The sequence below is a fragment of the Amblyomma americanum genome, chromosome 8, assembly GCF_052857255.1.
Source record: "Amblyomma americanum isolate KBUSLIRL-KWMA chromosome 8, ASM5285725v1, whole genome shotgun sequence".
Lineage (NCBI taxonomy): Eukaryota > Metazoa > Arthropoda > Arachnida > Ixodida > Ixodidae > Amblyomma > Amblyomma americanum.
This window is the reverse complement of record NC_135504.1, coordinates 51,561,926-51,634,014: the sequence shown is the minus strand read 5'-3', so window position 1 is coordinate 51,634,014 and position 72,089 is coordinate 51,561,926. Positions and strand designations below refer to the sequence as shown.

The 72,089-nt window shown below is 47.8% G+C and overlaps 1 protein-coding gene and 2 long non-coding RNA genes across 3 annotated transcripts; all 3 read right to left on the bottom strand.

Annotated features, from left to right (window-relative positions):
* Nucleotides 1–34,688: 34,688 nt before the first annotated feature.
* LOC144100450 (uncharacterized) lies at nucleotides 34,689–38,635 on the bottom strand. The gene is made up of 3 exons (XR_013307658.1): nucleotides 38,566–38,635; nucleotides 35,713–35,791; nucleotides 34,689–34,816 (listed from the first exon to the last, which is right to left on the bottom strand). It is a non-coding gene; the product is annotated as an uncharacterized LOC144100450 (long non-coding RNA).
* Nucleotides 38,636–42,197: 3,562 nt separating this feature from the next.
* On the bottom strand, nucleotides 42,198–52,971 carry LOC144102378 (uncharacterized). The gene is made up of 3 exons (XM_077635665.1): nucleotides 52,714–52,971; nucleotides 49,333–49,447; nucleotides 42,198–42,329 (listed from the first exon to the last, which is right to left on the bottom strand). Exons 1-3 carry the CDS (start codon nucleotides 52,830–52,832, stop codon nucleotides 42,198–42,200), a joined length of 366 nt encoding a protein of 121 aa, XP_077491791.1. The 5' UTR covers nucleotides 52,833–52,971.
* Nucleotides 52,972–62,876: 9,905 nt separating this feature from the next.
* Nucleotides 62,877–66,659, bottom strand: LOC144101659 (uncharacterized). Its single transcript, XR_013308026.1, has 3 exons — nucleotides 66,569–66,659; nucleotides 65,101–65,213; nucleotides 62,877–62,962 (listed from the first exon to the last, which is right to left on the bottom strand). It is a non-coding gene; the product is annotated as an uncharacterized LOC144101659 (long non-coding RNA).
* Nucleotides 66,660–72,089: the final 5,430 nt, after the last annotated feature.

Sequence of the window (72,089 nt, the reverse complement as noted above, 5' to 3'; positions counted from 1 at the left end):
GTTTCTGGCAATCAGGGTGAGCGGACTTAAAATGTAGGTACCGGCCGGTGTGCGTGGGTTTTCTGTAAATGTTGAAATTTAGACGTGAGGACTGTCTGGAAACGAGTATATCTAAAAATGGGAGGCGGCCGTTGATTTTCTCTTCAATGGTGAACTGTATGCTAGGCTCCAAACTGTTGAGGTGAGTAGTAAAGTCATGCAATGCTTCTTTCTTCAGAATGCTAAAGCAGTCATCCACGTACCTCAGGAATACTTTTGGGGCAGGCGTGAAGGAAGCAAGAGCACGGCCTTCGATTTCTTTCATGGCCAAGTTCGCAACTGTCACAGAAATCGATGCACCCATGGCGGCTCCGTGAATCTGCCTGAACGGGACATCCTCAAAAGTCAAGTACGTGTTTGACAGGCAAAATATCAGAAGGCGGGTCAGGTCATGCACACCTATCGGGGTTCTTTCTGGCAGTGATGGGTCTGATTCAAGGGCAGCGGTGCATGCTTCCACGGCAAGTCAATCGGTACACTTGTGAAGAGTGACATTACGTCGAATGAAACCATGATTTCTCCGGCGTTGATTTTAAGGTTTTGAACCTTAAGGGGAATGCCACTGTACTTTTAGATAAGTGCGATTACAAAAAGAAAATGCTGATCCTCTTGTAAGACGCTAATACTTACTCTCGTCTCGCTCGAAATGCGACGGCCAAGGTGCAGAGAGAACTACAAAAATTGCTGGCTGACGTTTTTTCGAGTGGTGCCCCCGCAGCACATATCGCTGTACTTCTACCTATTGTGCCACAATGGTTCCGCCCCGGCGATCTACGGCCTGCCAAAGATTCACAAGCCTGACGTCCCTCTGCGCCCTATAGTGGATTTTACGCGCTCGTCGCTTCAGAATCTGTCCAAGTTTCTGCACAGAGTTCTCTCTCCTCTCGTCGGCAGGAGCCCTACGCACCTGCGCAACACCCAGCACTTCATCGAAAAGGTTCAAAACCTTAAAATCAACGCCGGAGAAATCATGGTTTCATTCGACGTAAGGTCACTCTTCACAAGTGTGCCGATTGACCTTGCCGCGGAAGCATGCACCACTGCCCTTGAATCAGACCCATCACTGCCAGAAAGAACCCCAATAGATGTGCATGACCTGACCCGCCTTCTGAGATTTTGCCTGTCAAACACGTACTTCACTTTTGAGGATGTCCCGTTCAGGCAGATTCACGGAGCCGCCATGGGTGCATCGATTTTTCTGACAGTTGCGAACTTGGCCATGGAAGAAATCGAAGGCCGTGCTCTTGCTTCCTTTACGCCTGCCTCAAAAGTATTCCTAAGGTACGTGGACGACTGCTTTTGCATCCTGAAGAAAGAAGCATTGCATGACTTTACTACTCACCTCAACAGTTTGGAGAGAAGTGGTGGTGCCGAACGTTCTTTGTTTTAGCTCTTCCACTTTTCTGCAGTTTTTTGCTTTCGTGCGTGAACTGTGTCCTCGTCATACTTCGGGATGGCGGGAGTACAACCCCTGCGTCCTCCCGTGGTCGCCGTTGACAAGACTGCGGCTCTACCAGGTGGCAACTCTAGTGCTGATGTGGAGCTTCCAGATTCGTCTGATGAATCCACGGTGACAGCGATGGATTCTGACAGCAGCAGCTTCACGCTTGTTGAGTCGCGCCGCCTGAAAAGGAAGTTGAGCCGGACATCATCAGCGGGTGAGTTGCGTACGAGGAATGTTGACCAGCCAGGTGTCTTCTCAGTGGCCTTCGTTCCTACAACGCAGAAGGCTAATCTGAACACCATTAACAGACAGCGGCTAACCCAGTTTTTCGACCAGGTTGTTCCGGGACAAGTCTGGGAAGTCAGAATTAATGCATGGAATAATGTCCTGACAGTAGGTGTTACATCTCAGGCATCAGTAGACAAGCTGAAAGAAACTAGCGTCCTCGGTGGCATGGCGGTCCGCTCCTACGTTGCTTACGGGAAGCGGACAACCACTGGAGCTATCACTGATGTTGACCCGGAGATAGCTGACAAGGACCTCTGGTCGCTGAATAAATATACGGCCCGGATTGTTGACATTCATCGTTTCGGGCGCTCCAAGTGTGTCAAACTAGTTTTTGAAATTGACGCTCTGCCATCCCACGTCAAGGTGGGCTATGTGAGGCATCCTGTCCGCCTGTATGTTCCCAAACCTGTTCAGTGCCACAAGTGCAACAAGATAGGTCATGTGAGTGCTGTTTGCAAGAATGAGGTATCCTGCCGTCGATACGGCGGGATGCACGAGCATGACACCTGCACGACGGAGACTATAAAGTGCGCCAACTGCTCGGGTGCCTATGAAGCCACAGCTAAGGACTGCCCTAAGCTGCAAAACGAAAGACTCATCCTGGAAAAGATGGTGAAGGACAATTCGACCCACCAAGAAGCGACGGCGTGTATTCGTCGCCGCAAACATCGTTCCCGGCGGCGTCGTCCGATTCCACACAATTCTAGTCCACCTGCACCACAGTCGCAGGAAGTATCAGCTCAGCCGGCACAGCAGCATGAGCCTAACAACGACAGCAAGACGTCTGCGGCCGTGTCCCATGTTACCGCAGTAGCTCAGTCTGATGCGTTTGTGTTACCTTCTTCCTCTGATGCTTAATGGCCTGCTCTGCCATCCAAGGAGATCGCCATGGCAAGACCAAGGCCGGTTGCCACTCCAGCTGACACTGTTGGCAAGCCCGAAGGTCAGGATGTGAGCATAATGTTAAAAAAGCTTGTGTGTTCAATGCGCGTGCTGCTTTCAGGCATTAACACGCCAACAGCAAAGATTGTTGTGCAGTTTTTGGATGCCCTTGAGTCGCTCTTGGCGGCGTTGCAGTAATTCATTATGGCACAACCAAAACGTACCTCATCTGTGCCAATGCACGTGCGCCGTAGTGTAGTGGTGCAATGGAATGCCCGAGGCCTACGAGGTCGTCTGAGTGACTTCCGGCAACGCGTCCACAAGTACCGCTTCCCTGTGCAGGTTATATGTGAGCCCAACATGCCGTCGCCTTTCTGCCTTTCTGGATACGTGCTGCTGTGGTCTCGCACAGAAGACGAAACTAGCAAAGTGTTAGTTTGCATACGCCAAGACATTGCGCACGTCCGCCAAGTTCTACAGCCACACAACACAAACCATTACACCTGTTTGACAGTCACGCTAAAAGGACGGGTCATTTCGATAATCGATGCCTACATTCCACCTAGAGATTCCATTGATACTTCGTACCTATATTCAGCCATCCAGAGTTGTCCAGTTCCTCATATCATAGTGGGCGATTTTAATGCTCATCACCCTCAGTGGGGCAGTGCTGTTATGAATAACCGAGGCAGGAACCTGTTTGACTTTATGCACTCCCAGAACTCCATCAATATCAACGATGGTTCACCTACATTTCTGCGTGGCACGTCGTACAGCAGCTGCTTGGATCTGGCGTTTGTTTCAGCAAGTCTCCAGTTTTACGTCAGCTGGTGCAGTGACGTGGAAACACATGGGAGTGACCACATACCAACGTATGTTTGCGTCAAGTGGTACGCACCTACTACTCCGTCTCGCGTGCGATATACAGACTGGCCTGCCTTTAGGTCGTCCGTGGAGATTTCCTGTGTGGACCTCTCAACACCATCTAAAATAGAGGGCCTGATTACGTCCTCTCTCAGTGAGACCACGCGGTATATATGTGCGCCAACGCCAGGGTCTACTATTGAAGTGGAATTCGAAAGACTACGCGCAGTCCGTCGCCGCGCCGAAAGGAAATACAGAAGAACCAAATCCACGTTTGATCTTGCCCTTTGTCGCCGAGCTCAACGACAAATAAAGCGCCACCTAGCGAGACTAGGGAGACAACGTTGGAGGCAGTTCTGTTCATCGCTGGACCCTCGCAAACCACTGTCGCGTATTTGGCATGTAGCCAGGAGCTTGCGTTCACCCCCGCAGGAACGCTATCCTTTCCATGCCCTGTCTATTTACCAACGCCGTAATAATGTAGAGGTAGCAGAATTATGCAAAATGGTTGTGGGTACAACTATGGTACCATCAACCAGTTTGGAGGCTTTTGTGCCACCTTTACCAGATGACCACTACGACATGCTATTCACGATGTCTGAACTAGAAGCTGCTCTTTCCTCGTGTAGGCGTCCATCTGCACCTGGTCCTGACGGGATTTCGTACGCGTCCTTCTCTCACCTTGGCATGGAAGGCCGAACTGTGCTGCTCAGTTACTACAATGATACATGGGCTTCCGGAATCGTTCCAGAACACTGGAAGATCAGCCGCCTGGTTGCACTTTTGAAGCCTGGCAAACCTCCTTATGAGCTTACCTCATACCAACCAGTTGCACTAGCAAGCTGCGTCGGCAAAGATATGGAGCGAATGGTGCTGGCGCGGCTCGAATGGTTTTTAGAGCAGAATGCTCTCTATCCGGATATCATGACCGGGTTCCGGAGGGGCGTTCTTCGATTGACAGCGTAATCAACCTCATATCGACAGTGGAACATGAAAAACGTAGTCGCCGACTCGTCGCTGCTGTCTTCTTGGACATCAAAGGGGACTACGATAATGTACTTCATGACGCCATCCTTGATGCCCTTGACGACATTGGCGTTGGCTGCCGGATGTATTTGTGGATTGGGAGCTACCTCAACGGCCGGTCTGTTTACATGTCTACGCCTGATGGGGAGACTACCCGTCACCAGGTTTGCCGTGGAGTTCTTCAGGGAGGAGCTCTTAGCCCAACCCTATTTAACGTGGCATTGATTGGACTGGTGAATGAACTTCCCACTAACATTCACATCAGTGCCTATGCTGATGATATCTGCATCTGGGCGTCGAGTTCGACACGTCCGCAAATGCGTGCGAGATTACAACGTGCCGTGTCATCTACTTCAAGGTACCTACGGCGTCAGGGTTTGCACTTGGCAGCTGAAAAATGTTCTGTGGTCGCATTCACGCGCAAGTCTGTCTGCCACTACCCGGTAACTCTTCAAGGGGTTGCAATACCATACGTCTCCCACCAAAGATTATTGGGCATTATCATTGACCGCGATCTGTCATGGTCGAGGCATATAAACATGCTAAAGAAAAGACTCACTCTTTTTTGCCATGTGCTTCGCTTTGTGGCAGGCATTAAATGGGGCCCAACAGAGCGGTCCTTGCTTCGACTTTACTATACCCTCTTTATTGGCTACATTCGTTACAGCCTTCCTGTACTCTCTAGCATGAGTATTTCCTGCTTGCGGACATTAGAGAGTGTCCAAGCACAGGCGCTCAAGATATGCCTCGGATTATCAGGTTGTGCCTCGAACAAAGGAATAATTGAGGAATCTCGTGCGTGCCCAATATCGGTCTACCTGTCACACGAACCACTTCGTGTATATTTTCGTGCGCTTACACGGCACCGCTGTCACCCGCTGACGAAGATTTTTGATGAGCGACCGGACAGCAGTTTTGCACGCGCACTGCGCTTCCATCGCTCCGAATTGCCATCATACTATGCCCTGCCGCATCATTCCTTGCAGGCCCCATGGGTAATGGCTCAGCCTTCAGTCTGCCTGCATGTCACTGGCATAATAAAGAAGTCTGCGCTGCCGGTTAGCGGACTGATGCAACTCGCACTTGCCTACATCTGGGCAGAATACCACAAATGTGTGCACGTCTACACGAATGGATCTGCGTCTCCAAATGCATTAACAGCAGCTTTCGCAATCCCTGCACAACAGACGACCCGCAGATTCATTTTGGGACACAAGTCTACTTCAACCGCTGTAGAGCTTGTGGGCCTTCGGGAATCAATTCGCCACATCTGCGGATAACCGCCTCAGGAGTGGTGCATTTTCACCGACTGTAAACATGCGCTACAGATTTTAGGATGCTTCCTACGCCACACAGCATACAAAGCTCTGGCTCTTGATATCATTAGTCTCGTATCATTTGCTCAGAGAAACGGCCACCGTATAGTGTTTCAGTGGATCCCCGGACACCGCGGACTCGATGGAAATGAGACCGCCGACGCTGAAGCAAGCAGCGCCTTCAGCAGTGGCCTGCGTACAGCTGTACCGTTCTCTATAGTGGACACAACTTGTCTCCTTTCGGAATTGATGAGGAGGGCGACGGCTAGGTACTGGGCCCTGCCAGAATACCTCGCCCTATTGCATGCGTTATCCGTAGACTACGTTTAAATGTGGCATTCACGCGCAAATACTTGCACTTATTAGGGCAAGCGGACTCCCCGGAATGTACCACATGTGGCGTGCTAGAGACTATAGAACATGTTTTAGCGGCGTGTCCAGCGTATGCACGTGAAAGGCTCATACTCGCATCTGCTCTGCAGCCTATGGACACATCGATCCTCTCTGAGGATTTGATCCTCGGCGCTTGGCCAGATAGTTTTAGAACTGTAAAGGCAACGCGAGCGCTCTTACGCTTTTTGAGCGACACGGACCTTGTCTCGCGTTTGTGATCTCAGAAAGTGTGCCTTTTTTTCTAAAGTAGTTTTTCATCTGCCTCCTCCCATCATCATCGTCCCCCATCGTGACCTTCTTTTATCTCCTCTTCCCGTCCCCCAGAACAGAGTAGCAGGCCAGATATTTATTTTTCAGGCCAACCTCTCTGCCTTTCTTATCAATAAACCCTCTCTCTCAACAGTTTGGAGCCTAGCATACAGTTAACCGTTGAAGAGGAAATCAACGGCCGCCTCCCATTTTTAGATATACTCATTTCCAGACAGTCCTCACGTCTAAATTTCACCATTTACAGAAAACCCACGCACACCGGCCGGTACCTACATTTTAAGTCCGTTCACCCTGATTACCAGAAACGTTCTGTGGTGTCATCGCTCCTCCGACGAAAATAAATGTGTTCCAGAGGAGAAGACCAGATTGCTGAAGATGTGCGTGTACAGCGTGACTTGTCCACATGTGGCTATCCTGTACATGTCATGGACTCCGTACAGCGCCAAATGGAACGTCGTAGGCTGCAAGCTAGTCCCGCTACCCAGAAACGAGCCGCGATTCCTTATGTTCCTGGCAACAGCGAACCTTTGGCGCGCATATTACAGTTCTACGAAGTTAATTCCGCGCATGTCCCAGCTCGAAAACTGAGGAGTCAGCTTGTGCACGTCAAAGACAAGCTAAAGAAAGAAAAGTTCCCAGGTGTCGTGTATTCGATGCCCTGTGCGGACTGCCCATCTGTGTATATCGGCGAGTCCGGTGACTTTGAACGAAGAATGCGGAATCACCAGAGTGACGTCAAAAACCGTCGCGCAGGTCAAAATGCGCTTGGCGAGCACTCGGTTTTAGCCGCACACAACATTGACTGGGCCGAGGCACGTGTGATTGCAAAAGAAAGGGACAGCAAGTCACGGCTCTATCTTGAATCACTGATTATTCAGACGACAGCGCACACGCTCAATCGAAATGATGGGAACTTGCACGCAATCTACGCCAGGTGCCTGGGGTCGCTCATGCGCCGTGTATAAGTAAAGGACGAAGCTACGTTATGCCTTATTGTGAACAAGGCTCCCGTGGGGGAGCCGAAACGTCATCCCATCTTTTGTTTTGGTCGGCGCCTTCTTCTTTCGTCATGAGTGTAGTTGTGGGATGAAAGATTACTAACAAGAGTATCTTTTAGTACCATATAGCGCCGCAGTTAAAACTTGAATCACTGCACTAGTTTCGCAAAGCGCTCCAATTGCTAGGTATGGGACTAATGACAGGCATAAAATTTCTAGGACTTGGTTGTAGCATGTCCGGTAAAGTACTGGATAAGATGTAGTCGCTGGAATTTTTTATGGCGGATACGCTCGTATTGGAGGTAGTCTTGTAAGCAGCCCAGCGCGAATTAGAAGAGAAAGTTTTGCGGTGCGATTAAATTGTATTTTCTTGTTTAATAATTATTTACGTGGGCGTTGTACCATGGCGCGTGCGAGTTAGATATGATGCAGCGAACTGCAATATAAGTCTGTTTGTGGTACGGTCAACTTCAGCTACAAAGATATCCCCATTTGACTGAAGAGAACAATTATAAAACTTTGCAAGAAAAGACCATGAAAACACGCAATTCGCTGTTTCTTGCTGCGAAATGAGTTGTCTAGTCACATATTTTCTTTTTATTTTACCTTGTAAAGCTTGGGAGGGCCGCGTTGAGGTGGTTGTATGTTACCCAGCCATCTCGCCTAGGAATTTTCCTTTCCGAATGTCAAACTAACTAGCCCGTAGTAATGCCCTTGTGTGCTTTGGATCATGTTCGACTGCTCCGGGTTTTTAGCGTGCGCTGACATCGCACGGCACACGGATGCCTCTTTTGGTGTACCCTTGCACGTGGGCGCCTTTTGCGTTTCGCCTCCAGCGAAAGGGATCGAGGAGGGACTGATAAAAGAAAGAGAGAAAATCGATTCCAGAGAATGGAAAATGGCGCAGTAACAGTCTTTAAAATTGCCGCTTATCAAACAACTCTCTGGACACTTGCGGTAGTATGGGCGGTGCGGCTTTACCGCGCGCGGTAGTTACCGACCGCTATAAAATCGGCGACGAGCACGTATATTTGAATCTCCTTATGAAACAGGCTAGTCCGCGGAAGGCGAGCTGTAGGTAAGACCCAAAGCTACCTTATCGCTATTCCCTTTTCCACCTTTGCTCCTTTACTACCATGTATCAGCACGGGGCGATTACACTATCTGCAGTTCCCCAAGGCCTAACTGAGACTGTGCCCAAATGAAAAAAAGAAACTGAGACGTCATTTCTTTTTGTTACAGTTTAACACTGGCTCGCTCCGAGGGACATCACGTGATGATACGGGGCATAGCACGAAAGAAGGCTGCGACGACGGACTGAGCGAAGGTTTTCTTTGGTCGAGAAACTGAGGAGCAGGAAGTCAGCCGGAGACCTCGCACCGTTCCTTCAGCGGTGAGTGCTTCCTTTACGAGACTTTTTTCTTCCAGGGAGTGCGCTTGCGTCTTCCTTTGCGGGTTACGAATGTGCTGGTCCTGCTACATTACTACATGAGCCGCGAAAAAGTTACATCCCGGCAAGGAAGTAGTAAAAAGATATAAACTGCTGCCGCACTGGTCACCCTATAGTACGTCTAAAAAACTGCCAGCCATCATTATTCTTAGGCAGATGGTCACACAGTTCATAGCCTGTGCTGGGCTTAGCGCTTCTCGTGTTGAGTTTCACTGCTGCCGGACTTCTTCAGACTGCGTGGCCGGTCGCGTACTCCGGAAGAGGGCTGGTGTAGGCTGGTTGGTACACTACGTGGAGGGGGCACAAAGAGAACAAGACACACGTTTAAGCGCTGTTACGTTCTCTCCGTCGTGAGCTACCAGCTTCGCTATCTGTGTCGCGCTTAGCAGTGAATGCGGCTGAACTCACGAATTCGCATGGACATTGGGGGCTTCGTTTGTAGTCTGTACCGGTATTCCTTTATTTGTTCAGTTCGCCGTGAGAACTAGCTGAGCAAGCTGTTCAGCCTCTGGCTGTTCCCCGGTGCGTACAGTATACAGTATGCCACCCCTCAGTTCGTCTGCCTTTCCGCAGCAGTTTATTGGCTCCCCGTTCACCACGCACTTCGGAGGCGTTCTGCGCGTCCTTTTATTAAATTCTCTTCCGCGGTCTCTATTTTCGGATCGTGTCCAGAGGTGTGAACGCCTGTCTAGAGCACTCGGGCGGGGCTTCACGAAAGAGATTAGCCGATATTTTAGTGCAGGTGCTGATAGTCAATGATAATAGCGGCGGCTGAGCACATCCGGATATCCGTATACATACCTTGATCAGCACAATAGCCAAACGGGCGAGTTGGTGGTACATATTGGTGGCAAACAGCGCAAGGACGCGGACAGAGCGGAAGAAAATACAGGACAAGCGCTGACTCACAACTGAAATTCATTTAAGGAAAGCAGTACATTTTATAGACAACGCGGCCAACTTATCAGCTAGTACATAGACAAAACCCAAGTTTCTACGTGGCATCGAGGTATGCAACCTCACTGTCATATAATGAAATAGATGGCTTACTGACACATAACCTTGTTTTTTTCTTCATGTGATATGCTTCCAGAAAGGAAACACGCTGCTGGAAAAACTATGCTTCCGGTGTAAGCGAAACACTTTGACGCATTTACAAAGGTTATGACGTGAACATTTCTCAGCAAGTTGAAACTACAGCTGGCCCGGGTAAAAAATCGTCTAGATCACTCAAGGTACCCGAGCATGGTGTACAAGATTCTCTGTGTGTCAAAGCTGTGGCGCTGCTTACACTGGCGAATTACCAATCCACAACTAATGCTTTGGCGCAACACAGCGTATCAACGGGACACACCTTCGGGTGGAACGAAGCGTCAGTCATTGCCACAGAGAAAAACTTATCGCGCCTTCTTTTGGAATCTGTTCATATACATAACATGAAGCATGCTCTTAACAAGACTCTTTGAAATCTTGCACGAGATCTACAATCGGACGCTACGCAATTTTAACCGTACTTTAGCCGCCATCATTCCACGTGGCGCTCTATGTGATCAACGGACTCGTATAGGCCGCGAAACGTCGTGCTTCCTTTAAAAAAAAAAATTGGCGAGTGTATGTTTATTTCTGCAATGTTAGCTCCTTTCCAGACGGTATTGCGTCAAACTCTGGACTGTTGTACAGTGCAGACATAAGCAGCTTACCCCTAGCAAAGTATCTGCGCATTTATTTGTTCAGTAGTCGTAAGGCTTTGTGGGCTTATTGGTTCACATTCTCGAAAAATACTGTAGCGCAGCAGAAGACGAAAACACAAAGAACAGAAGCACCCCTGGTGTTATTTTCTATTCTTTGTGTTTTCGTCTTCTGCTGCGATACAGGTTTTTTTTTTTTAATCGAAATGTATTGCCCCAGGGCATCAATAATGAGTGAAGGTGGGATGAATGATCTAAATGAATGGAAAAAGGTTATCTGATTTGATTAAGTGCAGTAGAGAACGACGGTACGGTCCCTGCGTCCAGGCAATTTATGAAGAAGGGTTGCTTGGTGAAAGACCTGCTACCATCAGGTGCCGGATCCTTGTAGGCTTGAGAGCTGGGTAGTCCCACATTAAGTGATGAATGTCGGCCTCAATGTCCTCGTATTTACATACCGGACACCGTGGCCGAGGGAACAATTCTAGGTACTGAGGCCACTTCCGAGTGATGGCTGGTGTGAGGGCCACGCCGACCCGGATCCCCCTAACCGCAACCTCCTCTGCACGGGTAAGACCTCGGGGGAAGGTTATCGCACACGGAGGGATGAGAGCACGTGTGCGGTGCCGGAGGAGATCCTTTCTTGATGAAAGGAGGGTAAAATTGTCCAAATGAAGGAGCCGAGGCGGTGATGAGTTTGAATTCGCAAGGCGGGTCGCTAAGTCTGCCTGCCTTTGATAGGTCAGGAGATCCCGTGGGACCCACTCAATACGTACTGGCTGCGGGATGCGTGCCGCGAGCCGGTGGATGTCCTGACATATCGTGGGACAGCCGCCAACACGTCGTAGCAACCGGACAACTTGAAGGGCGTCAGTGCGGATGACAACGCGGGCCACAGCGAGCGTAGCTAAGTCGGCCACAGAGCAGAGTGCTTCTTGAACTGCAACGAGCTCAGCACAAAAGGACGAAGGGGGTTCCGTACGCTGGAACCAAGAGGTATGATTAAGGACAGGTCTGCACGGGCAGTAGATAGCTGTTGTTGCTTTGCAGTCTTGTATGCTTGCGTCTACGTAGACAATGGATCCTTCAGGCAGGCAAGCATTTTGTTCCTCAAATTCCTGGCGAAGCAATGATGCCGAATGAGCAGATGTTGGCCGGCGATTATCTGTTGGCTTGTTGTCGCTGAGCTGTACAAACTTCAATGGGGGAAGAACTGGCGTTGGCGGCTGAAGAATGGAGTGTGACGTTGCATAAGTCCTGAGTGCATGCGTGGAGTGCGATAGACTGGCCTTAAGGCTGCGCTTCACTGCGCTGCTGCACCAGCTCATCAATGGTATTGAGTTGCGCATTCTCTTGTAAAGCAATGACCGGTGTGATGCATGGAAGGCACGTAATGACCCTCATAGCCTCTCGGTTCACGGCTTCAAGGCGATACCATTGGCCTCTTGTAAGATGCTGAAACTGGGCTTGATAAACAATACGTGGCTTCAGAACTGCCCTCACCAATTGCCGTGCTACGAACGAGCCTGCGCCACCAGTTTTAGGGGCAATTCTTCTAATCAAACCCAGATCAAACACAAAGTGTGAATAGCTTGTCTTTCTGCCTGAGAAAGCCATGCAGTCGCTGATCCTGATTGGTGAATCATTAAGCCAAGGATTCTTACACTCTGACTTTCCTGTAGTGGGGTGCCTGATAGACAAAGAAGGATTGGTCTTGCAGCAAGTTTTCGGCGTCCCCAGTGGTTGGCGACTGACGTGTATGTTGTTTTATGCACGGATAGCTGAACTCCGATGGATGATGCATAATTACAGGTAACATTCAAGGCAGATTGAAGGGCAGCCTCCTGAGTACGGAGATCTTGGTGAGTACTCCACACCGTGACGTCGTCAGGGTACTGAAGAAATTTTATGTCACGGATGTCATGTAAGCGCCAAGCCAGCGGGATGAAAGCACTATTAAATAACGTCGGCGACAATACTGATCCTTGGGGCACGCTGCTGAGGTGTATTGCAAATTTTCTGCCTTCCAAAAATGATTGAACAAAACTACGCACTCTCAGAGGGAGATGAAGCATGTCAATGGAGTTCAGAATGGCTGCATGAGTGATGTTATCATATGCCTTTTCAACGTCCATTGCTAAAACAGTACGCACATTGCGGCTGCGGGTGGATGACAAAACTGCTTATGCTAAGACAGCCAACCCGTCCTCTGTACCAATATATGGACGAAAGCCGATTTGTGCTGGGTGATAAAAACCGTGCTGCTCTAGCCACCATGACATTCGTGTGGCTAGTATTTTCTCCGCCAGCTTGCACAGCGTAGGAGTTAAGGAGATAGGTCGCAAGTTGGCGAGGTCCGTCGGAGGCTTTCCTGGTTTCGGGATAGGAATCACGGCAGCGGATTTCCAGCTCTCGGGCACTACGCCATCCAACCATAATTTGTTTATGGTGTCAAGTAGTTTAAGGAGTGCAGCGCTACACAGGTTCTTGTACACCTCGTACAGAATATTGTCCAGGCCGGGTGATGTTTTCCGTTTCGCATCAACTATCGCAGCCAGCAACTCAGGCATAGAGAATGGACACGCAATTCCATCTACGTCGACATCAGACGGCATTTGATATAAATGCGCTGCGATGCCTGCCGTATTTAAACTAGCGGATGAAGAAGGCACATCACCGTATTTCGGGAAAAACTTTCGCGCTGCTTCTTTGGCGAAATCATCTGGCGACAAGTTAGCCGCGAAGCATGCGGTGGCCGCTGCGTCAGTCGTAAAGCGACCGCGTTCCATTATACAGAATGTTCGCAAGAGAGAGGCATTCGAGGATTTTGCAGAAAATTGTTCGCACCACGCATGTCACTGCCGCCGAGAGAGGTCGCGTTCATATTTGCATGCCTTAGCTGTAAGATAGTGCAATCGCATACGTGCCTGCGACGAAGTAGGGTCTCTCGTAGCAGCCAGCTCGGCTTGACGTCGTGCCGCCCACAATTTAGAAGGCCGAGGTCTGGTGCCGGTCGACCAACATCAGTCCAGGTGCTAGTTGTAGCACTGTTGAGCGCTGTTTGTATGCGCTCAACAAGGATTGGCTAAGAATCTGAGGAGAGATTGTCCATACAGGAGCGGAAACTGTCCCAGTTGATCACAGAATATTTGTAGCGTAAAGGTCGGAAATGTGAGGTGTGAAGACCGATGATGATAGGGTGATGATCACTTCCCCAGCAGTCTGGCTCCATGTGCCAGGAGGGAGTGCCCAGACCCGACTACCACGTCAAGTCTGCACCATAGGAAGCACTGCGAGTTTGACGCACTGGCCGTGTTGCTGTCCCAGGATGGTTGAGCAGCACAAATTGGGCATCCGTGATGGCGTCTCGCACACGCCTGCCACGAGGGCTTGAAGGGGGGTACCCCCAATCCTGGTGAGAGGCGCTAAAGAAGTCGCCTCCGACTAAAATCGGACACCCGGGATATTGGCGACGGACACTTGTTAACCAGCCAAGATTAATACGGGAGGAAGCACCACCGGCTGGGGACACCCGGGATATTGGCGACGGACACTTGTTAACCAGCCAAGATTAATACGGGAGGAAGCACCACCGGCTGGTCTAACGTAAAATGAAACGACCACAACGGTTCCCTTCTTAAGTTTCGCAGCCACTGCCACTACCTTTTGACACGACGTGCACCAGTTTTCGAGAACAAGACGTACATGCGGAAAACGCGAGTCCACATACATCCCCGCCTTTCCCTGGAGAGCAGCAGTTTGTACACGATGGTTTATCATTGAAGGAGACATGTAGGCACTGAAGCCTGGAATCGATAGCAAGGCGTTTGTTTCCTGTAGCAGCATGGCCCATACTTGGAGCTTGTGAATTTTTAGTCGGGTCTTGAGCTCTCCCACCTTCGTGTAAATTCCTCTGCAGTTGCTCTGCAGCACACCAGTACGACCGGAATTTGCCATTTCTAGTTACTAGCCCAAGCGCTGTAGAATCACGGACGTCAGGTTGGACAACTGGTTGACCATAAACAGGAGCAAACAAGTCGCAGAGTTGTCCAGTGGCATTGTGGAAATCTGGAAAGAAGCGGCAGGAAATGAAACTGGTGGGCGGTATGAAGGCGATGTTTCTGCGGCATTGATAGATACGCCGGATGATTCCGCTGCCCGTCTACGTCGAGCGAGCAGTTCACGGTGTTGCCGGAGCTTGGTGACCTCCGCTAAAAGACGTGCGATTTGTTCGTCGACAGCGGCCATATCGTCCCGCGGGAGTTCAGGCACTGCTTTGCTGGCTGTTTTCGGATGCGTTCTTTTCACACAGTACCGTTAGAAGACTGTTGAGCTGAAGGATCATGCGAGGTGTGCTCAGGGAGCTCCAGCCACTCGTCGTCATCCCACTGGAGAGCTGGGAACCGATTGGATGTCTGCAATGGAGTTATACTGTCTTGTATTTTCCAATGCTTAGTCATTCGGTGACGAGCCTCTTGTATTGCCTTTTGTTTTGTCGGACAGCTTGGAGATGTTATCTCGTGGTAGTCGGATTTGCAAAGGCCGCATCGATAAGCCACTTTCCTTTCCGATGTACTTTCACCGGCAGCAGTTAAGGGGCAGGATTTGCGCATATGTCCAGCACGGAAGCAGTTATAGCAATATACCGCACTCGGTTTATATGACCGAGGCCGTAAAATACAGCTATAATAGTACAGACGGGCTGGTAGTGTCAGAGGGCCTTGCAAGGTGACTATGCAAGAGCGCCCCTTTCCCATACGTCGGGCCTGGATGACACGGTGCGTGGGACAGTACAGCTCACGCTGGAGGGCAGTTTGATCCTCAGTGATATCGACGTTGTAGACGACGCAGCGCTGCAAGTCGGAGCCTTCAACTACATATACTTGTACTGACACTGAGATTTCGCTTTTCAGTGAAATACTGGTGAGCATTTACAGCCGTTCTACGGTAGTCAGAGTCGGAAGCCACACTGCAATGGCGTTGGACTTTGTCCGGGCTGTGAAGTCCCGAAAACGTTTGTATCCGAGGCACGCGTCCATGTTAGCTTGCAAAATCTTGTTGGTTATATCCGTGAGGCTTTTGTTGGCCAGTGATTTAATGGTCACTTTGTAAGAAGACGATCCGGGTGTAGGCTCCACCGAGTTTTCGATCGTAAGACAAGTACGCTTACCTTGGAAACCATCACTTGCCGAAGCTGGAATCGGTTGGCTATCGTTTGAGGGACGCTTGTGAGTTGTGCGAGGGCACGTTTGCACGGGTAGAGGTGCCGATAAGTCCATTGGAATGCCCTGCTCATCATGCCGTGCGGTTTGAGGCCCATGCAGTGGTGCAGAGGTGTTCGCCATCTGCCCTGGTGGCAGATCACTCACGAGCAGTCCGGAATTTCGGGAAGGCAGGAGGGATGCATCTGTCGATGAACCGGGAGCACAAAGCTGGACCTGGCGCCGCGGATTAGGTGTCGACTGCGTGGCAGGTGATGCCACGAGAGACGCCGGCATAGCTACCTCCGCAAGCGTGGCAGCGGAGGCACTAAGCCTAGCGTCAGTGCCCAGCTCAGCTGCACTCATGCATGGTTCCCAGGAGGCTTCAGACGGTGGGAGGACGTCCGGGGCCTCTTCAGGAGACGAGGATGCAGTTCTCTTCAAATAGGGCGCGTATTTACGTGGATGGCGAGGTTTTTGTGAAGAGCGCTGTGCGGCCACTTGAGCAGGGACACACTTCTTCTTCTTCTTCCCCGAGAAGAAGGTTTATTCGAGACATTTACTCCGCATCGCATCGCTCGGCTACTCTAGACAGGCTTGCTCACCCCTGTAGTACATACAGGGTGCACGCAAACTTCATTGATGGACTGTTGAGCAACGCAATGTGAGGCCTCGTATAGCAGACATGGTAGCTCAGCTCACGGATTTCCCAACCTCTCTGGTCCCCAGTGCTTCCGTGTTGGCTTTCCTCCGCTCCCGTTTTCCCTTATGCGTCTGTTTAAGCGATCGTTATGTGTTGCTGCTGTACCAACCTACGTCCGCTATTTACGGTGCAAATCTCGACGAGGTTTGCTTACGTGTACACCTTGAAACAGTATTAAAGGGAACGGTCGAGACTGTGGCAATGGGGGCCTGTCATGGTGTTTTGATTTTTATTTAAACTTTGGCGACAGCCCTGTCGTGGTTTCCAACCGCTTGCTTTAGAAATTCGTTTGAATGCTATGCACGCCGAAATTTGTTCTTCGATGATCATTCCGCTTTTGAAGCTGCAGGGACTGTTCTTAAACTTGTGAACGTTCCTTAAAATGCAGGCACACTCCATAGCAAGCATGACACGACATGCTTTTAACATTTACAGCAACCGGGGGAGCCCGTGAGGCTCGCAGCGCTTCGGACTCGCTGTTTCCTTTTTGTGTCGTTTCTTAAGGTACAGTGGGAAGAAAAGAAGATTGCCGCAAGTGATTGACGTCGAGGAACGAGGAGATCACGATACATCCAGGGCTAGGCAGGCTGGGCCATATATTGTTTTCTGGGGGGGGGGGGGGGGGGGTCAGTGGCACAATCCTTCACTAATTACCTCTATTTTTTTTCTTTCAGCCGAATTAATTTTCCTGATATTCTTACATGTCCCAATGACGTTAGTGTCTTGTTGCGACATTGTAATCACAACCCGCCTTTTTCACATAGCCGCTCTGCGCATGCGCGCTTTTCCTACTCCAGCTCAACTGGTTGAAATCTGCCAAATCCTAGTGCGCATGCGCTGGGCAAAAGCATCCGCTTTCGTTTCTGAATCGGTTGTCCTTGGGACGAGCGGTCGGTCGCCGCCTTCCCTTTCCCGATTAGATCCCCCGCGGTACGCGACATGTGCATGGTTTTCAACAAGTTCTCGCCCACTCCCCAGAGGGCGGCACATCTTATGAAAAATGCGGATTTATGTATTGTTTTAATCACTTTTCAATTCCGCCGCTCAAAGTGTGGCGTCAAACATTTTCGACCAATCCATTGTCTCGCGACGCAACAATGCCGGGCGCCGCCGATGGGAAGGCCCGGCCTCTTCCGCTGAACGGGACCCTTGACGCTGTCGCGTTGAAAGTTAAAACTGTCACTGTGGCAAAATATGACAATGCTGGGGAAAAATAAGACGCCCTTTTGTAATCTAACTATTACGCAGTATTGCAGAGAATGCACACGAAGTGGTCTCAACTTTCATTAGCACAATCTTTTGAACCTGTCAGCATGGCAAGCACTGGATTTATACAGAACTCGGCACTGTTCTGGTAAATGGCCTGCTACAGACTAGGCAGTTTTAGACACAAGCTCTGCCTGTAGCCCGGTTATGTGATTTTTTTCAATTTTGTGCTTTTTTCAATCTGTTCTTATATTTAATTCAATTGCTGTTACTTTTTGCCTCTGTCCCCGTGGCGTAGACAAGATATTTGGTTTGATTCAAAGTACGAATCCGAGGGTTTGGACGTGACTGTAACCCTGACCCCACAGACCTTGTTACATATTCAAAATGTGCTGTACAAGTAACATTTCGTGCCCACCAGAAGGATTGCGCAATTTAGGCTAAAGGAAACCTGTTTCTTGTTATTTACATTCACTCGCTCTATACTGTTTTGGGGTGGGCGCTTTTAGGGAGACCAAAAAGCTTGTTTACATCAGCGCTGCTTGATGTTTTATTAGTGATTTCTTGATGTATTAGTCCCTCCAATAGTCTCACTCTTTTCCATTTTTTTTTTCACGTTCGAACCGTACCAGGGAGTTGGCAATAAAGCCAATACGTTTTCTTCGAGCCGTAAAATATGCACCATGATCTCGTGTTTGGATCATTCGTAGCTTGCTGCTGAAAGATTTCTTTCGGAAGAAAATGAGGTGCAAACATTTTTAAACTGCGTATGCGATAATAAGAATGGCCTGTACCTTTATTGGTCTTAATTACTGAGTTAAGTCAATATGCTTGGTCGGTGGAGTTGCAGTCCTGTGCGCGCCTTTACGACCACCTTTTCGTTCACCAAGGTATACTTCATAATTTGTTTTCGTGCTTAGACACAGCCAATCTTGACAGCATTAAGTTCACTTTCAGCGAACATGTGCTGGATCATGCCAGTAAAATATCGGGTTTGTAATAGCAAGTTTACAGCTACGAGGAGCTAAGCAACAAAATTTCACGTTTTGCTTGCCGTCGCGATCTGGTCTATACTCTTGCCTAAATGCGACTCAAAACTTCTTGCATCGATTAACTATCGTATTGACCAAGTATGGTACAATATGAGCTACTTCACTCGATAGAGTATACAACTCATTCGGTCGAAAAGCCGTTGGTGTAGCCAGTGCTGTGTGTGGGAAATTATGGGGGACTGCGTAAATAAAATTGTATCATGGCAATTTGTTTAGTGGTTCTAGTAATTGATGATTGATTGGATTGTGATGACAAGATAATGAAATCATTGTAATCATTTCTGGAAATAAAAAAGGTCTCAAATTGCTCAGAATGAAAAGCCAGTGCTTGATTGTGCTAATTAAAAGTACTGTAATTGAAAACTAATTCAATTGAATCAATTGGAAAAAATAAAAATGCCTTCAAAGGAGTCAAAACTGCTCAGAATGGAAAGCCTAACTCACAACGCTACCGCGTCATACCATTAAAGAGGATAAGTGTGCTCTCGAATTTTTATATCCTGATAATGCTTGCCTTCATTTCGCAGTGAGTGATAATTGTTAGATAAGTATTCGGCCATATGCTTGAGAATCGTACTATAAAGGAATTTCTGGAACACAGTGGGGCCTGGGACAGTGCTTTACGTTAGCAACGCGTCGTATTGACGCAGATATCTTTCTATGTATCATATCCTTAGTTGCTTTTGTGCCGTGAAACTCAGTATAACTAGCTATTCTATGTGTATGGCACCGATATAAGTTTCAAGGAAAGCGCGCCTTGCATTTGCGCACCCATCTCCATCCGTGGTGTGGAAACTTGTCATTTGGCAGAGCAGATGTTAAATAGCGTAAGTATTAAAACATGCATGCCCCAACCGGAACCTGCTTTCTTTAAAGAACTTTCAACTTGCACCCACGACATGCCTTCAAAACACTTGAGCTGCAGTTTCGCCACGCCATCACGGAACGTTTATTCCTCGCAGGTCAGATGGCTAGAAGGAGAGGCCCAAGTCAGGACCCGCTGTCGTCCAACCCAACGACATCATTGCGTACGTGCCGAATTTGTTTGGGATGCGTCGGCGGCTACACGGCTCCCTTCACAGGAGAAGTGCCTGACTGCACACTGACCTGCACCGGCAGCAAAGACCGAGTTTGCCAGATCATTCACCACCTGTCTGCATGGAACGACGCGCTACTCCAGGGCCGCTATGAACTCCGCGAACGAGCGCGAACACGTCCCGAGTTGAAGTTAGCCTTCGTAGCTCAGCGGGCCTCACTGAACAATCTTGAAAAGCTGCTGAAAGTGGCCACGCTCCTCTACATCTTAATCAAGAAACATCACTGCCTGACAGCGGTTGACGTCGTCATTGGCAGACTGAAGGTGTACGACGCACTCCTGTGCGACGCCCTTCGTGACAACGAGCACATCCAGAGTGTCACCCTCCTGGATTTCACGCCCAACCGCGATGCATTCAAGCCATTTTTCTCCGTGATCCCGTCGCTGAAGAATTTAAGGCACTTTTAGATACACAAGCGACGCAGAGTTCCGCAGGGCACATCTGAGAGCGCTCGAGTCAACTCTGGAGAAAACAAACGCGCTGAAGTCGTTGCATATTTCCGGACTCTGGAATTATGACATGGACTCAACGGACATTCTGACTGCGATTGCCGGGTATGCCTCTTTGAGAGAGCTAACGCTAAGCTTCTCGTTTTTGGAGCAGACCTTCGGCGATTGCAGCGACAAGTTCTCAAAGTACCTCAAGAACAGTGGCACACTGACGACGCTGAGCCTTGAAGGAGACTGCGACTTTCGTGATGCCTGCGGGAAGCGTGTTTTGCGGGCGCTACGCGATAACGAAAGCATCCTCAGTCTGAAAGTGGACGAAATTTTCGTCGATAATGAGGCGCTCGACCTCATCGCCAGTGTGTTCGCAAAAAACACCGTGCTTCGCTGCTTCCACATTCATCCAGCTTACAAGTGCGTCATTGACGAGGGTGGACACTGTGATCGCTGGCTCCCCAGTCTGACAAGAAATGATACCATTGAAGAAATGACGCTGCCGTTTCAGATCTGGTGGCCACCGCAGTGATTGGAGTTCTTCGAAGTGTTATCGCTGAAGCAGAGACTCAAAATGATCACCATAGGTTGGGCGGAAATGTCGGTGTCAGACTTGAACGAGTTCTGCATGTTAATCTGCCAAAGTGGAGCAGAAGAGAGAGTTACCTTCAACCCTGCATTCGATCTTTCCCTCTGCGATAACAACTTCAGCCTCATTCGCTGCAAGAGCTTCGTCGACATCGAGGCTGATTGTGAAGACAATGCTCCACAACTTCAGAAGCTGACTGCCGAGGTCTCTGCTGTAAGTCATGTGACGTCATTAACACTGAGCATCTCCCCGCTTCCGGCTGAGGTGTATCCTTTGTCTCCCATCGCCAGCCTCATCGGAGCAACAACCACGCTTAAGACGCTGAGTCGTTTTGCGACTGCAACCGATAAGGCTGCGAACTATACAAACGTAAGCTGGACAGCCACCATCGAGTCGCTCTCAAGAAACCAGAGCATCTCAAATCTCCATATAGACTTGAACATCGTGAAGGCTGAAGACAATGAAAAACTGGCCGATGTTATCAGATGCAGTGGTAACATCACAAGGCTTGGTGTGACTGTTGAAGAACGGATGTCGGACCTCTTCCCGAAGCACTTGTTCAGAGGCATTGCCAGCAACTACACCCTGGTTAGCGTTCAGTTCCTCGATCACTCGGACCCAAACGCGTTCGCTGTCACGGACACGGCACGGCGCAACTCCGGCCTGGTGGCACGTGCATCCCAGTTCCGGATGGGAGCTCGACTCGAAAGGTACGTGTGACTTCTTCGAAGACAGTACAGGGATTATTGAAGCGGACAGCTTCACTACGCAACGTAAATATCAGTCGTCGCGTAGGTCGGAGAACGACACTGAACGACCTTCAGCACAACCACGTTAGTCGTGTGTGACCATATGTGGTACAGTTACAGTGCCGAACCCTTGACCACTGGCCTTGACTCATGACATTTAGTTGACCTCTGAGCTTTGACCTCTGACCTTTATAGTTTGGCTTTTAACGTCTAACTTCTGATATTTGACCTCTGAGTTTTAACCTTTGACAATGGGCTATCTTTGGGTTGATCTTTGACCCTAAGAACATCCGATGTGCTGATGTGAAGCCACGTGATGCCATCCGATGGGGGTGCCGTAAGACCATGTGATATCGCGTCATTGCCGCGTGGTCGTGTGGGTATATATAGAACGGCTGTCGCGAGCGTGTAGTGGAGCAGCCATGGAAGAGCATCAGACGTTTGTTTAGAAAGCGTGCTTGCTTATCGCTGAATTCCGGGGTTAGCCAATATAAACTACTGCCAGTTTTGGACAGGGTGAGGCACTGGGAGATTATTTCACAAAGTTGAAATGTCCGAAATTGCGATTTTTCGGTAGTTCCGCCGTGCAACTTTATTCTTATATGCGGAAACTAGAATAGAAGAGAAAACGACGAATTTTTTCTGCTACTGAAGGAACGAGCCACGTCCAGCGTACGCTCTAATAAATGCGTTCAGCTTAACAACAACGCAGCCAGCCATGCAAAGAAAATGATAGGTGTAACGTTAAGAGACCGGAAGCGGGCATAATGGATGAGGGAACAAGCGCGGGTTAGTGACATCCTATAGTCGAAATCAAGAGGAAGTAATGGGCTTGGGCAGGGCATGCAAAGGGAAAGCAAGGTAACCGCTTTGTGTTTAGGGGTAACGGAGAGAATTCCCACAGAAGACAAGCGTAGCAGAGGGTGGCAGAAAATTGTGAGCGGATGAGATTAAGACATTGGGGGTGTTGGGGAGGGGGGGGGGGGGTATGGCGACCGTAGGCGGCAAGGGACCAGGATAGAAGCCATCATTTCTGTGCTACAAATTATTCTGTTGCACTGTACGTTGTTTTTTTAAATTTATGTAACCAGTCCCCTTTTTAATGCCTTCGGCCCTGAGGATACCCGCGAGGGTACAGGTCTTTGCCCTGCAGTGGGAGTAGTAAGGCTGCTGCTGCTGTTGATGATGATGAACACTGTTTTACAAGCCATCTTATTTGCGGGAATCTATTCATATCGCTGCTATGTGCACTTATGAAACCGGTCGAAACATTTTCCGTTAACCCCGTCTTCATAATTCTAGCAGGAAATGGCTTTGTTTTTTTTATGGTAGGGTAAAAAAAAAGTGACTAGTGCGACAAAGGTGACAGCCGCTGTAGGGTTGGAATGCCGGCGTGTCTTCAAATTGAATTTCTGAGATGCAAGAGTGAAAGGACGTACGGAATACAGGGTGCATCGTGTTCTCCTTTAGTTGTTTGTCTCGCTGCAGTGGAGTGTTGACGATCTCATAATGTTATAAGACCATATCATATAGTAGTGTGCAAGTGCTTTCAAATGTGGCACACAAAAACGTGTCCATTTTCCGTCCTTGCATGTCCTTTTGAAACATTTTCCTTGTTAGTTCTGGATGCTTGCTGCGCACGGTCCCCGCGTCGCTCATTCACGGCGACGGAGGCAACACGTAGACGAAGTTTAAAGCAACGCAGACGAATGCATACGTTCCATCCTCTCACAGTAGTGCGGACTGGAGCGCGTAACGAACGAACCCACCACGATTACTGGTTGAAGTGTAGATCATGCACGAAACACTCTCCAGGTATCCCGCTTTAGGAGGTGTGCGAAATATTTAATCAGTGATGCGTCATAGTGTTTGTACATCACCTCGTACGATATTTTTCATTCGTGTCTGCAGCTCAATTCACAGCTACCGCAGGGTTGGCCTAGTGATTTGACCTTCCGCCTCGAATGCGGGAGATGCCGGGATCTATCTTCCGCGCTGTCAGCTACGCAGAGGTGGTACAATCGGTACAATCTTTTCCTGGTTTGATGCCCGGCTTCTTCAGGGTGAAATGCTTGGTAATCGTGTCGCTGTCTCCACCTAGAATAGGCGAAAACACCTTCTCATGACGTTCTTTGGCCGCAGGTGCTTTTGCGCCATAAAAATTTACCGGTCATCATTAGCACTTATGCATTGCTTGAGTTTGTCGCCTTGTCTGATTGTTTTGTTCGCGCTAACCTCCTCGAAAAGGAAACACGTAATCGGCCCCCCTGAAAAAGTAAATCACGTCACTATATAGAGACACGATTTGTTAGTGGCCAACTGACTTTTTAAGACGCCTAGAATTGGGAAATGTTTCCTTCTCTTCATTTATCCTATTCCGTTGTTTCCAGCAGCTACACGTTATAGGTGACTATGCGTCACGGCGCGCTTGCTTTATGTTGTTGTTGACTCAAAAGCGATGGCACACAGGAGAGGGTAAACAGGAGCGATGGAAAACAGGAGAAAACTGATTAAGGTTTATCTCAAGCGGCTCATATATATATTTCTCTTTGATAAGGCTCTTGATGCGCCCAATTTAGGGAAAATCCAATATGCAGCACATGCAGTAAGAGCATAACAAAAGTGACTCGAAATGCAAGATGCTTTGTATTTTAAATCCGTTTTTTTATACGCCGCAAGAAAAATTAGCGGTGGCTTAGATCTGCTATGCCTAGTACACGTAGCGAAAGCGGCAGCAACGAGCAAGGTTTGTCTTTTTCCATGGCTTGCAACTGACGGCCGAGCGCATCGCCTCCGGTATTCGACCCCACGCGCATGCGCAGTAAGCCGCATAGCTGGTGGCGGCGTCCCCGCGCAGCTTGGAAGAAGGCGAGGCGGCGGAGTCGGTGGCGCAGCTGTGACGTCACACGCAGCGCACCTGTGGCGAAACTCGCGCTTGTGCAGTAAGAGCAGATGGCCAAGTCGGGCGAAATCACTCCGGCTAGCGTAGTGTAGCATTCGCTACAAAACAGGTGCCGTATTTTTCGTCCGCGTCGAGCTCTGGCAGGAAATAACCTGACACGAAATCGTGATGCGGTGTGAGGTGACAAGTCGTCAGCAAATCAAATCAGATCTCTGGCCACTTCGTGGATAGTCATTTAGAGAATGCCATTTTTCGGAAGTGCACGTCGCAACTCAGTCTGTTGTCTCGTACCAAACCGTCCGCTGTGTCCGCAGGATAACTGCCTGTGCCATGGAACGCGTCTTCCGCCATCGTGCCCTGCTGGAGGAGTTCGCCCAGGTGGAAGGCATCTCCGTGGAGAAGGCCACCGCTGAGCTGAGGGCCGCACTCTGCGCGTTCCACGACATGCACTCCTTCATGGTCATGGCTGGCGTCGTTCGCGTCAGCGTCGCGTGCCACGCCCGGGAAGACATGCGGACGCAGCTCGACGACCTGAACGAGCCTTGCTGGAGGGTGCTCCGGTGCTACCTGTTCTTGGACCACGTGGTCACGAAAGTGCCGCCGGCATTCTTATTGAAATAACTGCAGTTTCGTATTACCGATTTATACTGATGCTGTTCTGCCTGCACAGCAATTTATGAGGGCACGTAAGCAATTCTAATAGGCAATGTGGGAGGATTACTTGTCGCTGAGTTGTTGAGTAGCTCGCTTCGCGCGTTTCACTGCGCTGCGAAGATCACGTATACTTCGTCGGCATTGAGCTGCCTCCTCCGGCCACGCTTTGCTGCCACGCCTGATGACGTAGACGCAAGCTGTTTAAGCTATAAACGGTGTAGAACCCACAGCGCCGCAAGATCCCTTTCCGAAAGCTGATGCCGACTGATGGTGGCGGGGTCTCTCCTTTTAGTGTAACCTCTAGCGGCGTTTACGTGGATATGACTACGAATACGATTACGGATACGTGAATATGGCGCATCGTATTTCCAGCGTTTCTTGAAGGAATGACACACCACTCGTTACATGTACCTCATTAAGATCAGCCAGGAGGACAGTGGCCTCTCGCACAGTGCATGCGGCGGAGGTGGCCAGCGGCTCTCGTCTTGAGCATGATCTGCTTTGCTATCTGGCTGAGGGGGTCCCAAGCGAGGAGTGGCGGCTCTAAACCTGTTTCCATTCATTGCGGAGCTGGACGACCTTCTCATAGAGGGAGAGTCACCATCCGCAGTGTGAAGAGTGTTTCTATTTCTTGTCTTGGCTGTGGCGGCGGCGACACTTCCGGGAGGGGTGATGACGTCAATCGCGTGCCGCGTTTCTGCCGTGGTTTTCTGACGATGGCAGGTGTTTTCCCTAAACGAGCGAAGTAATGTGGGTGCGGTGCTCGCATTAAACCACTTGGAGAATTACTGTTTTTGCACGGGGCGCTTTTATAGTGAGCACCTGGTATTCATCAGTGAAGCAGGCATTTGCTGGACTAAATAAGAGACACATTACGGCCTACAAGAAGCGCTTTTCATTCTGCCAATGTTGTGTGCTCTTGGTTTCCGTGGTCTTCTGCATCCTTTTGGTAAGTGCCGCCAATATTTGCAGTGTTTGTTTGTTTTTCAAATCTGCCGCGACACCACCTTATCGCTTTGTTTGCCACGCAAGACGCGACTAGATTTATCTCGATTGATCGCAGCCAGGCAAAGCTGATTCTACGTTGTTCCGGAATGTTCTAGTAATTTTGCGCCCTTTATCTCGAATGTTCGCTATCAGCTTTAAATTGAGCACGGCCGACAGCGGCGGGCATTTCTGTTCGACGACCGCCGAGCACGCTTGTCGCTTCGCCGCCGCCGAGTGATTCAGTCCATTTTGGGTGCAAGTCAGCCCAATAAACCGTTCTTTTAGAAGACCCTTTCGTCCGTCTTCATCGCTGCTTGGACTGCCGTCACCACTACGTGACATCTGGTGGAGGTGCTGGGTACGATCCCAGTACGATCCCAATTCTAAAAGAACTGTTTATTGGGCTGACTTGCACCCAAAATGGACTGAATCACTCGGCGGCGGCGAAGCGACAACCCCCACGTCCTCCCCGAGATGAGCCAATCGTTCCACAACGCCGCCTCCCAGCCCCCGCCCGCCCAGCCTATGACCGACGCTCAAGCCCCAGGAAATGCGACGCCTGGAGGACTTCCGACAACCGGCCGTTGTGCTTCCATTGCGGTGAGGCTGGCCATATTCTTCGTCACTGCCCGTACCGACGTATCGGTCTTCGAGGATTTGCCGTTAACGCCCCACGACCACGCTTCGGACAACGTCCGCACGAAATCGACGAGTACCTGCGTCAAGAAGAGTACACGCCGAACCGCTTTTCGCGCTCACCATCGCCGTCAACCTCGCGCTTTGCGTCGCCACGCCGCAGCTACGCAGCCGCGGTACGAGGAAGGTCGCCCAGCCCCCGTAGGGGAAACTAAAGGCAGCAACCTCTGGAGGTGAGGTTGCTCACGAGCTAAACGCCGAAGATCCTCCACCGACCACGCCCCATGAAGACGCTGCACACGCGACGCCGCATGAAGAACCGATACTCGCTGCACCGACGCCGCACACAATGAGAACCTCGACCACGACGCAAGCTACCTTGAAATCGACGCCGCCACCCAGAGGAGCTTCGACCACACGCCCAACCCGTGACTCGCATACGCGACGAAGCCGTGACCCGACGCCGAGAGCGACATGCAATGCAAGAGCCAGGACCTCCGACCTAGAAGTGACTATCCACGGCCGGAAAGTTACCGCTCTAGTCGACACAGGAGCCGATTACTCGGTGATGAATGGAACATTCGCTGCGCAGCTCAGAAAAGTCACAACGGCTTGGGACGGCCCACAAATTCGCACCGCTGGGGGCCACCTCATTTCGCCATCAGGACGATGCACAGCGCGAGTGACTGTCAAAGGACATACCTATCCTGCCACCTTTGTTGTGCTACCGCAATGCTCCCGCGAAGTGATCTTGGGTATGGATTTCCTTAATGAGCATCAGGCGATCATCGACCTGCGATCCAAGCTGATCACGCTTTCGACGGACGAAGCCATCGCTTCGATGAAAACTCGGGAAAATCACGTTGCCCTAAGTGTCCTGGAGGAAGATGTGAGCGTCCCACCCCGTTCAAGCGTTATCGTGACCGTAGGAGCCACGAAAGCCCTAAACACTGAAGCCATCATGCAGTTGCTACTAGACCGAGGAATCAGCATCGCAAGAGGCATCGCACATTTCCGCAATGGCCAGGCCGAAGTACTGCTGGCTAACCTCAGCGAAGAATACCGGCATATTAACAGAGGAACGACGATTGCTTTCTACGACGAAATATCTGACGTACGAGATTCCTTCGCCCTCTCCGACCCCTCCGCAGAAGATCCGCCTGACCAAGAGAACTCGCTCACTTTCGACATCAACCCAGCCCTGCACCGGAACAGACAAGACCAGATCCGCAATCTGCTTCAAAACTACAGTGAGTGCTTTTCGACATCGCCGAAGGTGCGACAGACGCCAATTGCCAAGCATCGCATTATAACGGATCAACACGTCCGACCTCTCCGTCAAAGCCCCTACCGTGTGTCTCCGCGAGAACAAGCCATCCGGGACCAAGTCGAAGAAATGCTTCGCGACGACGTCATCCAGCCTTCAAACAGCCCATGGGCGGCACCGGTTGTTCTAGTGAGAAAGAAAGACGGCGCACTTCGATTCTGCGTGGATTACCGCCGCTTGAACAACATAACAAAGAAGGACGTCTACCCCCTCCCCCGCATCGACGACACACTGGACCGCCTCTGCAACGCCAAATATTTCTCATCGATGGACCTCAAGAGCGGCTACTGGCAAATTGAGGTCGACGAAAGAGATCGCGAGAAGACAGCATTCATAACTCCGGATGGGCTGTTTGAGTTCAAGGTGATGCCATTTGGTCTCTGTTCCACACCAGCGACGTTTCAGCGAGTAATGGATACAGTGCTGGCAGGCCTGAAGTGGCAGATTTGTCTGGTATATTTAGATGACGTCGTTGTCTTCGCCTCGAACTTTGAAGAGCACCTCAAAAGACTTCGAACAGTACTAGACGCAATCAAGTCGTCAGGCCTAACCTTGAAAGCAGAGAAATGCCACTTTGCCTACGAAGAGCTGCTGTTTCTAGGCCACATCGTTAGCAAGGAAGGAGTACGCTCAGACCCGCAGAAAACAGCTGCTATTGAACAGTTTCAACCGCCGGCCGATAAGAAAGCAGTGCGCAGATTTCTCGGACTATGCGCATATTACCGACGATTTGTGAAAAACTTTTGGCGCATCGCCGAGCCCCTGACCCAACTGACGAAGGCAGACGTGCCGTTTAAATGGGAAGCGCCGCAAGCAGAAGCCTTCAAGGAACTTCAGCGTCGTTTACAGTCCCCACCGATCCTTGCGCATTTTGATGAAAACGCCGATAGTGAAGTTCATACCGACGCAAGCAGCGTGGGACAAGGCGCCGTTCTCGTTCAAAAAAGTGACGGGCTGGAGAAGTTCATCGCATACGCTAGCCGTTCCCTTTCCAAGGCCGAGGCTAACTATTCGACCACTGAGAAGGAGTGCCTTGCCATCATCTGGGCTACGTCGAAATTCCGCCCCTACCTCTACGGACGGCCGTTCAAGGTGGTCAGCGACCACCACGCGCTCTGCTGGCTTGCCAATTTGAAGGATCCCTCTGGCCGACTCGCTCGATGGAGTCTGCGTCTCCAGGAGTTTGACGTCGCCGTCGTTTACAAGTCCGGACGCAAGCACACTGACGCCGATTGCCTCTCACGAGCCCCTGTAGATGCACCGCCGCTGGACGACGATGAGGACGCCTTCCTGGGACCCATCAGCGCAAGCTCTTTTGCTCAGCAGCAACGCTCGGACCCCAACCTAAAAGGCCTCATCGAGTACCTGGAAGGCAAGGTTTCTTCACCCCCCGCTTCATTCAAGCGAGGACTGTCTTCTTTCTGTGTGCAGAATGAGGTCCTTGTGAAGAAGAACTTTACAGCGAACAAAACAGCCTACCTCCTTTTTGTACCTACTTGTCTCCGCGAAGAAGTTCTACAGGCTTCACACGACGAGCCGACAGCTGGACATCTCGGGTTTACTCGCACCCTCCGCCGCATTCAAGACAAGAATTACTGGCCCCGACTGTCTGCCGATGTCGCACACTATGTGAAAACATGCCGAGATTGTCAACGACGAAAGACTCCTCCCACACGACCAGCAGGATTTCTGAACCCCATTGAACCTCCCTCAAGACCCTTTCAGCAGATTGGCATGGACTTGCTTGGCCCTTTTCCAACGTCAACATCTGGAAATAAGTGGATCATCATAGCGACCGACTACCTGACCCGCTACGCCGAGGCGAAAGCCCTACCGAACGGAACAGCAGCAGAAGTGGCCAAATTTTTCGTGTAGTGCATTCTTCTTCGACACGGCGCCCCCGATGTGCTCATCACGGACAGAGGAACAGCATTTACGGCGGAACTCACGCAAGCCATCCTGCGCTACAGCCAAACCAGCCACCGGAGGACAACTTCATACCATCCGCAGACCAACGGACTGACCGAGCGCCTGAACAAAACCATCGCCGATATGCTCGCTATGTATGTCGATGCCGAACATAAAACCTGGGATGTCATCCTGCCTTACGTCGTCTTCGCCTACAACACCGCAGTGCAGGAGACCACCCAGATGACGCCTTTTAGGCTCGTCCATGGCAGGGATGCCACGACCACGCTAGACGCCATGCTGCCCAACGTTACAGAAGAAGAGAAAGTCGACGTTGCCGCCTACCTTCAACGCGCAGAAGAAGCTCGACGGCTTGCCCGATTACGGATCAAAGATCAGCAGCGGTCCGACGCCAGACGCTACAACCTACGAAGACGCAACGCGGAATACAAGCCAGGAGACCAAGTCTAGGTGTGAACGCCCATTCGCCGCCGTGGATTGAGTGAAAAGCTTTTTCGCCGCTATTTCGGCCCGTACAAGGTTCTTCGTCGGCTGGGTGAACCGGATTATGAAGTTATCCCTGGCGCAATGACTGCATCCCAGCGACGCCGCGTACGACCAGAAGTTGTCCATGTAGTCCGTCTGAAGCCGCATTATGCGCGCTAAAGGCCGCTGCATTTCCATGCTCTATTTTCGCAAGATCCGTTTTTTTCCCTTACTAGTCGCATTATTTGTTTTAATGCATCGGGTCGATGCTTCTTTGAGAGGGGAGTAATGCCGCCAATATTTGCAGTGTTTGTTCGTTTTTCAAATCTGCCGCGACACCACCTTATCGCTTTGTTTGCCACGCAAGACGCGACTAGATTTATCTCGATTGATCGCAGCCAGGCAAAGCTGATTCTACGTTGTTCCGGAATGTTCTAGTAACTTTGCGCCCTTTATCTCGAATGTTCGCTATCAGCTTTAAATTGAGCACGGCCGACAGCGGCGGGCATTTCTGTTCGACGACCGCCGAGCACGCTTGTCGCTTCGCCGCCGCCGAGTGATTCAGTCCATTTTGGGTGCAAGTCAGCCCAATAAACAGTTCTTTTAGAAGACCCTTTCGTCCGTCTTCATCGCTGCTTCGACTGCCGTCACCACTAATGTGGGTGCGGTGCTCGCATTAAACCACTTGGAGAATTACTGTTTTTGCACGGGGCGCTTTTATAGTGAGCACCTGGTATTCATCAGTGAAGCAGGCATTTGCTGCACTAAATAAGAGACACAATACGGCCTACAAGAAGCGCTTTTCATTCTGCCAATGTGTGCTCTTGGTTTCCGTGGTCTTCTGCATCCTTTTGGTAAGACACCAGACTTGCTATCGCATTTAGTTTTCTTTTGTCGATGCCTTAAAATTAGCCCGGAACAGCTCTTAGTTAAGCAAAGCCCTTGGAGAGGTGTTTGAATTCGTGGTTGGGGATAAGTGTGACACTCCAAGGTGAATCGAGATGATGTAGACTGGTGGGCTTTAGTTGCCGCCGTATGAAACGCGTACCACAAGTGCTAAATTTTTTTGACGCCGTGTGATCCACCGCGGTGGCTCAGTGGTTATTGCGCTACTGACTCAAAAGACGTGTGCTTGATTCCGGCCGCAGCGGTCGAATTTCGATGGAGGCGAAATTTAGAGGCCCTTGTGCTGTGCGATGTCAGAGCGCGTTAAAGAACCCCAGGTGGTCGAAATTTCCGGAGCCCTTCACTACGGCGTCCCTTATAGCCTGAGTCGCTTTGGGACTTTAAACCTTCAGAAACCAAACCATAGACCAAGTTTTTGCAATATTATTCCAGGTAACCTGCGCCCCTCCTCATTGCTAAGGAAAATGCTGAGCTTAGCCTTAGCTGCCAGATGCCTCGTCCTTCTTGCTGAAGCTAGGATTGAGGTTTTCAGGCTGCCTGGCTTCGTGTTTTATATGTAACGAGTATTACCATAATTTTTTGGACGACATACACCACCCGAGGACATTCCACCCGACTTACACACCCTCTCGACAAACCAGAATTATAAGCATACTGGTTGCTATTTGGCGCTGTACACCCGGTGTTGATTTTACCCTGTGCCATAATTAAGCCTGAGGCGACCAGAAGCCTTGTGTTTGGCGCTCTTTGGCCTCGGATGCCCTTGCGCAAAAAAAAAAACCACAGCCACCCCCACCACCACCACCATCATTATCATCATTTCTTTCTGCAATAGTCACTCGGTGGCTGTGCTGTGAATGAGTCATTGCCGATCTGTAAGGCTTCCACTGGCACCGAATTCAATGGCAGATTTTTTGTACCGAAGGCTTGTACTTGTAGTCGAACCTCTGTGACGCCTGTTCTTTGCGATATATATTTATCAGCATTCGATCAGCGCTTCGCACAACCCCTTTCTAGCCCCCACATTTCGCTCATTTTTCGCTATGTTGACGATTACCTAGTTATGCTACACTTGACTCTCGAGGATATGTTGACGACGCCGTCAGTGACATACTAGAAACATACGCATCTGTTTCTAGAGGCCTCACTTTCACGCACGGGTTGGCAAGTGATAACTGCCTGCAGTACTTGGACCTTAAGTTTTAATTCGTGTTCAAGCACATTTGCTGGTCCTACAACCCTAGGACTAAGAAGACCCCACGGTCATTGGAAAGCTCACAATACAGGCTTGTTAACCGCGCTAACATAACATAATGCAGCGCTTCCATACCGCTGGTTACTCTCTTCATTTAATAACCGGTGTATGTGAAAGTTTATCGCATAAAGTGAAGGGCTGAAAAAGCAGGAACACTCTACGAATTTTGATCTCTTGCAGGTTATGCCCTACATTAATCGTGTTTTGCATAACGGTACTGGGTCAAGATCGGCTTCTCGGCAGCGTGTACACTTAGCAGAGTGTCATCATTGATGACAATAGAATTGACATCAAGTGCCTGTTCCTCCCGAAAAGTATTGTTGAATATAATAGTCCGAGTCCGGGCGTTTTTCACGATACCAATACTCCCGAGAATTTCGAGAAAAATCGAATTGTGCTTATGGTCCTAATGTCCATTTCTTCTTATGTGCCTTTTTTGTATTTTGTTCCCCACACCGTAACCGCCCGCCAACGGCTTACAGTATTGTAAATAAAAAACAATAGTAGGTCTTAGTGTAGTTAAGAAGCAGGTCAAGAAATTCACAGTCTATTTTGGTCGTTGTGAATAAACTTTGCTCACCTTGTGCAGGTTCTACATTGTAAAAACTGGTGGGTGTTTCAGTTGAACATTGTTTCAGTCAACATTGTAACAGCTGCAGAGGTAAGGGCAAGAAAGAGTTTCATTGGCAATGCGATGTTTGAAAAAACTTTTTGTTCGGATCGAAAGACGTACAAACCGTGGGAGTGGTAGTGGAAGCGTTTCACAGCATGAAACGAACGACAAGATTTGGCCGTGGTTATGGTGCTCGGCAGCTGACCCGAAAAACGCGGGTTCGATCCAGGCTTATGCGGCCGCATTTCGGCGGGGGACAAATGCTAGAGGCCCGTGTACTGTGTGATGTTAGTGCACGTTAAAGATCCCCGAGTGGTCGAAATTATTCCAAAACCTTTCACTACAGAACCCTCATAGCCCGAATCTCTTTGGGACGTTAAACCCACATAAAACAAACCTTTTCACACGGTATTTTATTCATTTGTGCTTCTTTATCCATTAACCTATTTATTCGCTAACGGTTTTTTATTTTGTACATTGAGATACGTTTCTGCCTCACCACCACGTTTGCTTGACGTTCTTCATTCCGCAGTCTGCGTAGTCACCTCCTGTTTTATCGCCTCACTTTCGCCTTTACTCTTGACTGTTGAATTTTACCATATAGATTTCCATGGCACGTGCTTTTATGTCGCCACTTTTCGCATTTACTCCAGTTTCTTCGAAAGGAAAAAGTGCCATCCCATCTTTTTCATATTTTTTTTTTACATGAATGCTACGTGCTCCGATTTCAGATTTACTTGTTGATTCGCCTGGCCTCAAGTAATAGACCTTTTAACTGCCCACAGCTTAAGCGCAGGTACGTGCTACTGTGCTGCGCATGCGCTGTAGATGCCTGTATGAAATCTGCCAATCAGACTGGTGCTGGCACAGTTGCTCTAAAAAAGGCAAATTTGAAAAACGCTATAGTTGCCAGTTAGATTTCTCTCCCCCTCTGTTTATCTGCATATGAGCGAGTGACAAAAGTGGTCGCTTGCCTGGGTTCCCACCTTGAACAGCCTGTGCTTTCGCTTCCTTGAATAAACGGCTGGCAGTCTGCAAGCCTGGCGCCTTATTCGTTTTTTGTTTTTACCTGGTGTCCTCGTCCTAATGTTGTTCGAAAATGAACCAACTAGACCTCAAGAACGTCCTACCAAATAACTTTGATCTCCAGGAATATTCCAGTGAAGTGGATGAATTTCCTTTTATGATGTAAATGGAGTCCGACTTATTTTGCGAGGATGGTGGTGGTAAACTTTTATTATGACATAAGAGTTTTGACCACAGAGGCACTTGGGGCCCCTGCACGACACCACTACACTCAAACTTTCATGTTCCTACGGTCGATGACGTCAGCAGCCGGGTCCGTGGCGGTCTTCTTCTGGACGGGGTCCTCAGAGCTTAGCAGGGTCTTCCAGTCCTCCCAGATGATGAGGTGCTCCAGGCCCCGCGGGAGTGGATCCGCCGGCCACTGTAAATTTGTTCTTTAGATCACAAACATCGTAAGCTCGGGTTTCGTTAGGTCGAATTCGACGAGGTCGACCTGAGCTTTGACGAGACGATGTTGAGCCAATGGGGTCGAGTGCTGAGAGACCACCTTGGCTTCAAAATAGAACTTAATGAGAACTGTTCAGAATACCAATACGTGAGGGCTGAGAAAGCTGAACGATACGACCACAAAACAAATATGCAAGCCTATATATGATTGCGTCAAAGGATGTGTGTTTACCTTCACGTTTTGACAACTGAATCTCCGAAGTGCAAAAATCAGTAACATGTGAACAGCTTAGCATGCTAAAAGGTCTCACGACAGCGCTCATCTTATTGGGATGCACGGGCAGACGCATGGTCCTGATGGTGAAACATGAATGGGCACTGTGTATTTCATTCTCTGTGCATACTACACGCAGGCCATGACAATGGCATTGCTCATTTGCAAACACACGATACCATATAACAGGACCTGAAATGCACAGTCGCTGTTTGAGCACACCGCTGCCCGTATGTGGAGAAAAACCTGAGAACCCTCAGCAGTTTTGGTATGTGATGTCTGCGACACAAGATGCACTGCAGTGCCACGCGATTGAATAAATACAGCACCGTGATCCCCCGCTTGGGTGTGTGCGAATAAACAGGCATTGTGGCAACTGCTTGTCAGCACAGATTCTAGTTTTTTTTAACTGCGCTCGTATGCTGAGCCTCCGTGCATAGGTCATGCACACGAAATAATGTGCTGCCTCTCAGTAGGCCGCTTTGTTAAAGAGCCTGAACAGCGGGCGCGCTGACACGTACACTATGATATTCGCGTTTCAATTCATAAACATGCCTGAGTGAATGCAAACAGGGAAACAAAAACGGTTGACTTACCTATGAAGTTGATTCAGGCGCTGGAAGCCGCCGGTACCTCGGTTGGGAGCGAGGTACCACAACCAAAGAAACAGCAGCTCTGCGATGAAACCAGGAGAATATGGTTGCTACAACGTAAACTGGTGTTAACATGCTGTTACTGATCATCTTCCAGGTTTAGTGAAGTGAGTGTTTAAGCCAAGTGCTGTGCTCGTACTCCTGTGGTACAACGGTGGTAGTCGACTAATGCAAAGCATGTCCAAGTATGTGAGCGCAGTGTACTCCAGTAGACGCACAAGTCTACGCGCGCTATAACTACGGAACGTGGCTATCACCTCTGCTTCAGCCTTTTGCTCCAGTTGAAGGCAGCACTCACCAGAAGAGTTGTTTTTCAAATTACAATTATTTTCTAGGCGCCAGGTGGCCACGAAATCTTACCGAGTGTGACATGAGATGCTGTCTCGTGCTATTTAATTTTATACGAGGTCCTCACGCTATCGCATAATATGGCGCTTATGTGCACTGTTCCATCTGCCGCGTGGTAACTCATCAGATTTGTCGTGGTAACAGTGCTTCCAATCTTGTTGTGGTTAGACGTAGGCAAGATGGAGAAACAATGCACAAATACAAGGCCCGAAAACAATACAAATATTGGGAATCTCTGTCGAGGCACTGTTGAAAACGGCAAAGTGCATAAAATAGGTTGAGAACGTCAGAGCTAAATACAAGGCCCAAAAACAATACAAATATTGGGAATCTCTGCCGAGGCACTGTTTAAAACGGCAAAGTGCATAAAGTAGGCTTAGAACGTCAGAGCTAAATGAAGTGGTTGTTGTGTGGACGTGTGATGTGCAACCACAGAATCTTATTCTTAAGGAACTTGGGAGAAACACTCCTGCCGTCACCTGCGAGCTTCACCTGTATTCTTTTCCCTCTAGATTGATGAGGCGGTTCACGTTGAGTCTCGTCGCACGGCTTAGCCAATGCGGTGGTTAGCATCTCTACTCGACTCGATGTGATGTGCAGCGATTTAGATGTACCGTCTTTGCCAACAGTAACTGAGCCACGGTGGTTTGGTTCTCAGCCACGTAACGAAGCACTTATGGAGGCCCTTAAGCTCTGAGTTTGTCTAGAGTAAGCTGAACCCTTGTCCACAGTTTCAGACACCTTTCGATCTGTAAGGCTTCCGTAAAGGCTCCGCTATACTGCTGAGAACTGGCCGGTTACTTTCGGAAAGGGGGTACTTAAGATTTTATTTAAATCCAGCTAGCATTTCCTGCATCAAGGGTCCTTTGTGATTCGTCAACAGTTCTTTCTTCATTCGTACTAGCAGGCGCTGTCGCTTGATTATGAACCGTTTTTATATTTTTTTCCTCTGGGCCCTAGGAAATGGCGCCATTCGCCGACACAATGGAATGAGAACTGAACTCACCGACGAATTTCAGGCCAATGCGCTTGAATCCCGGGTTCTGTTCAGAACTCGCGCTCTGCAAAGGTACCACGTCCAAACACAAAGGCCAATCCTGTACAAATTACAAAAAATCGGGGTTGCACCCTAATAAGGCACTGTTATAATTTCCCCCACTAACACTTCACCGAGTCATCAACTGTAGGGGAGTAGGGCAGGTGGGTGTGAGTAGATAGGCAGTATTTAGGGGTGGGTGTTTTTTCTTTTCTTCCTCAAAAGGTAAGATTAACACCAGAATATCATGGAGAGGGTATTCCTCTTACCACGCAGCCACTTGTTGAACAAGTCGAAACACCTCGCCCACTTTTGGCAGTGATTTCAATCGACGTCCACATTATGGCAAATGACGCTGGAGGCGTGACTTTCAAAATTTCAAAGCGCCCTGAATGCATTAACGGTAGCGCTATTCTTTGGCATTGCAGTCACTCTCCTCATGCTTTATGGGCATTTAACACCATAGAGCAACTCATCTAATGAATTATTGTGAAAGCATTGGATGGCTCAATCTCAATTTCATGTCCGCAATACGTGTCTGCAAAATGTGTCCGCACTATGACATCACAACCTGAATGCGTGATTGTAATGCAATATGTCGTTATGAAGACAGACGGCATCATGTTGTTAGATTAGTAATCACTAATTACGATAAATAATGACAACGAAACTAATTACGGTAATAGCTATTGAATGATAGCGATGTGGAAATGATTATAAGTGATGCTGTCATACCAAAATCACATGACAAGGACGCAGAAAATTTCGAAGTACGGTTACAAAATGACGACATACAAATGACAAGATGACGCGAAAATTTCGAAGGAAACGACGCCTGTCTTTCATCTCTCTGCAGACAGCTGAACCGCGCCGTAAGGGAAGGAAAGTGAAATGAAAGTTGGTTTAAGGAAAGGATATTACGCCTGTATCACATTGCGCCGTTTCATTTACCCAAAATCCAATTTCCATTTTTTTCTGAAATTATTTATCTGCAAGGTTTGCGGGCAGTTTGGAACCGGATTTGGTTCCCTAGCTATCTCCACATACAACGAGGAATAATCCCTTCCTGTCTGAAACCACAAATGCCATTGTACAGGTTAAAAAAAATAAAACAGGTACTAATTGTAACAATAGATAATATGTTCTTGCCTTGAGAAAATCGCATTAATTTACTGTATATGCACGTCTTTTCATGATTTCTTTTAATTTTTGTTCCAGCTGGGATTGTTGCACGTGGGCTGGTTTATCACACTGTTCATGTAGGTATAGGGTGCCCTCTTTGTAGTTCCTTTGGGCCTCCTGCTTATTATGTAGTATATAGCCATGTACATACTACACTGTAAATATGAAATAAAAATGTTCATGTTCAAATGAGATCTGTAGTTTGCTCATATGGCCGTTTAAATACGCACCTTGGGGGGCCATTCGCTCGAGGCTGTTTCCAGTCTTGGCCACGGACTGGAAAGGGACATTGTGCTGAAGCCATCTCGAAAAGGGATGACATCATCAAAGAGGGGAAAGAGTGACAAAGAGGCACATAGATGCACAAGAGAGGCGCTTAGTCATTGCAGGAGCACATGTTTTCCCATTTCGCCAGTGCGGGTCGCCACAGTGTTCTCAAGCATTTTGGGAGGCACGGGCAGGCGCGGTTTCGATGGCGAAGACGTAAAACAGGAATGGGTAGTTTGTATTAGATTCTCTCTACTTAGTACACTTCGGCCATGACATTCGCATTCACTTGCACTAACACCGATAACATATCTCAAAACACGTGACCGAGACGAATTCCTGACCAGAGATTTCCGGCGCCAAAGCAGACATCCATATATGTGCAACTGGAAATGGATAGCCGCCGTTTGAGCACACACCCACCCATATGCGACGGAAAAATTCGAGACCCACAGCAGGTGTCTTATTTGACGTGTGTGGAGGCGATAGGTGACATACTCCGATGCCACGCGAATGGACTAACACAGCACCGTGATCGACTACTCGGCCGTGCGCCAATAAACGGGCACGGGAATCTCGCCAGTAGGCCGCTTTGATAAACAGCCCGAACAACGGGCACGTAGACGCGTACACTATGACATTCGCTTTTCAGTTCATATACCTGTCTGACAGAGGAAAAGAAAAAGGCAGTGGCTCAACTTGGCTCACTCTGGAATTCAGCGCAAAGCAACGACGCTTGCTAAGCGTCGGGCTCATCCATAGCAGCTCTGCTACTGACTCGCGACAGCTGCTCCTAATACCCACATGACCACGTGTCTATGATGCGGTATCACAAGGTTCTTACATCACTCCCCATTGGATGTCATCACGAGGCTTCACATTACCCCATCGGATGTTCTTAAGGTCAAAGGTCAACCCAAAGGTCATCCAATGTCAAAGGCCAAAGCGCAAGTAAATGCCAACTAAAGGTCTTGGGTAGAGGTCAGGGGTCAAGGGTTCGACACCATAAGTGTACCATATATGGTCATACACGGCTAACGTGGTTGGGCTGATTTCGTTAAGGGCACAGGGTAAGGTAAAATTAGAAAAAAATCGTTGTCAAGTCAAAATTTTGGTCAGTGACCCTATGTTTTTATTATGCCTCTACCTGACCAGACGACGTTTCGTCAAACTCTTGACTACATCAACATACGCCATAAGTATGGGCAGCCAGTCATTACAAGCATCCGCCATTTCATTCGTAGTTCGTCAAAACTGGCAGCTTTCCGAACGCATCTGCAATTCAACTTGGCCTGTAAGATTCACCGTGTGATGCCGAAATCCCTTCGTCTGCACAGACCCGTAAGATCTGCCTTTGGACACCAAGTGATCAACAAAGCGGAGCGCCTTCTCGTCCAAGCCCGCATTGAAGAATGCAAACTTACTCTGAAACGCCTTGACAATGATGTGTTCTGTGAAAGGCGCCTCCTAGAATCTTCGGCTCCAGACGTTTTTCACGAGATCCAACTCGTTGCCAACCAAGAAGCCCGCTTGACAAAGGAAAAACACGAGAGGGCCCAGGAATCGAAGCTCGACAAACTTACCTCCGAAAAAAGGGGCATACGGGCGACACCATTGTCTGAGGTACGGAACCCTTCCTCTTACACTCTGACTCCGAGCGAATCTCAGGTTCTAAGTCACGGACTGAACTTCAACCAAGGAAAGCCACCAGATTTACGAAAAGTGATCTCTGCCGTTGAAAGCGCTGTTCAACTTTTAGACGTTGGTCTCAGGGATGAAGTCCGTACGAAGGCAATAGGGATACTTTCACGTATACGCAAGTCTGACCCTGTGTGCCCTCTGTCCTCAGAAGAGCGGAAGTCACTAGAAAGGCTACGCAGTAACCGCAGGATTGCGATACTACCAGCCGACAAAGGAAACGTCACAGTTATTCTTGACCGTGAGTCTTATAAAGCCAAAATTGAAGATTTGCTTCAGGACCCGGAAACTTACAGCCGCCTACCCAAAGACCCCACTTCTAAAGTCCAGAGGGACCTTCAAAAGCTACTGTCAACGATTTTTCAGTTCCTTCCGCCGTCAAAAAGAAGCCTATATTACAAGCTACTCTGCACAAACGGATCGGCGCCAGCTATCTACGGGCTGCCGAAAGTTCATAAGAAAGGTGTTCCGTTGCGTCCTATTGTGGATTTTACAAGGTCTCCACTCCAAAGTTTGTCTCGCTACCTGCACAAGATTTTATCTCCTCTAGTTGGCAAGACCGAGACGCATATACGGAATACAGTGGACTTCATTAACAAAGTGAAGAACGTCGCACTTGAAAGTGGTGAAGTGATGGTTTCCTTCGATGTTTGTTCCCTTTTCACGTCATCGACAGTGTGGATAACCTGAACGCGTGTCTGCGTTATTTGGATCGTTGTTGCTGGAGTTGCGAAAGGACTAACAGTCTTATCTCTGACAATGTAGATGACCTGAAGGCGTCTCTCTATTATTTGGATCTTTGTCCCTAGAACTGCAAAAGGACAAGCAGTCTTCGACAGTTAGGATAACATGAACGTATGTCTGCATTATTTGGATCGTTGTTGCTGGAGCTGCGAAAGGACTAACAGTCTTATCTTCGACAATGTAGATAACCTGAACGTGTCTCTTCATAACACTCTTCGACAGTGCATATAACCTGAACGCGTCTCTCCATTATTTGGATCTCTCCAGTTGTGGAGGTGTAGCAGGTGACAGGCAATAGGAATTCTGTCAAAGGGCACAAAATCCCTTCAACACCTATAGCCGCCAGGCGGTAACGGATCCAGCTCATAACGCGATATACGCAAATGGGAACACTTGTGCAAGGTGGAGTAAAAAAAATTACAGTACTTCACTAAGTCTGCTTAGTAAGAGCGGAAACGCAAAAGCCTTTCCGTTTCCTTCCTTTCTCAATATGTCATTTCGTTTTTAATTTTATTATAAAAAATTAGTTTTTATTTTCATTTTTAATCTTTAATTTTTTTGTTTATTTTATTTTTATATATATACTAAGCAAGCCTTCACACGCATTTACATCTTTTTTCTTCGATTAATTCACGCAAAACCTGCTTCCAATGCTGCATTTATTTTCATTATTCAATTTAAATAATTATCTTATTGTAACTAATCAACCGAACATTTCCCCTTTCAAGTACACTCACGCACTACCATATGGAATCAAATATTTGCACATATCCCCAGAACGACACAATCGTGCGGATAAAATCTGCGGACGAGTTTTGTTGATGCGACATAATCATATAATGCTTTCGCATTAATTACTCACGGGTATCAACGGGAAAGAGCAGAGAGGTAAAGGTACGTATACAGTCTTTGGCAAAAGTAACCAGTGATTTGCTTATCAGTTGTACATTGAAGCTATTATGCCAGCCCTCAAGCTCTAAATCTCTGTATGGTAAAAAGAACCCTTGTCCTCACCTTCTGAGAACTTTTTGTTATATAGGGAAGGCGTAAAGGCTTTAGGAATGAGGAGCAAACCATGCAGCCTGGTCACGTTTGGCAAAGGTTGTACATGCACTGCTTCAGTAGAAATTTTCCTTACCAGTTTTCTCCCGCCCTATCCCCGCTGGCAGCAGAGGGAATCATGTTGATGTGGCGGGATAAGATTCACCCACGCGACGAAGGCACCACTGATCGAGGAGGCGGCGCCGTTTGCCCTCCCGACAGCGGTCCTTCTCCGGCAGTGGCCCTATAAGCAATTAATGAAAAAGAATTATGCGGGGGAAAGCTGCCGTCAAGGAAAGTGGAAGGTTGTCGCAGTAAAGCTGCAACAGGTTTGTCTGGAGGTTCGGGTCGTTTATAACTATTGAGGAACAGGAGAGGCACACAACATATGCTGTCACTCAAGATGTAACGCGCTAAATTGTACGTATTAACAAAGGAATATTTTCATATTCATTCTTTTCTCGTACCGCCGTCGACTGGAACGACCTTGCAGATGACACTGTACCAACATCCTGTCCCGCAAACTTCGCGCGCAGAGCCAACAGCTATATATTGTCGCTATATCAAATGGCCAATAAATATTACAGAAAACACATTGCACCCCCCTCTTTTGTAATGCCCTTCAAAAAGGAGCCTTTAAGGAAATAAAAATGACTGAATGAAAAATCTGTTTAGCCAACCTTTAATGATTCATTCGCAGAATTCGTGACAAGCTACAGACAAGCTTTCAACAGCCTAAGTAAGTTTTTTGCTAGAGATCACTGACGTAGGCACCGTAGAGAGAGAGAGAGAGCGTCTGCGACGAAAGTGGCCGACGGACTATTCGTAAGTGGCACCAGTGCTTAATAGAAGCCAGAGTGCGTTTTCGCGCTGTCGTATTCAGTGTAAGCAAATTGTCATAGTCATATGATCACGTGGTCATACCACCACATAGTTAAGTTCGGTTTGAGCTCGCCTGAAGTTTTCACACACGTGTGCAAAAAGAACGACCGGTACCGATTATCCTCACAAAAATCGGCGCTTTTCGCTCATTTGATAGGTATTGTATTCTTATGATAGAAAATTATCATTTTTAAGAACCTTATTTCGCTAAGACCTTTCTTTTCCTCTCACCTACGAGTGCCTGAGAAGATAACCCTCTCTTGCCCTGTCCTGTAGTCAAACACACGTTACTTCTCCTCAACTCCCCTTTTTCCTTGGAAATTGGTTTTGTTAGTGGCGGGCTCAACGTCCCAAAGGGACTCAGGCTATGAGGGACGCCGTAGTGAAGGGGTCCGGAAATTTATACCACCTGAAGTTCTTTAACGTGCACTGACAACTTCCGATTTCGATGTGAATGAGACAATGACCTTCAGTGCAGCACAAGGTCAAACCGAACTTAACTGCGTGGTGGCATGACACAAGCTATAGTAGTATGACCACGTGATCATGACTATGACAATTAGATGCCAGACCTTGACTGCTGACCTTGACATTCAATTTGATCCAGTCTGCACCTGATCTTGAGCTACGACCTCGATCCTTGACCATGACATTTGATTTGAGAGTGGAGACCATGCTTAACAGAGGTTTCGCTTGTGTAACTAGGTTCAAGCCACGTTGAACACGCCAGCCATTTTTGCAGAAACATAGGGGGGGCACGAGGCAATCGCTTTAGCTCACTTAATGTTGTACAGTGCTTAGTGAGAATGTGCGAGTTTATAGAGATGCTGAAGCGGAATAGGAGGTGTACATATTGCCACGGACCTGGCTCGAGCTACCTGCGCGCTAAGCCGTGACGAGGACGAAATGGTCGCGTTCGCGTGAGGCGCGCTCGAGCTGGCTCTGTTCTGGGCGATTAAAAACCTTGGCCGTTCTACGGTCCCCCTCTACGTTTACGACTGTTCTCCGTCTGGCCTGTGACATCTGGTGGAGGTCGCTTGGGTATTCTCGGCTGATGCTCCATTCTTCCTCGGAGAGCCGAAGCACAAGCCCGGTGCCTCTTGTGCGAACCCCTGTCCATCGTGTCAGCCGCAGGCTCCGCGGCTTGTCTCCAGAATTCGGACTCCAGCCTCAAGAGAGCGCACCCATGGCTACAACCACGGCAGCAAGGTCAGACAGCGCCCCGTTCATACCTGCTTCTTTTGTGAGCCTGCAAAATCCCCGGATCCCGAAGCCCTTTCACGGCGGATACTCGGAGGACGCCCAAGACTGGCTTGATCAATTCGAACGCGTTGCGCGTTTCAACGGCTGGGACGACAGTGCTAAGATCCGGAACGTTTACTTCAGCTTAGAAGACGCCGCTCGGATCTGGTACGAAAACCGCGAGACGAGTCTAACGACGTGGCAGGAATTTCGTCGCCAGCTGTTGGAGCCTTACACCAGCAGCGATCGCCGTGAACAGGCCGAGCGTGAATTGACCGCTCGCATTCAGCTACCAAACGAGAACGTAGCGATGTACGTGGAGGAAGTGACGCGCCTCTGCAACCGAGCGGACCCGACCATGACGGAAGAGGAAAAGCTCAGACACCTGATGAGAGGCGTGAAAGAGCAATTGTTCTGCGGTCTTGTGCGAAGCCCGCCCAGAAAAGTCGCCGAGTTCCTCTCCGAGGCCGTGCTCATGGAGAGGGCGCTCCAGCAACGGTACAATTTCTACGACCGGCAGCTAAACCCTATCTCGGCTCTACACCCCCTGGATGCTGCTTCGGGGGCCAATACAAGCTCCCTTTGGGACATCGTGCGTTCTGTGGTCCGTGAGGAGCTGCAGAAACTTCAGGGGATTTTTCCTGTGGACTCTCTGACTAGCGCCATTCGGGAGGAAGTTCAGCAGGCGCTCAGATCGCCCGTCGCTCCAGTAGAGCCGCCACCACAGCCAGCTGCTTGGCCGCCAGCGACGTATGCGGACGTGCTGCGCCGTCCTGCGCCGGTTCCCTGCGCGCCACCGTATGCCCCTTCGGTAGTCGCAGTACACGCCGAGCAGCCGGTTTCCTACTGGCAAGCTCGAGGACAGGCACCGAGGAAGACCGATATTTGGCGTGCGCCAGACCGACGTACCCTAGGTTACCATTGTGGCGAGGCCGGTCACATCTTCCGGCGGTGTCCATATCGGCCTCTGGGATTGCGAGGCTTGTCTGCAGGTAGTCCCCGTCCGCGGCATGCCGAACAGCCTCAGGAGTTTGACGAATACGTCACCCGCCGGCGTGGTTCACCACCTCCTCCGCGCCGAACGTCCCGATCGCCCTCACCTCGCCATCCGTCGCCTCATCAGTCCGGTTATGGACCTGGTGCACAGCGTGAGTCCTCGAGCCCGCACCGGGAAAACTACAACAGGCGACCTTTGGAGGCGAGGCCGCCGAACGCCGTATTGCCGAAAAGCTTCCACCGACGCGCCGACTGACCCTTCCCGAATCGACGACCACGATACCGATGACGACGACGACGACGAAGACGGCGCCGACGACTGGGTCTGGTAAGACCAAGGTCTCCCTTGACATACCCGTGCTGATTGACTCTAAGGAGGTTAGCGCACTAGTGGATACGGGTGCGGACTACTCGATAATGAGCGGTAGGATGGCTAAGGTGCTGAAGAAAGTTATGATGCCGTGGGCACGGTCACAGATACGTACGGCTGGTGGCCACGTGGTTACGCCGCTCGGAATGTGTACGGCAAGAATTACGGTGCGCGGATGCACGTTCGTGGCAACGTTCCTCATTTTGCCTGAATGCTCACGAGACGTCATTCTCGGTCTCGACTTTCTTCGAGAAAATGGTGCGAATATAGACCTTCGAAATCGATTGGTTACATTTTCAACTGAACTCGCTGCCACCAAACCTGCCCCCGAGAATTGCAGAGCCGCACTGCGTATATTCGACGATGCCGTAACGGTGCCTCCACGGGCGAGTATTCTGGCTAGGGTCACTTGCGACGCGCCACATTGCGGACAACGTGTTGTTGAGCCAAATGTCTCTCTTTTGCTCACCATGGGTGTTTGCGTAGCAAGAGGGCTCGCCTTTCTATCTGACGGTCGCACTGAAGTTTTCGTGACCAATTTCAGCAATGCACACCGCCATTTATTTGGTGGCACAGCCATCGCCCACGTCGACCCCGTCCAAGAGGTGGCTGAGTGTTTCGCATGCCTAGAAGACACGCCTGGTGAAGTTGACGAAGAGGCAGTACGCGCCGTTCACATAAACGAGGGCCTCCCGCCCGCAGAAAGGCAGCAATTGCAAGAATTGTTGCTGCAGTTTAAGGACTGCTTTACCTCGTCGTCTAAGGTACGTCAGACGCCCATCACTAAGCATCGGATAGTCACGCACGATGGCGCGCGCCCAATACATCAACAGCCTTATCGCGTATCTCCCCGAGAGCGGGAGGCCATCCAAACGCAAGTGAAGGAGATGCTCAATGACGGCATAATCCAGCCATCGAATAGTCCCTGGTCGTCTCCTGTCGTTCTCGTAAAAAAGAAGGATGGCACGCTGCGCTTCTGTGTGGATTACAGAAAACTTAACAGCGTAACAAAAAAAGATGTCTATCCGCTACCTCGTATAGATGATTCCCTCGACAGACTGCGCCAAGCAAAATACTTTTCTTCGGTAGATCTGCGCAGCGGATATTGTCAAATAGAAGTTGATGAGAGGGACCGGGAGAAAACCGCCTTTGTCACCCCGGACGGCCTCTATGAATTTCGTGTGCTCCCCTTCGGACTCTGCTGTGCTCCAGCAACGTTCCAGCGAATGATGGATACCGTGCACACCGGCCTTAAATGGCAAACATGTCTAGTATACCTGGATGATGTAATCATTTTTTCAACAACGTTTTCGGAACATTTGCAGCGGCTCAGAGTGGTGTTAGAAGCCGTCCGATCAGCTCATCTTACTCTAAAGCCGCAAAAATGCCATTTTGGATTTACTGAATTGAAGTTTCTCGGGCATGTCGTCAGCTCCGAGGGCATCCGGCCAGACCCTGACAAAATTTCTGCCGTCGCGGACTTCCCGGTTCCCACTGATAAAAAAGCCGTCCGACAATTTCTAGGCCTTTGTTCGTACTACCGACGTTTCATAAAAAACTTTGCTAAGCTGGCCAGTCAGTCCTCTGACGCGCTTGACACGAGTTGAGGAGCCATTTTTGTGGGGTGCCGCGCAGCAAACTGCTTTGGACGATCTACGACGTCGGCTACAATCACCACCAGTACTAGCCCATTTTGACGATGATGCCGCCACTGAAATTCACACGGACGCCAGCAACGTCGGTCTTGGAGCGGTTCTCGTCCAGCGTCCGAACGGTGTCGAAAAAGTAATCGCTTATGCTAGCCGTGCACTTTACCGTGCAGAGTGTAACTACTCTACAACTGAGAAGGAATGTTTGGCCGTAGTATGGGCCATCACAAAGTTCCGCCCCTATCTGTATGGCAGGCAGTTCAAGGTTATTACTGACCACCACTCATTGTGCTGGTTGACAAACTTGAAGGACCCATGTGGCCGCCTAGCACGTTGGGCAAGTCTGGTCGCAAGCACACCGACGCTGACAGCTTGTCGCGTTCACGCGTGCAACCTTACGAAGGTAACGCAGAAGACGAAGCATTCCTTGGTACAGTCACGTCGTCCGACATCATCGCACAACCACGTGCGGACGACGAGTTGAAGCTGCTCATGGAGCATCTAGAAGGTCACCATCCCTCGATACCCTCCCACCTGGCTCGTAGGCTGCCATCCCTATGTCTTCGAGGCGGAGTGTTGTATAAGAAAAACTCCGCCTCCAGTGGTAAGAGTTACTTTCTGGTTATACCAGCCGCCCTCCGCCACGAGATCCTCCTCGCCTGCCACGACGAGCCGACCTCTGGGCACCTTGGATTCAAGCGCACACTTGCCAGAGTGCGGCAGAACTACTATTGGTCCAACCTTGCCTCATGTGTGAAGCGATATATTCGGACCTGCCGTGAGTGCCAGCGTAGGAAGACGCCGCCTCTGAAACCGCCTGGCATGTTGCAACCTATCATGCCTCCTAACATACCCTTTGAACAAGTCGGCATGGACCTCCTCGGACCATTTCCCTTGTCGTCGGGAGGAAACAGATGGATAGCTGTTGCAACCGATTACCTGACACGTTACGCCGAAATGCAGGCTCTCCCTCAAGGCACAGCGTTCGAAGTTGCGCACTTCTTTATGCGTGCAATAGTGCTTCGACACGGCGCTCCGTCCGTCGTCATCACAGACCGAGCGAAGGCATTTACAGCTCCGCTTGTCCACGACATCTTTGAGCTGAGTCACACCAGCCATCGAACGACGACAGCATACCATCCCCAAACAAATGGGCTCACAGAACGCCTGAATAAAACACTGGCCGACATGATTTCCATGTACGTGGATGTGGAGCACAGAACCTGGGACCAAATACTCCCCTACATCACATTCGCGTACAACACTGCGACTCAAGAAACAACCTGCTTTACACCATTCCGTCTAGTCTACGGCAGAGAAGTGCGGATGATGCTGGACGCCATGCTCCCGTGCGTGGATGATGACTTGACACCAGATGCGGGCTCCTTTGTCGAACAAGCCGAGCAAGCTCGCCAGCTTGCTCATTTGCACATCACAGCTCAACAAGACACGGACTCCCGACGTTACAACCGGCGCCACAGGGAGGTTACCTACAACATCGGTGACCGTGTGTGGGTGTGGACCCCTGTCCGCCAAAATGGATTGTCTGAAAAACTGCTGCACCGATATTTCGGACCTTATGAGATGCTCCGTCGTGTTGGACACGTGGATTATGAGGTTGTTCCACGTGGAACTGTGGCTACCGGTCGTCTGCAACCACGGACTGACATTGTGCATGTAATGCGACTTAAGCCATACTTCTCGCATGAGAGCGATGACGCTCCACTTTAAACTGTGTTCGGGTTCTGCGTTTTAATTTGTTTCTTTTTGTTCGTTTCTTTTTAAAAATTGTCTTCCTGCTTTTCCTGTTCATTTTCTGCTTTGTACATACCCTCGCATCGGGACGATGCTCTTCTTTTTCGGGGGACTAATGCCACGGACCTGGCTCGAGCTACCTGCGCGCTGAGCCGTGACGAGGACGAAGTGGTCGCGTTCACGTGAGGCGCGCTCGAGCTGGCTCTGTTCTGGGCGATTAAAAACCTCGGCCGTTCTGCGGTCCCCCTCTACGTCTACGACTGTTCTCCGTCTGGCCTGTGACAATATATTTAGAATGTGCAAAGTGAGCGGGCCAGTCACTTCCACAACAGCCCAGTATCTATCCTGCTCACCTCCAGCCCATCCCTGTTGCACTGCGGGAGGATCGGTGTCGCACCCACGTGACGAAGGCACTGCAGGCTGCGCAGTCTGGCGGCGGTTGTTTGCACATCAGCCCCGCTGGTTCTGCTGGTTGAGGACGAAGCGAGAAAAATTAATGCTGGCTCGCTACGACTACCGCTGTGGCAACATGCACTGAGTGACATGCTCTATGTAGAGAAGCATTGTGGTGAGTACCTAATACGCTTATAGGGCAGTGAAAAAAGGAGTGAGCTGTCCTTTAGCGCACACGTTTTAAAACAAGGGTGTGCGCTAGAGGAGAGTAGAGTCTATACTCCTTTCTGCTTAAAGTGTACAGCGTCGAAAAGGAAGCAGCGCGGGCCTCCACAAAACCGGAGCAAAAAAAAAATCATTTGCACTTACATCTCCTGATGAGCGGAAAGACGAAAGCTTTTCCCTGTCCTCTGTTCCTCACTCCGTCTTCATTTTTTTATTTTCTTGCTTTTTATTTTTCTGTTATTTCCTTTTATTCTTCGTTTTCAATTTCGTTTTCTCTCATTTTCTGTTTTTGTTTTTATTTTATTTTCATTTCCATTTACAAATTTTAACTTTTTAACTTCGTTTGATTGAAAAAAGTATGGTGGAGCTGCCATAAAAAAAAAAACGTAAACCAATAAGCTCCTGCCTGTGCCAACCGTTTGATTGACAGGTGGAGCGGACATTTTTTTACATGTTTTCTGCGCACGCACATGAGCCATGAAAGGCCTTATTTATTTATTCATCATGCCACTAAAGGCCCTCCTTCGAGGGTATAAAACGGGGGAGGGGGGAGTCAGTGTAAAAATATATACAAGGGAACATCATTAACAAACAGAAGAACAATAAACAGGCTAGGTATAATGTGGAAAAGATAAGGAAGCACCTGAGAGTACATAAAGGAGCAGGCAGTAAAAAAAACGATAACAATTAGGCATAACGGAAACGAAAAATACTGCAGTATACGTATTAGGCACGAAAAGAAGAGAAGTAATCGCAAAAGTACAGCAATTGAAAATTCTAACATTTCAAATGCCAACGTCGCTGCGGAAGAGAGCAAGAAATATGGAGGCGTGAGATTCAAGGCTACTATGTGTGCTGGTAAGTTGTTGCACTTTTATAATAGTGCGTGGTATGAATGGCTTCGCGAATGCAAGTGAACTGAGTGGAACCTTGTCTATGTGCCCCTGTCGGTTTAGCGCTATGTGCAGATGAACGACACGCGATGCGTTTAACTTTGTGTGGATGGTCGAGCCGCAGAAAGAAAGCTGATTGTGATTGTAAAAAATCATGGTGAAGCGAAGCATGGTGATACAGTTTATGGAAATGCGCTAGTTGTGATAGTTTACGGCGGTAAGACAAGTCTTGTAATCCGGCGCGATTTTTTGAGGTAGTGACACTGGTATCATGTTAGTAGTCAGAGAAAATAAAAAGCGCAGCCTGAGCAGTCTGAGAAGCAGTCTGAGAAAATAAAAAGGACTCAATGTTAGCTATGAAATAGGCTTGATCATGATTAGAGGTGGCTAATGCGTATTCAATCTTCAAATGAATGAGTGCGGTGCATGCGAGTTAAATCCTACAACACCGCTGACATAGTGAATGCTGATCACAGACCAGGCTGGGCCGCAATGATTTTCCGGCCCCTTTCGAAGGCAATGAAGACTGCAATGTGGAGTAAGAGTGACGGTAAGGCTACTGCCGTGTATGCTGCACAAAATGTTAGCGTTTCGGTTTACTACCATGAATGCTGGCTTGGGCTGCTGAAGCTTCTGCTTCGGTCGACGATCTACCTGCGCACCTATTGACGAACTCTGCGCCTTCCAGACGGTATTGTTTTATTTCTAATTGGAAAATAAAAGACTTGCACCTGCACAGATTTCAAATCCGTTTAAACCGATGGCTACAGCAAAGTGGCTAAAAAGAGGCATGCTATAATAACCTGGTGGAAATCATAAGATGCTTGTCTCTTACTTTCGGACGAGCTGGCACGTCTCGCTCTTGCAATGCTTAGCGAGAACACAGACACACCACAGCTGAGTGTGCTTAGACTTTTTGTTGGTTTTCCACTCGCTCTAATGTTACAAGATTGGAGAGGACAATTCAGCTCCGCCTTAAGTGTATGACCCGTTATTGTAGTGGGTTAGGCTTTTTCTGTGAGCAGCATTTTCTGGACGCATTTTTCTTTTTTTTTTCAATTGCTTCAATAAATAATTAATAAATTACACTGTAAATTTTATTAATTAGCATCATGAAGCATTGGCTTTTGATTCTGAGCATTTTGACACCTTAGAACTTTTTCTTCAATTTATTTTTTCACTTTCTCATTTCTTTAATTAACCTATTACACTAATTTTGTTCGTTAATTCAGCATCGCTTATCAAGACCAATCAACCGTGTGGCACTAAAACTGCTAATTGCCATCATACTATTTTTATTAATCAGCCCCTGATCGTTTCCGACACGTGGTGCCGACTATACGACGCTGATGGCTTTTCGACCGAACGAGCTGTATCCGCTGTCCCGCAAAAATTGGTATTATGTCAACAGCTAAGCAACGGATTTTCCAGGGTTTTTCTGTTTAATGTACCAGAGAAAATAGCGCAAAAAAAAGAACACAAGTGGAGGGTTTCGCTGCAAATTGGGCACTACAGCAAAAAGTATGACATCGACTGGAAGACCTTGAAATAAATGTTCGCTCAACTGAAATTTGATATCTCAATTGAAATTTTGCTATATCTAAATGAATACGTGGCTACACATTTTTATCTTCGGGTTGGACTGCACGTTATTTTCACCGCGTTGAAAACTAAGCCTTAAGAGCAGATTTATTACTATAACCACTGTAGAAATTTTGCTATATCTAAATGAATACGTGGCTACACATTTTGATCTTCTGCGGGTTGGACTGCACGTTATTTTCACCGCGTCGAAAATTAGGCCTTAAGAGCAGAGAAAGCAAATGCCTTTATTACTATAACCACTGTAGAAATGTTTTGTGTGGAAATTTCTACGAGCGCATTAGCGCGCTCCTCGCTAAAACTCTAAACAGGTCCTGGTTCTCTCGCGGTGAGTGCGAGTAATATTTTCTCACACAGGAGAGTGACAATGTCCTTCTAAATAACGAAGGTTTCGTTTTGTTTATGAGGGTTTAATGTCCCAAAGCAACTCAGGCTATGAAGGACGCCGTAGTGAAGGTCTCCGGCAAAATTTCGACCACCTGGGGTTCTTTAACGTACACTGAGAACGCAAAGTAGACGGGCCTCTTTGATTTCACCTCCATCAAAATCCGACCACCACGTTAATCACTAACATGAGCATTTCCTCTCGGCGCTGTTTTATCTAGGTAACCACATACTCACTACCGCATCTTTGGCTTGGTCTTGAGCGGGCTGCAGGGACCAACGGAGTGACGCAACATGGTGCCGTGGTCGCTCGCTGTTCGGATGCATATCTCCAAGCTGGAATGTCGGAGACGCATGACCCAACGGCACAGCGCTCCACCAGCTTCCGCTGAAGGCAGTTTCCATGACAACGAAGTGGCGGCGTCCTGATCCAGACCTGTAGGAGCACAGCCATTCAGGGGAGCATGTTAGGCTGTATGACTGTTCGTTTTACTGTTTTTACGGGGCATAACGTTGCAAAGCGACTCAAGCTGTGAGGAACACCGTAGTGGAAGGCTCCGGTTAATTTCGACCACCGGGGTTCTTTAATGTGCACTGTGACAGCACAGTACACGTGCCTCTAGCAATTCACCTCCATCGAAATGCGACCGGCGCGGCCGGGATCGAACCTGCGGTTTCCGCTACAGTAGCCGAGCACCATAACCACTGGGCCACCAATTCCAGCTTAGGCTGCATGTTTGCATGTTATTATTTCCTCTGCGTAGGCGATTAGGCATTAAAAAAAGCATTTAGTACTGTCGGTTGTCTAAAGCGCACTGGATAACGCTTAATTGCAGATCAACAATTGCAGATAAAATTGATATAAAAGTTACAATTGTAAATACGACAAGGTTCCGAGGTCAAAAGTAAAACTGGCTATTCGCTCGGTTATTCTTAGCGATGAGAATAGGGCATTATTCAGATATGCATTTGGGAAGAACTGGGAAACGCACAATATTGAATAAGCGGTTGATAAAAAAAACCGATGGTCTCTTAGGATGACGTAATGGATTCGAAGACAAGGTAGTCGTCTCAGGGTGTGGCGAAGAATCATGTTGGTGGACGAGATTAGAAGCTTTACGGAGAGGAGAAAAACAGAAATTGAAAGTCTTTCACATTTTCGCTCTTAAATAGACATAAGTGCAAACCTGCAATTTTTCATTTATGCATGGGGTGGGGCTACAGCTCCCCTTCGCTAGATCACCACACCGCTTAGTGCGCGGAAACAGTTACCGTGGAAAGTGGCGATGCAAAGTTGTTCCGTGTAGTTCAGTTAGTTCGTTTTGAAGAGAAGATTGGCCCCGTATGTGTCTCACCAATGTTGCACACTTTAAATGCGCCGTCAGGCAAGGAAAGAAGGAGGCTGCGAAATAGGAGCAGGAAATTACATTTAAGGCAGCGAAAAAAGGAGGTAACCGCAGCACGAGGAATTTTTCCGCTCCTGTAGCAAGACTGTGGAAAGTTATGTGGAACGACATATCTAGTAGGTCGCCTTAACTACTTTCACGGCTGCTCTCATATCCTTCATACATTTTGTTTCATGTTAATGAATAAAGCCCCAGGCAAAATGTGATCGCAGGCAATGAATGTATATATGTGAGGAGGGAACCACTACGTGATTCGAGCAGGGAGTCCATACTCTGTAGAACGCGACAGAAGGTTTGTTTCTTATGAAAGCGCGAAAGAGTCAGATCGCACACTGCGGGGAGTTTGTACCACGGAGGAAGTAGTTTGGGCTTGTGTGCCGTGACGGGTAGTGTTTCCAGTAACTCGAGTTCAAAGCATTTGTCCTCAAATCACATTAGTAATGTAATGTCTGCTTGTAGTTTATTACTGAATATCGATCTGGACGTGCACTGGGCGACTACAAGAGGTGATCTGGAAGTGATCTAACTGTATGGACGTAAGCGCATGTCAGCAGAGCTCTTTAATACTCTAGGTGAGGCTCATTGTTTTCAACAAAGGGTAATTACGGGTGACGTCCTGTACGAGCCTGTAGCAAGACGCAGTCCCAAGTTGTGCACTGGGTCTAGCTCTCAAAGCATTTGTCCTCAAATCACATTAGTAATGTCCTGTCTGCTTGTTGTTTATTACTGGATATCGATCTGGATGTGCACTGGGCGACTACAAGAGGTGATCTGGAAGTGATCTAATTCTATGGACGTACGCGCATGTCAGCAGAGCTCTTTATTACTCAAGGTGAGGCTCATTGTTTTCAACAAAGGGTAATTATGGGTGACGTCCTGTACGCGCCTGTAGCAAGACGCAGTCCCATGTTGTGCACTGGGTCTAGCTCTTTCACACAAGACGATCTTGTTGATCCCCACATCTAAAATCCCGTAATCTAAATGTAGAATGTTTTAGGTAACAGCAAACGTGTAACTCAAGTGTTTTCGAAAACACTTGGGCTACACATTTACTGTTACACATTTACTCTTCGAAGAATAGGGTATACAGTTAGCCATATGCAATACTCTGGTTGAAAGTTCGCTCACCGACAGCTCTCTCCCGCCGCATCAGCTGAGCATCAGGCGGGCGTGGCTGTCGGCGAGGCGACTTGCACCCACGTGACGAATGCACTTCAGATTTGTCAGCCGGCCACGTTCTTCGTCCGACACTGGTACCGGCCTCGCCACTGGTTCTTGCAGCTTCGAGAGAAGGAAGCTACTTGTGAAAACAACCATTAACTTGGGAAAATGAAAGCTGGCATCTTGAAAAGTGACAAGATATGGTAGTAAAGTGTAAAGTGTAAAGATATGGCAGTAAATTGAAGAGCAAGAAGCCATGCTGGCTCGTCCTTACAAAAATTTTTAGACAGTCTATAGACTGTCCATAGACTGTTTGTGAAGTTTATAAAACCCTAGAGAACAGTCTACCAGTAATACAAATCCTAGAGACAGTCTACAGATAATCTATGCATTCAGGGCCATAGACGTTTAGCAAACTATTGTCGATAGACAGTTTATATATAGGCTATGAATAGACAATCTATAAAAAGGCAATAGAGTCTTGAGAAGTCTATAGTGTGTCTGTAGACCATTTCACCTTAATAACAACGACCGACCGCACGCGCTCTTTCTTGAGAATGCACGATACTGATTTTCTTTCCTATGTGGGATTGGTGACAGATAAGCGTGCAGTAGATAAATTACTGATGAATTAAGGCAGGCGCTTGCCAAGTAGCTGAATGTTTCAATTGGTACAGATCCAGCTTTATTGGACTTCTAATTGTGAGAAAACTTTGCAATATTAAAAGATACTGTTACAGACATACTGATCAGAATGATTTCACGTTTCTGGTTGATTGATTATCAGAGCTTAACGTCCCAAAACGCCTCAGGCTGTGAGGAATGCCGTAGTGAAGAGCTCCAGAAATTTCCACCACCAGAGGTTATTTAACGCGCACTGGCATTGCACAGTACAGGGGCCCCAAGAATTTCGCCTCCAACGAAATTATACCGCCGTGGCCGGAATGTTATATTAGTTCGATCCTAAGACTATCTGATTTTAATGAGCGATCGTTTAGTGCCCAGGATCACAAAAAGGTGCAATGAAAATATTGTTTAATGCATGGCTTTTTCAACTGATGAGCAAGGACTGTAATGAAGTTGTTTTTGCAGTTCACCCTAAATAGTCATTTTACAGCTGTTGAAATAGCAACATTCAAGCTCTCAACATTCAAGCCAGTTTATCAACTTTTGTTGAACCGTAATAGAAGAATATGTTTCAGGTACTGGAAAAATGGCGCCTTCAGCTCACCTCCTTCTATCTCTGCTTGTTCTCCATTTCTATGTGTTTTATATGGTGATAGCGGCATAGGAGAATAGCAAGACATCTAAAATCGAACGTTGTTAAAACGTCGGCTCCTTCACAAATGGCGCACAGAGGATATCTAAATTTAATATTATGCTCAAAATACTGATTTCCAGAATGAAATAACTGCAAGACTTTAAGAATAATAGCTCAAGATTCCAAAAATGTTGTTCTTAAAAAAAAACAATTCTTCCAAGACCGGCGTTTTCTTACAACTGCCATAGAAAACAGAAGGGGTGCATTTTGGACAATAAATAGCAGAAAGCTACAAGTGTCCTAAGGGGGATCTGTGCATATATTGAGCATTAAAGCGCAATCTTACGACGTGCAGAAAAATTTGCGTTCATAAGCAACTGTCCGTTGAAAAATGCACTCGACAGTACTGTTAACCGAATATATTTGTCGTGAAATAACAATAGCAGGTGATATAAGTTTGTAGACAGCAATATCGGAAGCCTAATCCCGTTTGCGTCTTATGGCGCTGTCATCGCAATGTGTTCATGCGTGAACTCATATCCGATAACAGTACGGACATGCGCACTACTGGCTCCTTCTCACTGGTCCCTGTGGTCAGATGCCCCAAAGTAGTGCCTCCGGCCAAAACAAAGATAAAGCGCCACAAGCAAAAATCCTGCACCTGCTAGGCACTGGCAGGCTCAAACCAATGGCAAATAAATAAACATGACAGAAAGAAGGCCAAAAGTAGAACGTTTAAATCGAAAGCTAATTGGAAAAATAAAATTGGGCCGCGGTATTCATGACGTCTCCATGAGCACATAGAGATGTTGAAATCCATGGACGAGCAGATTTATTAGTGAAGGAAAACTTTAAATGAAGTTAGACAAAGATGCAAAAAATATGAAAAAGGGTGAAACGCAAAAAGAAGACATGTAAAAATGAACGCGAAAGAATGTATCCAGGAAGACTAATGAAGAGCAGGAGGTGACAATCGAAATGCCAACTGTAGGAGTACAAAAATGTAGGGGAAAAGAAGACAATAAAAAAAAACAAAAAATAAATGATGGTTGATTAGCATAGGCCAAATGCTAGTTAGCTGAGCTAGCAGTCCAGTTTTCACTTCAATTCCGGTGTTCAGATCCAGTGTTCGCAGATAGCAGTTGTTCTGATATATGCGCAATTGGTCTTTCTCTACATACGTAGACACCAGGGAGTCTTCCTACCTCTCCTGGTGAGTGGAACAGCCGTCAAGCGATGCGCCACTGCCCTTTTGTGGCAGGTGCTGCCATCGGTGGGGCTTTGGTTGGGTGAAAGCATGTCAGGCAGCCGAATAAGCATGCCGTGGAAAGTTGTTGGCTGATGTTTAGAACTCTCTTAAATCAAAAGTTACTATCAGAGAATGCGTCTTCATGGAGCTTGACCAAACGCACTACGTTCGAGCCCTGAGTCGCATTCACGAGTTTCTTTGTCTTACTTGGAGAAATTTCTCTAAGCGATTTACTGATTATAATGCAGTAAAACCAGCCCTAACACGGTTTCTGGTCAAGGCAAGTCTACGCGCATAAGTTAAATAAATCTGCTTAATTTCTCAGAACGCAAGTTTTTAGAAAAGGGACCCGTACCAGGTTTTCTCGTACAGCCAGTGTGCATGTTTTCCTGGCGGCGTACCCAATACAAGAGAGCGCTGGTGCTGCCCAACCATTACACTATATTGATGATATATATTACGGCCTTGACCATCCATATTTGCTTGAAATGATTTACTTGTCTCTGTCAGAGACAATGACTAAGCACGACTGTAATGTCACCGCAACTAACCTTTACTATTTTTATACCCCCAGCGAAAGGTAACCCGTATAACTAATACCGTATTCTGGCGCCAACGACTATTTTTAACTTTACCCAACGTTTCGGGACAAACTCGGTCCCTTCTTCAGGGGTGACTAATATGTGCCAGCAGCAGCACCGGCTCCCAAGCTATGCCCGCCACAAAGGATTCAGTGTTTCGGATGTTCTATTGCTGAGCACATGTTCGCTGGCCTGATTTCTGGCCGCGGACGCCTCATTACGATGCAGCCGAAACGCTAATATGCCCGTGTAGTGATATCGGTCCATACGAAAAAGACCGAACTTCCCGAATTATTTATTAAGCACCTCATATCCCAGGTATACTTCAGGATCGTTTGATTTTATTAATGCTGTAATAAAAACTGGAACCTCATTTTCTGGAGTGCAGTGATGTCAATGATCAAGCATATGTTGTTTTCGTTGGGAGTCGTTGACATTTCGGCTTAAGCTCTCTTGAAAGGGTTGATAACCCAATGTGTGAATATAAACGTGCGATTTAAAAAAGGACAAGAATACACCAAAAACTGCTCTTGTTTATATTTTGGTTTTCCTCAAACTAATTGCATGCTAGTTATTTTGGGGCAGCAAAATATCTAGGGCCGAATCACTCCCACTTGTTACCTTATCCTGCCCTTGAAGTTAGTTGAGTGTGTGATAAGGAGACTGCTGTAGCTTGAAGCACAAAGGTCATTAAATACGCAAACCCGAAGAAGCTGAATAGCAGCTGAGCAGTAGGGTTGGTTAAAAAAAAGACTTAGCAGAGCTGCATTTTGTCACTTTCAAGGAAGGAACCTTGAGCTTTCGTGCCACATCCAAGCTTCACACTCCCGGCATGCAACACGGGAGCATGTCACTGCACCAAGATGACGCATGCATTCGCAAAGCGTGTCTTCATTAAGACCGCACGGCTGATATGCTGGATGTTGATATCTGATAACTTCGAGTCAAACTGGCACCTACACATCACTGGCAACTTCGCAGAATGGGAAACAGTGCGTGAAAAGTGGAGCACGAGAACGCTGTTGCGCGACAAAATTTTGTGGCTACTTGCCTGTTGTCGGAGGTCCGGATTTCCAGGGCGCTGTTGTAGCCGGTGTTTTTTGACAGCCCCGAGTTGATTTTGCTCTATAAAGAGAAGAGAGTACACATACGTGAGAGAAAATAAATAGACAGTGAAAAAATACTGTACTGCTCTTGACGTCTCGGCCGTAGCCGAAACTCACCACACACTCGGCGAGTGAGGAATGCACTACATAGGCCAAACAGATATTTCCTTCCGATTCAGATTTAGTAACTCCCCCACAGTTCCTCCCCAACCTCCTTTCAAAAATACTGCGCAATCGGGCATATACGAAAGCCGAGACCTACGAAAATTCTAAGCAATAAACAAAGCACCCCTTTACTGCGTCATATGAGGTCACACGCTTTTTGCATGCGACAACTCATCCTCAGCTTCACAAGCCACAGCAAGACCGGTTTTCACCACATAAAGGATTATCCAAGGAGGAAGCCAAAGGATGGCGAAGACTGCAAACAGGCTCCTTCCCAAACATACATACTAAACAAGATGTTCCCCACACAGTATAGCGCCAACTGTCCGTGGTGCGAAGAAAACCAACACTATATCATGCCACATGGGAGTGCGGAAGAAATCAAGCATTCCACAAACACAAAACACCAAGTGCGGAGCAATGGGAGAGCTGGCTCACCAGCTGTGAGCTAGGGGTCCAAAGGGCCCTCATAGCACATGCAAGCGAGGTGGCCCGACTCAGTGGAGCTCAGGACTAGGGGCCCACCCACGGCCAAGGAGGACCCAAGCTTCAAGACTAAGACTTGGTCCTCTACCGCTACTACTTCCTAAAGGAGCCAATAAAGTTTTTCATTCATTCATTCCTCGCATCGACGTCATATATAGGGCTCGCTTCGCTACGGTGTCGTAGGGTGCGTTCCAATACCTCCCAGTAGACGGCTACTTAGACGTCTAGCCGGACAGCCGCCATCTTGGGACGCGTTAATAAAAAAAGGCTGCTGCTAGATGGAGGCGAAATGCTAGAGGCCCGTGCACTGTGCGATGTCACTGCACGCTAAAGAACCTCAGGTGGTCGAAATTTCCGGAGCCCTTAACTACGGCATTCCTCATAGCCTGAGTAGCTTTGGGACGTGAAACCCTCTGAATCAAATTAAATTTAATGTTATCCACCCACCTGAATTTCTGCCGGCCTCTGCTACTATTGCCTTCTCTTGGAATCCACTCCAATACCTTTAAGGACCAGCAGTTATGTTGTCTTCATATTGCATACCCTGCCGAAGTCCACTTCTTTCTCTTGATTCCAACTAGAATGTCATTAACACGCGTTTGTTCCCTCACCCACAATGCCCGCTTTCGATCTCTTAACTTCTATCTTTCTATTAACTCTCTTCTCTCTTAGCTCATAACTAAATTCATTTCCATAGGTCGCTGCGTTGCACTTAAGGAGAACCCTTTTCGTTAGCGTAAAAAAAATAAAAATTATCTTAAATTGTGCTGTTCAACTCCCTATATGAAACATGGGCTATGAAGACGCTGTTTAAATAATTTATTTAAACGCATTCCTATGGGCCGCACCCACCGCTGTGAGACGCACCTGGTGACAGCAGCACCACCTCATCCTGCTTGTGTACCAGATCATATTGGCCCATAAAAATTATGAGATAACTGCGGCACCCGCATTGAAGGAATGCATAAGCATTGACGCCTCCTTACCCCTCTTTGCCCCTCTTTCCCTCTGTTTGCCTAAATTTATCAAGTTCCATCATTGCCGATTTTGAGTTTTCAATCTTGGCGCCACGTTTCGTTTTCCAATTTGGCGTCATGCTTCGCACTGTCCACACTTCTGGTCTTTCAAATTTGGCGCCACGCTTTAGCTCCTCCCACTTCCAATGTTTTCAAACTTGGCGCCACTTCTGCTCTGGCCCCGCCCACTTTTGGACATTTTTAGCTCTAATAATTAATTACCCCACATGCACCTCATGATTTCCCCCTGCAAGATTTTTTATGCTCTATCTAATGCAGCCATTCTTTTTCTTATAGCTCAATTCACTCGAACGTTATCGTGATGACAAGCTCGTGATGACGCTAAACCGCTAACGTAGCCATACAGTGCTAGCGCATTAAAAAGTAAAACTCGCGGACAGCTTTCTGGGGCCACAAAGTGGAAGCTGCGAGTGCAGGACATCGGCTTCCAGAAGCGCACTGTTCGCAAGCGGTCACAAGCCGAAGACTCAGGCCTGTGAGCTGGCAGCGCGCAGCTACCAATGCGTAGAAACTGGAAGGAAGCTTTCCCAAGGTATAGGTATGCTTGGCGGATGAAGTGCCAGAATAGGAATTTTGGAAAAAATTCAGAACAGCAGACAGCGCATCTACTGCTTTGGCGCATATATTTAGGTGTTATTGGTGATGATAGAACAGCTAAAGTTTAGAGCTTTGATAGCATTGTTCGAAACAATACAATGGGACGTGTTCTTTCGTATTCTTTTTCGCATTTCTACTAATTCGATTCACAAATTTTAATAAAACCCATTCATGGTTCTTTCATTTTTGAGGAAGGTTCGGTGGGCGGATGAGAATTAGATGTTTGCAGGGATCAGGTGGCCGCGGCTAGTTGACAAGGGGTTTATTTGGAGAGATATGGAAGGTGCCATTGTTCGGCAGCGGAAGTAGTCAGGCTGATGATGATATACAGATATGTCAGGTGAGAATGTTCGACTGTATTTATCGTGTTTAAGGAACGAAAGTAGTAAAATTCTTTTAGCGCCAGACCCTCCACAGTTTTTCAATTTAAAGATGCACCCCAGAGTTGCGGAGAAAAAAAATTCTTAAGACAGCCTCATTCGAAACTTGCTGTGTTAATAAGTTAGTTGGGAGTTTAATGACACAACAGCAACTAAGGCCAAAGAGCGCCAGAGAAATGTCTAACTTTGTGTTTCCAGGAGCAAGGATGCGAGGAGTTCCCTTCCACCGTGATTGGCTACGGTGCCCTGTTAGTGCCAAGGTATATCTTTTCAGTAAGTTATGCTGACCAAAAAAATGAAAGCTTTAAATAGTGACAAAAAATTCTCGTGTCAATTTAAATAATCAATGACATTGCAAATGGTACAATGGGATAATCCCCGAATAGAAGATAAGGATGAAATGGTATGTAGAATTCATATAATTTTCCAAAATACCTGAGACGATGCGCAAAATATATCAGAAACTTAATGCGGGACACTGCAGTGCTGGCATGCTGGCGGCTGTGCTCCCAAAAACAATAAATTGTAAGTTAGGTGCATGTGTGCGCGATTTCTAACCTGGCATAAAATTTGTTGATAGCAATCTTTCCATTAATTTACACTTGCTGCCTTCTGGAAATTCCTTTTATGAGCCAATAACTTTCGCAATGGTGGAAATAAACCTGGCATACGTTTTCTAACCTTTGCCTTTCGCACGCGAAACATACCCATCACAACTTATATATCTTGATTTGTACCTCATTGGAAGGTTCCGAAAAAGCGCTGTGAGCGAAAATGCTGCCTCTGCCACGATGTGTGTTCATACCTCTTTTACCCCGAAATATTAATATTTTCACAGAACAAAATTCTTTGAATATTGTGTACTTAACATACAAAATAATAACAAAAATTAAGACATGGAAACAGACATTTGGATTCCCACTCATTCGACATCGATCACTCACCGGGCCACTGTAGTACAACGGTGTCTGCGCTGAACTCTCGTGGCTGAGTGGCTGGTGGACAGCCATACGCGTTGCAGGCATTCCAGGCGCAGTACTGGTCTTCTCTGTCAGAGCTGCACAACGAACATCTCACATAAGACTTCATCATGGTAACCGAAGCCACACACAATGAAGAAGCACATCTATCATTAATGTGCGCCGCTCGGGCATATACTCCTTATGACTTCTCACTGGTTCTTTCTTTTCCATATGACCTGTAAAGACTGGGAAGATCTGGCGCGCCTTGCCCAGTAGTTCAATACCGGTACATATCGCTAGCCTTCCACGTACATTTGACGATTGATTGAAGGAGGTCCTCGCTCCAGTCAAATCTACTTTATCCCTTGCAGACAAGCATTATGTTCTACAGTCGAGAAATACATGAAAATTGCTGTGAAATTGTCACGAACATCAAGTTAAAAATAACATGATTACTTCAAAAACATTACGAATTGGCGCACGGCGCACACTTGAACGTCAACAGGTTTGCTGCCCAATTCTTTAAAAGATATACGTTTCTGCCCATTTAATCATTTTCTTTACAGTCCAAAGCTGCTTCCATAAAAAGACAGTTAGAGGGTCCTTTAATAAAACAATGCATCACGTAAGAGAAGAAAAAGCTAAAGCTCCAAACAGCACATTATCTTCTGCCTTTAGAGAAAAGAGATCCTTTTGTGTGGCCACGAAATGGCTCTATCATTTTGTTCCGTCCAGCAGATATTTCCACTGAGGCCGGCCTCACTAACTTCGAGAAAACAACCCCAGCAGCTTAAATAGGAAGTTTTAAAAGTCACGTGCACATTTGTAGACTCCATGCCGCAAACGGTTTTGCTGAAATGCAGTCTGGAGACTTATTGTGCAAGATCGTCGACAAGCGCTGTTCGAAAACTTCAGACACATTCCCAAAGCGTTATGTTCACAGCTGCAGGTTAAGCACCTCACCAATCGGCCAGAGAAGCTCATGTATTCGGTCACGTATAGCCTATACGTATATGCTTACATACCTGCCAATGGATGCAGTGTGCCCAGGGACCCAGTTTGCCCAGAGACCATTTTTGCGCGCCCATTTGTCTCAATGCCTTCTTTGCCCTTCTCTAATTCTGCTTTGCAGACTGCGGGTGCGGTGTTTGGTAGCTTGAAGCTGGCGCTAAAGCCACGATACGAGTACACATTATATATCATGTATCTTTCGCTACTTTTGTGTCGTTTACCACGTAAGACCACAAAGTGCATGTGACACTGTAGTTCAAGGTTGCTGGTGGAGTCGGATATAAATTCCTTCTAGGAGAATGGCTACAATGTCGCCTGTCCAGCTAAGATAGACATGAAACCTGCACCGATATGTACGGACGTCGAGGTGGTCGCAACAGGTGTTAACCACATGCACGAATGACTCAGCTCCAATTGTAAATAGCCCTGAAGTATGATACAAGAACGACCGGGCCACAGGAAACGCACGCCTCGGTTAAAGGTAACAGCTGTACATTGCCTCAGCAGCGTGAAGATACCAACTTTCCTCAGACGAGTGCCTTGTGATGCTCACTTCTTGAGCTTCACTCCTAAACGATTACCGCAGTATGCGGATGTATAGAATGTAGCAAATGTCAATGTGCAAGCGGCATAAACGTCCTGGCTAGCTCTTTAAAGTGTTCTGTATAAAATTGTTCAGAAAGGATGTGCTACACCTAGCAGTCATTCATCTTGTTCTGAGCAAATTTATCAATTTTTCACAAAACGGGGAGCTCGAGGGCGCTTCATCCACCATAGTTATGCAGCCAGGTTTTTGCTCCAGTATGTAAAGATAGCTTTTTTTTTAATTCCGAGTGTACTGTGCATCATCGAGATAGAAAGTGATTCCGCGATCTCATGGGCATTGATTAGAGAAATCGTGGGTTTTCAATGTTTTATATTTCCATTAACTGTGAAAATTAGCGCAAATTTTACACGTCTCTGTAAAAACGCTTACTGGCACAGTGGTCAGGGTATATAATAAAATTGTCTGTTGAGGCTTGAACAATGTATTCAGACTGAAAAATACTCGCTTTCAATGGAAACAAAATATGGCGAAGAAAGCGGTACCCTAGCCAGCATGCTCATGGTGAAGAAAATTCAGGGAATTATGTATGCGCTGTTGTATTGATATTCCATGTTCTCAACCACACTACAGCTGAGATAATTGCCACACGCTACTCACTGAAAACAAAGCACTCACCCGACCATTGCAGTGGAAGTAGGGATGTCAATGGCTGGCTGGTCACTTGGGACTTTCCACCAGACGCGACGAAAGTATTCTATGCGGCGCAGTGGTCTTCCACATCGGTCGGGCTGCAGAAAGAGAATCTTACGTGAGCTTCCACCACTGAATTGCACGAACACTGACTACAAGCTGTACCGTGCTTTCTGTAGCACAATGGAACGTTGCGGGCACGAAATCTGCGAAGTGGCCCGTATCGTGTGAACTCTGAGAATACCTATATAATACTTTTGAAGCGAAAGGTTCACTACACTAGGCAAAAGCCAAGTGAGCGTCAAGTGTGGCTACAGGCCTCACCATATGTGCTCCGCCAGGGTTTCGCACCACTTGACTTTTGACCTTTCGATTTGCGGGCAGAGGACGGTAGAATAGGCCGCAGCGTTCATTGGGTGACCAACCTTTCGAGATCAACCATTAACTGCATGCCACCTGCGAGGGTGGTAGGGTGGGTGCGCTGCTAATCCAGTGTGTGGAACGCACTCACATTATAGACGCCAGGCCACGTCTGCTTCCCGATCAACCATAGCTTTTCCGCTCTCTAAACAGGTTCAGCAGTTCTTAAACCACAGCTAATTTTTTACATTTTCCTTTTAGAGCGCAGCCAGATTTCCACTTGGCTGTGTGCCAGCAGCGTTCTGATTGGCGGATTTTATACAGGCATCTACTGCGCATGCGCAGCACTGCCCAACATCACGCGAGCTCAATCAGGCTGCAGACAGTGAAAAGTTCTACAGGTCCTTGGCGCTCAAGGATATTAGTGAAAAGGTACATTTTATACTTTCTTTAGCACAGTACACGTGTCTTGCAGCATAAGGAATGATCAAATTAGCGGCTTTTGTCATTGAAATCTCACCTTAGATAAGGGAGTCTGGGAATAACACTGGTTACGTCTATCAACTCTGCCGGCATAAGTGGAAACGCCGTCCAAAAAAGAGAGAAAAAACTGAATGTGAAAATCAGTCCTAACGAAAATACGCGGTATCACTCTTTAGAAAAATGGTCTACAGACAGTCTATACACTGCATAGATTATTACCTTCCTACATATTCCTTTTTGTGTATTCATAATTTATAGACTGTTAGCTATAGATAAAATTCTACTAAAAGTGTATGGCCATAGATCTATAGATTTGTATATATACTGTCTATGGGATTTGTTTTGCCTATAGACTGTTCTCTGTGGTTTGTCTACAAAGAATTATAGATTTTATCGACACATGTTTATGGACAGTCTATAGACTGTATAAAGAAGTTTTTGTGAGGGTTAAGAGCACGGCAAAGATACGAGGTCATCTCCGCCAGTCTTCCCACCGGGCGTTGTTCCTATTTTGGCAACTACATGCTTAACGCAAGAGCAGCCATTGTGTGCAGTCAGTGCCCCCTTTAGCTCACACCATGCACCGAAACAGTGGTGAAAAAAGGGTTACCTTGTGAACGGCTACCGCAAGCGTCTGCGGTGGTCTCCAGTGGTGGCTTGGTTTCAGGGTCAGTTGGCTCCCTGCTGAACGGGCACGGTTTCAAGCCCTGCAAGTCAAGGAAATAATGGGAAGATCTTTAGGGTTCCGGGGAGCTGGAAACAGTTATTCTCCACGAGCACTCATTTTCATAACTGACACCGCAAAGATTGACAGCCTGACTACTGCAGCACGACTCGTGGCACTATTCTATCTTCAATCAGTTTAAATTTCTCTAGTTTAAATTCTTTTGTCTAATTTAAAAGGGCTAGAAAGTTTTTTTATGCAATGAATATATATTAAGAAACTTCGATTTCCACCTTTTTTTCCTAACATAACTGGCTGCTCGTTATTCCAAGGCACACACCGAATGTTCGCAGCCGGCGGTACTCCAGACGAACGAATATTTATGGGTTTACGGGGGTTCAACGTCCCAAAGCGGCTCAAGTTATGAGGGCCTCTGTAGAGAAGGGCTCCGGAAATTTCGGCCTCCAGGGGTTCTAAGTTTAATGATAATGAGTAATAAATAATGATGTTATGTGCTGTTATGAAGACTGATGTCACACCATTTGTTACTAAACACAATTAGGAAATTAATTAGTGTAGTGAAAAGGATCCTAAGAGTAGGTGGTTACGCCACAATCTGACATCTGCTTCCCAATAAATATCCACAGAAACCTTGCGTAAAAATGACAGAAAACTGTATCTGACGTATAAATAACTAAAGGTTCTGGATTTAAAAGTACGTGGAGATCAAACGGCGGAAGTCTTGGAAAACAATCCAAATTTCAGAAACCACAGGATTTTTATTTGTATGAGCATTGCACTTATTAGAATTTATAATGTAACGCTTCTCAAGGTATTTCAGCCAACATTTGCATGTAATCATTCAGTTTACTTCAATAAGCGTGCCAGATTACATAGCTTTATGTCAGATAATAAATTTCACATCCGATCCCCACTTCACCCCAAATCATTAGCAGTTCTTGATTGCCTAAACTGAAGAAAAAACTGCGCTGAAACACTGGACGAGAAACAACACGAGAGCACTATGCGCCGACTAGCAACTCGTTTTTATTCCAGCTGTATATATCTCGATTCTGGCGAAATAAATAGCAGTTGCTTCTTTCATGTCCTGTGCTTCTGCGTTGTTTTGTTTTCTTAACCATAATTCGACATTTGGCTAAAGTCTTTGCCTTAACACCACTTAAACAAACCGGTTGAAAAGCAGTGCATTTAAACTTAACCGTCTCCTACGGAACGTAAACGCTTTCTAAGGTATTAGAGATTGGTGGAAGTAGAAGGTTTAAAAGCAGCGTTTGGGAAGTTGATAAAAAGCCACAAGGAAAGCAAATCGCTCATCCAATTTCGGAGCGAATACTTTTCCGTAAATAAAATAAGAAGTAAGGATGTACTCAACATATAAGCTAGGAGCTTCAGTGGGACTGCAGGTCGGCTAGGATTACGGAAAAGCGTCTACTGGACATCGCAGACAGGTATTTTTCAACGCCAATTCCCCTTTCCTCGCCATAGTGGCGTGACAAAGGCTGCAGGACTGCCTCGAAAAAGCCAAGTCTGCATGCGGTGCAGGTACACGAGACGGCGCAGTAGGCTTTGAAAAACACTTCTGCATTTACCTGCTGGTGCATTCCGGGCTGCGAAAAAGTGACCGAAAGTCAGGTTCCTTCGTTGCATAGTAGAATGGAAAAGGTAGAGAGAAAAAGAAAGAACAAAGACGAAAAGAAGCACCCTCTTAACTCTCAAGGCGAGAACTGCGAAAGAATTTGCGAAGGAAGCGCTTGAAAAAGCGAACCTGATGCAGCTATCAAATTGAAGAAGCTTCAGCAACAAACAGCGTGTATTACGTCTGGAAACGAGATGCCTGAAGCTATAGCTTGGTGCACAAAGCTAAAAACTAGTTTCGAATTTTTTGTCTATAGATTTACATTTTTCCCGCTATGTTTTGCACACACGAGGTGCCACGGTGTCTCTAGTATTCCCTGTGATTTCCCAGGAAGGAAACGGAAGACCTCAGAAGCCCGAAAAGGCAACAAAATAAATTTTTAGTAGAAATGTCGCAAAACTGGCCAATTTCCGCGCAGCAACCGAGACACCTAGAATTCACTTCTAAGTTGATTTCTGAAGCAAGAACATATGACCGCCCAGTTACGGTCAACAGTCACTGATTGTTTTCTGCTCTCGACGTTATAACAACATCCATAGAGAGAAAAAAATAGTATGTGGATTTTCTGAGCTAATCCGGCAAGTAAAAAGCGACAGCTGTCGGCGTTCTGTGTTCATTAGCGTTGGCGTTGACAACTCTCTAGACTCCGATGATTTTGAGGAAAGGATGAGCGCATAACTGGCTCCCTGTGTCAGTGGACGCCTCAATCATTGTTTCAGGTTCGTGGCGGTGGTGAGCGAGAAAGAGATGTGGGCTGCATGCATTACCGCTGTCAACGTTGACACAATCTCGAAACAGCAGGGATAGGTAGCGCGCGGCCTTCATTGGGTGACCAACCTCTCGGGATCAACCATTAATTTAACTGCCACCTGCCAGAGTGGCATGGTGGGCGCACTGGCGGAACGGAGTGTGTAGAACGCACTCAACGTTATAGACGCCAAGTTGCGTCTGCTTACCCAGATACACGACAGCTTTCGCTCTCTAACCAGGTTCAGCAAAAGTTAAACCGCAGCTAACTTTTTTGTAGCGATAGCTATATTACGGCAGCATTTCGAGCCTTCAGCGTGGCGGCGCCGTGGCTACCGTGGGTAGAAAACGTGTGTGGGTAGAAGGCTCTGGAGTAATTTGTAGAGCAGACGAGTGTTTTTTTGCCTCTAGGCCTCAGAGACATATCGCCGCCTCGGCCGGGATTGCCGGTAAGCAAGTTAACGCAGCGCAGGAAATCATAAAGTAAAGGCTGCACAAAATGCACATATAGTTTTGAGCCTGACGAGGAAAAAAACGGATCCGTTGGTAAGAGATGTGCCTTTTATTAAGGTAGGTAAATCGTACTGTGAATACATGGCAGGCACTGTTCGCTTGTGGTCGTAGGCGCTAGCACTTTGCGTCTTGAAACAAACAACGTTCCTTGCATTGTAAGCCTACAGCATACAGACTCTTCCTTCTTTTATAGAAAACTGGCGTCGCGCACTGCATACTATGCCCGAAAGACGAGGAAATGGTCGCGACACTCTGCGCGGGAAAGCAGTCATCTTGACCGAGGGGAGACCAGCCAGTCCAGCAGTGTATCATCATCATCATAATAATCAGCCTCACTACACCCACTGCACGGCAAAGGCCTCTCCCATGTCTCTCAATTAACCTCGTCTTTTGCCAGCTGCACCCACCCTATAACTACGAACTTCTTAATCTCATTCGCCCACCTAAGCTTCTGCCGCACCCTGCTACGCTTGCCTTCTGTTGGAATTCACGCCGTTACCCTTAAAGACGAGCGGTTATTTTGCCTTCGCATTACATGCCCAGCACAACACCATTTCTTTCTCTTGATTTCGACTAGGATGTCATTAACCTGCGTTTGTTCCCTCGCCCACTCTGCCGTCTCCGGTCTCTAAACGTTACACCTATCATTTTTCTTTCCTTGGCTCGCTGCGTAGTCCTTAACCTAAGCTGAATGCTTTTTGTTAGCCTCCACGTTTCTGCCCCATAGGCAAGTGCCGTAAGATGCTGCTGTTGTACAATTTTAATTTGAGGGAAATTGATAAACTGCCATTCATGATCTGAGAGAACCTGCCATATGAGCTCCACCCCACTCTTTCTTATCGTTCTAGTTATTCCCTCTCATGATCCGGATCAGCTGTCACTACCTGCCCTAAGTAGACGTATTCCTCCACCACTTCCAGCACCTCGCTGCCTATTCTGAACTGCTGTTCCCTTGCTAGACTGTATACGCATCCCAGGAGGCTAATCTTTTACCGGACCCTAAAGGGCACCTACGCCCACAGAGTTACAGGCAGGAATGCAACTCTTCGGGCAGCTTCGGGTAAGATGCTGCTGTTGTACACTTTTCATTTGAGGGACATTGATAAACTGCCATTCATGATCTAAGAGAACCTGCCATATGAGCTCCACCCCACTCTTTCTTATCGTTCTAGTTATTTCCTCTCATGATCCGGATCAGCTGCCACTACCTGCCCTAAGTAGACGTATTCCTTCACCACTTCCAGCACCTTGCTGCCTATTGTGAACTGCTGTTCCCTTACTAGACTGTATATGCATCCCAGGAGGCTAACCTTCCACCGGACCCTAAAGGGCACCTACGCCCACAGAGTTACAGGCGGGAATACAACTCTTCGGGCAGCTTAGTTCGCGTGTTGGAAAATAAATAGGATCCCTTGCCCTTTGTGGCTCCCCAGATGCGTGTGATATGTCGCTTATGGTTTACGGAATGCAACTCTTCGGTAGGAGAGCGCGTCGGCTTTGTGCTACGTTTTCCAAGAGAGGCAAGGGCTCACCATTCGCTCTCTCCTTCAGCACAACAGCGTGTACGGGCTTGGACATGTTGTTCGAACTCCGCTGGCTCAAGCGACGCCACGTTTCACCAAGCTGTGTCGGTTTGCACGCCTTTCCTGGCCAGGTATTGGAGTACACCTGGGGTACTTGGTGCCTCCGACGGCTGTTTCCATGACGACGAAAAAGCCGCGCCCGTCACCTGTATTGCAAGAGCGCCTGATATGCAGACAAACCTCAAAAGTGCCTCTGTATTGCTTCATGTCGTTGTCATAAACATGCGATCACGTACTACTTGTATAGTACCCATCGCTATGAAAAACTATTACCATTAAAAAGTAGCATGCTCTTACTTCATATGCACTTCCACTAACATTATTACGGTAAAGCATAGTTTCAGTTTGCTTACAAGAGAGGCGAATTTCAACAAAGTACCATCTGAACCAAGGAGTGTGTAGCCTATTTTAAGCATACCAGACGGTTTTACATGCCGCATGCTAGACAGAGAGAGAACATAAAAGGACGCGCTGCGCCGTATCACGTCTTACATGTAAATAAATACGTTGTGCTCAATAACGCCTTCTTTAACCCGACCGTTAGCTTGCAGCATGGTAGCTTCAGATACTTATGTGACCTTTAAACCAACACAATACAACTATAATCCGGCCAAGGTAGGATTCAGGCCGTGTTAAAGAGGCCTAAATAGCCCGAGAATGCATCGCCTTCAAAACGAGCATCTTACCCATGGAGAATTAGCCGCTGGTGTTAGACTTTTTCTACAACCAATGACTTAGTGCGCAGGTACTGCATCAAAAGAAATGTCACTGCCCTAAAAGAAACAAACATTTGTTTGCTATAACATGAAAGCGACATCACCTGCTCTAATCACAACCTTTGGGTAGACTTCAGTGACCTCGTCTTAGAGAAAAGCATAGCGCTCCTTATTCAATGTTGCACATGGCATTTATGTGACGCGCAGCACAAGCGTAACAAGTACTTTTACGTTGAAACGCACGCCATTCA

What these genes read in the sequence shown, in the direction of transcription:
- LOC144102378 (XM_077635665.1), bottom strand. Translation starts at nt 52,832, where the DNA reads ATGCGTCTCCGACATTCCAGCTTGGAGATATGCATCCGAACAGCGAGC. An exon ending in ACCAAGCCAAAGATGCGGTA is followed by an intron (nt 49,448 to 52,713) that starts GTGAGTATGTGG and finishes GTCCTCAACCAG; the next exon opens with CAGAACCAGCGGGGCTGATG. An exon ending in GCAACAGGGATGGGCTGGAG is followed by an intron (nt 42,330 to 49,332) that starts GTGAGCAGGATA and finishes AATTGCTTATAG; the next exon opens with GGCCACTGCCGGAGAAGGAC.